At 35.9% G+C, this 72089-nt stretch overlaps 1 protein-coding gene and 1 long non-coding RNA gene across 5 annotated transcripts; one reads left to right on the top strand and one right to left on the bottom strand.

Annotated features, from left to right (window-relative positions):
- Positions 1–21178: 21178 nt before the first annotated feature.
- Positions 21179–30063, bottom strand: LOC113347254. Of its 4 annotated transcripts, none has more exons than XM_026590871.1 (12): positions 29750–30063; positions 28645–28901; positions 28438–28521; positions 28145–28218; positions 28022–28055; positions 26910–26968; positions 25155–25210; positions 24957–24990; positions 23475–23572; positions 23134–23189; positions 21867–22155; positions 21179–21767 (listed from the first exon to the last, which is right to left on the bottom strand). In XM_026590871.1, the coding sequence occupies exons 2-12, from the start codon at positions 28786–28788 to the stop codon at positions 21391–21393; spliced, it is 1305 nt and encodes a 434-aa protein (XP_026446656.1). In that variant the 5' UTR covers positions 28789–28901; positions 29750–30063; the 3' UTR covers positions 21179–21390. The 4 variants fall into 4 exon arrangements, with proteins under 4 accessions (XP_026446656.1, XP_026446654.1, XP_026446655.1 ...); XM_026590869.1 differs by having other exon boundaries at positions 24957–24994; positions 25096–25210; positions 29750–30062; XM_026590870.1 differs by lacking the exon at positions 29750–30063 and adding an exon at positions 29143–29161 and having other exon boundaries at positions 24957–24994; positions 25096–25210.
- Positions 30064–32252: 2189 nt separating this feature from the next.
- LOC113353093 lies at positions 32253–33528 on the top strand. The gene is made up of 3 exons (XR_003361073.1): positions 32253–32337; positions 32474–32558; positions 33245–33528. It is a non-coding gene; the product is annotated as an uncharacterized LOC113353093 (long non-coding RNA).
- The last annotated feature ends 38561 nt before the right edge of the window (positions 33529–72089 follow it).

Here is a 72089-nt window from a genome sequence, read left to right on the forward strand (position 1 = left end):
CCCACATTCCTATAATATAATTAAATAACATCTTTTTCATAGGATTAACATTGGATTAACAACCTGTTAGAGCACTGCTCGGTCGAACTCGCAAGCGTTTCTATCTCAAGCTTGTTTCCAAGTTTATTTGGAAAAACTATAAGTCTTGATTTCTAGTCTACTTATAGCTAAGTGTCGGATTAGGATAGAAAGTGTAGTTGATCATTAGACTTCACGGCATTCATCGATTGAATACGAAGAACTACTAAGGGGAGCTTGTGGAACTTCATCAACAAAAAGTATGTGGATACTTGAACTCATCTATCACTCAAAATTCTATCTACTTTATCTCCTATTTGAGACAAAAGTCGTATAGCTATATAGACTTCGATTATAGACATTTTATATTTCAAGCTGAGTTTAAGTCGCTTACATATTTATCGAAATATGTGTTGGTAAGCTTTCGCTTTAACCAAGTTCATCTTATATTATTGACGAAAGTCAAAAGATAATCATGTGAAAATCGCCTTGTAACATCTTACATGATTTGTGTGGGACAGTCATTTGATGTAGACTCGGAATGTTTCGTATTGATTATTCGATCACTTGAAAATTGCTTTGAAGCTAATAGTTTGTGTGAGAAAGCTATTGTCGTCTATTTCAACGATTGAAATGGGAGTTTAGAACAATTAACCATGATTGGATATAGCACAGTATGCGTACTTGTATGCTAACTGTTGCATGTTATTCCAAGTCCGGGAACCATAGTATGCATACCCTTATGTGTACTGGTTGGTTAATGAAAGTCCGAGAACTTAGTATGCATACCGGTATGCGTACTGACTTGAGTTTCAAGTTCCGGAAATTCAACTGAGTTTTGGAAGGTATGCATACCCGTTCGCGTACTGGCGAACCCAAACTTAGTTCGGCCACTTAGGTATGCTTACCCGTATGCATACTTGAGTAGGTTATGTTCTAAAATCGGTTTTTTCATGAACTAATACATTTATATAATAAGGAATGCATTCTTTTGCAAACCGTGTCTATATTGTTCATGAATTGATTCGAGTGAATCAAAATCGATTTTGCTTCAATTGTATCTTGTATAACTATATGTGAATATAAACAATTGAACAACTCTATAACTAGTTTCATTTGAGTCATTTGAACTAGTTATGGCTAAGATGAATATGGTTGATATGAAAGTGTTCATATGTCTAACTTCGTTTAACTATTATTGAGAAAACAAGGTGTACACGTTTAGGTATGGTTACTCATATCTAAATGAAGTCACTTTTCATTTGTGTGTAACAATCTGAGCTCGATTTAATTGTTGAAGATATTAGCTTGAGTCTAATCAGGTTTTCATCTAACAATGAATATTGAATGCTTTGTTACCAAGGTAACATTGATTGCAAACCATGATTTGAAGATTATATAAAAGAGAACTCTAGCAATTGGGAAACCTAATCCCCACACCTCATGTGTGATACTAGTTGCGACTAGAGTCGATTCTCCTTTAACCTTAGGTTTTTCACGAAACCCTATAGGTTAACGACTTAAAGACTTCATTGGGATTGTAAAGCCAGACCCAACTATTTTCTATGTTGTTGCGTGTTATGATCTTGTTGTTTCTATTATGATTGAGTACTATCTTCTCTAAGATTTGCTCGAGATTTGATCTTCTATAGGCAAGATAAAAAGTAGTCACAAACATCTTCGTCTCATCGTTTGTGATTCCACAATATCTTGTTTCGATACCATACGATTAAGATTATTGTGAGGTGATTAATATTTCTAGGTTGTTCTTCGGGAATATAAGTCCGATATACCGATTGGTTCCTGTTCACCTTGATTTATCAAAAGACGGAAAAAAAACTCATAGGTATATCTGCGAGAGACAGATGTGTATATTCAATAGACTTTTCTGTGTGAGACAGAAGTCTTCGACTTTAGGTCGTAGCAACTCTTAGTTGTGAGTGAGATCAGCTAAGGGAATTAAGTGCGCAGAATCCGATGTGGTTCTAGAGGCATAAAGAACGCGACTGTACCTTGATCAGTGTGAGATCAGTTAAGGCTCAACTACATTCATGTCTGAAGTTAACTTGGAGTAGGCTAGTGTCTGTAGCGGCTTAATACAGTGTAGTGTTCAAATCGGGACTAGGTCCCGAGGTTTTTCTGCATTTGCGGTTTCCTCGTTAACAAAATTTATGGTGTCTATGTTATTTCTTTTCCACATTATATTTTCTAGATAATTGAAATATCACAGGTTGTGTGTAAGTTCAATCAATGGTGAATCCAACCTTTGGTTGTTGATTAAATTGATTGACACTTGGATATTGGTTTTTGGTACCGTCCAAGTTATTTCTTATATTCAATCGGGATCGCAAATTCCTATTTGTTTGATTGCATATTGAATTGAGAAATTTAGATATAACTCTTTGATATACTTTTCTTAAGACTGAGTCTGACTGTCGAGTTGATTATCTTGAAAATGTATTAGAGTTAGTCCAAACAGATTGCTAAGTGAAATATTGGGTGTAGTTGTTAGACCCCCGCTTTTTCAATTGGTATCAGAGCAGGTAAACACATTTAAGACCTCATAGTCTGTGTTTGTAGCAATCTGACTCTATGGACAGAAGTGTTATCTCTATAAACGTACCGCCAATCTTCGATGGATCGAATTACTTATGGTGGAAAATTGTTATGCGTGATTTCTTCAAGCGCGCGATTTTCAATCATGGGTTTATGTTGTTAATGGCTATAATCCTCCGGTTGTTACAGAAGGCGATGTAGCTGCTCCGAAGGATATCTGTGATTATGATGCTGTCGAGATTCTTGCCGCAAAGCAAAATTCTGACTGATTACCCCAGAAGGCGATGTAGCTGCCATCATACATGCCATTACCCCAGATCTTCAGCACCATGTGACTACGTTCACTCGGTCTAAAGATGTGTGGGATATCTTAGAAACCGTATTTGAAGGGAATACATGTGAAAAATAAGCTAGGCTTGAAAACCTAAATTTTTATTGAGAAAACCTTCATATGGCAGAATATTCATTTGATGAGTTTAATCACAAAGTGTCTAAAATTGTTAATGCATTGTTTGCATTGGGTAAGACTATTCCTGACAAAGACATTGTGATGAAAATTCTCAGGTCATTGACATCTAGATTCGATTCTAAGAAACATGCCATCGTTGAAGGAAATAACCTTGAAACTCTTTCCATAAATACTCTTGTTGGGAAGTTATCTTTGAGCATGAGCATGTATCCAAGTCTGGAAAGGATAATTCTTTCAAAGCACAAAAGAACACTATTACTTGATAAAATTAAAAGTATTGACATCTCTGAAGATGATCCTTCTGAGACTGATTCATCAGATGAAGATCTTGACAAGTCAGTCTCTTCGATCACAAGACAGTTTAGAGATCTTCTTTTGAAGAGAAGTAAACGGCTCACTAGATATAAACCTAAGTCATCAGTTAAACCTCATAATCGTGTTCCTCCTAAAAACATGGATACTGACGATACTGATGACGAGGATATGCCACAGTGCTTCAAGTGTAAAGTTTTTGGTCATTTTTCAAATGAGTGTCTGAATCGTAGAAAATGCACTGGAAACAAGGGTCTTGCTGCAACTCTTGATGAAATGTCTGATCACCATGACTGTAATGAAGACGAAAAATCAAGTGTGGCATTCCTATGTGAAAATATTGATTTTGATAATTGTAGCAATACGTACATCAACCTCAATATTCTTCCGGAAGAAACTTCAACCACTTTGGAGGATAAAATGTATTTCTCTTTGTCTACTGGAAATTCTATTTCTAATTTTTCAGGTTCTACCATTTCTCTAGCAGCTTGCATAGCCGTGGCATCTGAACCATCCTCTCTATTGACATGTTCTTATTGTACTCTCAAGGGTCATGAACTCTCCAACTGTTTCAAGTACAAAAATAAGATAAGATATGTCAATAAACTTCAAAGAAGAGCAAATCGATTAGCAAACAAGATCAAACTTGTTCAGAAGTCGTAGGAGGTATGTAAACTTATCTCTTCTCCAAAGAAGTCAATTTCCAAAGATAATAGTAGACCTCTAGAGAAAAGAGTATGGTCTAAACAGTCTGTTAAACAGGGTTTTAAGAATTCCGTTCAAGAAGCTTATGGTGGACAGATTATTTTTCACCCCATCACAACTTAAATGTATTGGTTGTGTATCTTGTCTCATGTGCCTGGTTCAAAAGAGACAAGGGTTTGCACACTTCAGGCTTTAGGAAAAGATAAAGATTTTTTTTTCTTTTTTTGGTCTCGTTTTCGCCAGCTTGGAATTTTCCATCTTTCATATCTAATTGATATTGAAAGGGCTTTCTTTGTTTGATCAATAAAAGAGGGTTAAAATCGACAATTCTTCCTTCTTTAGGGTTGTGGGTTGTGCGTACGTGAATCCTTTTTGTATAAAGGTTTTGTAACCATACATTTTTTTTCCTTCTCTGAAAAACTCTTTTTTATCACAAGATTGCTTGTTGAGCCTGATTTGTGAATTCCTCTCACAATCTCATACTGGTATGGAGAATCCAAGCATTATGTATTTTGATGGAAAAGTTGTTAATATGATTGTTAAGCCATCAATCATGAAGGAAAAAGATATATCTAATGTACCTTCAACTTTGAAAAGAAAAAGGAGGAATGTGAGGAAACCAAGAGATGTTCCTTCTAATCAACAGAAGTTTTCTGGTGTTCTTGAAGAGTTGAAGGAAACAAGAAATGAGATACTTCAAATAAAGGATATTGTTTTTAGGACTCTTGAAATTCAAAAGGCCCTGGTTCGGCATCAGTCAAGAAGGTTTGTTGGAATTGACTCCTATCTTCATGAACCTTATGTTCCAATGGCTGTTGACGAGAAGGATTTCGGGGACGATAAAAAAAAAATTTAGAGGCCTTAATGTCTAAGAATCTTCTTATGAGAATTTATTCTTGTGTTTTTAAGAAGGATAACTATGGTTTCGAATAAAAATTATTGTGAGTACGCATTGAAAAGGCGAGGGTACCGAAATATACCTCAAGCTAAAACTTTTCCTACCTATAAGTCCTTTCTCCGAAAGTGATTGTCTATGGACTGAGTCGAGACAATACAACTAATCGGTTAATACTTCGTGTGATCGTCTATGGATACGAGATCGAGACAATACAACAACGAAGTATGTTTACTTGATACAAAGGTTCGGACTTAACCAAACACAATATGATTGCTTATCAAGTAAATGGGAATTGACGTTTGTGTAATTTACTTTAATTATAATAAAACAATTATAATGCGGAATATAAAAGTAAATGACACAACAAGATTTTGTTAACAAGGAAACCGCAAATGCAGAAAAACCCCGGGACCTAGTTCAGAATGGAATACTCTCAGGATTAAGCCGCTACACAAAATTACACTAACTTCGTATAGTTGAGACCAAGTAACTAACCCTATAGTTCACCTAGTTCCTTCTGTATTCCCACGCCTCCAACTTATAAATAAGTCACGTACTTGGAGCAATTCCTTTGGTTCGTATTCCAAACAGTAAAGGAACAACAAATCTGTTTGGTATCAACTCTATTCAACCAAGTGATATGAGTCGGACAAAGGATCTTCCGTTTATCTCAACATAAACTCTTTCGTCAGGTCCTTAGATCTATCTTATATTCAATCACCCAAGGGTAATCGTTTAAGATTAAGCCAACAACACCTTTAATCCGAAGAACCGTGTTGATGCCGATCTACTCAATTAATCAATCCAATCTACCACAAGGATAAACCGATTATTAATTGGATCCTCTTTTACCGAAACAAGTATTGTGCACACCAAAGATTATAAAATCCAAGTCAGATCTTCAATATCTTCTTTGTCTTCAAATCTTCTTAAATCTTCAATAAAAACCTGCACACAATCACTTGAATCTCTTGTGATCAATCACGCACAGAACGGAGTCTGTTAACAATGGATTATCACAAGATCTTCTTTAGAACTAACAACAGTCTAAAGATCCCTGTAGAAACTCTGAACTAGTTTGAGTGAATCTTATATCAGAAGAGAAGATTCTCAAGAATAAACAAACTAGGTGCAATCAGATTTCAACCATCGTTAGTCAATCAAATTAATCGAAAACAAAAGATAAACCGAAATTAACTAGTTTCACACCAACGTACACGCTAGAGCTTCTCAATCCCAAATAAGACTTTAAATTGAGCCCCCGTAAGAGATTTCTCCTAATTAGGTTACTCTCCTCTCCGAATAGGCGGTTACTCCAGTAACAACAACAAAAGAGTAAATTTGTTGTTACGAAGGATTAGTTTGCTAGAAAGACAAACGTCGAGTATTTATAGACAAGGAAGTTTAGATACCAAGGAATTTCCAAAACCGAAAACATTCTCAAGATATTCATTAAAGCACAGATTCGGTTTTCATAATTCCTGGAAATGCTTTGTCCAAAAATAATGATCGAAATCTATCGGAAAATCTAATTAGTAAATGCGCATTAGTAATTATGTAATTTCCCTACAAAATAAAATTAATAACCTTAATTAAAAGATTCTTAACTTACTTATGTTTCGATCCTGGGATTCTCTTCCCTTAGCCGTTAAGGAATATCTTTGAACAATTAAAGAAATAAACATTCACAACACGTGTTCAAAGTTTATCGACATCTTTACTTTGTAAGTTCTCTTTCACACTTACATCCTTGAAACCGGTTTGCCACACTTCCAAACAAGTTTAGAATTGGTTCATATGACTTTCAAGAACTATGTGATTGATCAAACCAACATTCAATCACAATCATGGGTTTACGGTTCTACAAAACAAGTTTCGGTTCTACCTCCATGTGAGTATTGTGCATAGTCACACTAGATTTCCAAAAATTCGGTTGACTAGGTACTAGGATCGGTTCCCCATATATATATGGTATCTAACTTATATGTGTTGCACATGTTCATAGGATCGGTTCCCCTTTGCCTAAAAACGTGTTGCACATGTCCATAGGATCGGTTCCCCTTTCTGCTATAAACCTTGTTGCACCCCATACAAGGGTCGGTTCCCTTTGATATATTGCACACCTTATAAGGATCGGTTCCACTTTCCTTTTAATTGGTCAGACATATAAAATCCGATCATACCACAGGTGATTACTTAAGATCGGTTTTACTAATAAAAGTTATACCAATACATAAGTCAGGCCTTTGTGAATAGTTCGACAAAAAACACAACAAGTTGTGAGCGGTTTTATTCTATCACACATATTGGTTGTTCATAAGATATGCAATGAATAACAAAACCAATAACACCTGGCAATTTCCTTTTCGGTCCACAAACAAGTTTGTGAACTTACTTCCTTAGAACACATGTAAACATTATTCCCTAGGATGAAATCCTCACCTCATACCCATACATAATCACAATAGCATTCAAATGATTATGGTGATGTCTTATATACAAAGTTTAATGGTTAAGCAATAAACCTCGTATTGTATTCCTTAATACTATGTCTATCTAGAGTTCAAATATGCTTCGCAGTTATGTTTTCAATATGCACGACTTGAAAGATACGTTAGGAAATGAAACAGTTCAAGTCAAATATCACTAACCTCAAGTGGAAGGATGATTGTTTTCGTTGTAACTCCTTGCTTCTTCACATCTTCAAGACTTTGCAATACTTGTAATGTCTCATATCCTAATACTTTCAAGCTAACCTATACGAAGTTGACTCTAGTACATAATCAAGCGACTCTTAACATGAGTTTTGATTCACTAAAATATGACAACCAAACTTGACATACCAACGCCTTGGTGTGTTCAACCGATCAATGATCTAACAATCTCCCCCTTTGTCAATTTTAGTGACAAAACTCTTACATCATATGGATAAACAAATTACAAGAATTCATTACAATCCGTTTGATTCCCGATTCAACAGCACAGTAAAACTGCTTACATTCAATCCTTGAAAATGTCGTTGTTGACATTATAATAACAAAGCTAATACTCCATCTAAGGAATATAGGTAGATATTCAATCCGCACGTCTTTTTTATACCAATTTATATGACATGTTACTCCCCCTTGGTCTGTGCTTTCACTCTTTCATTAGATAAAACATGCAAGTACCAATGTTATTTTCCCTAGCGATGCCAATCAATATAAAACCAATGCCAGCATCACCTGTTTACTCCATAAAACGAAAAAATAAAGGACAACACGAAAAGAATCTTACAAATCTCAGAATAAACTTGCAAACTTATAGAGTTAGGCACGAGGGTTCCACACATCACGTTCTGATAACCAATATCAAAACCGAAACTACAAGTAGTCTTATTTTGATATGTTACCAAGGAAACAATTGTTCGAAACAATTTTTCCAATTTAGTTTAGCAAACCAAAAACATCTAAGCACATTAGTCCCTTTGCTAAACCGATTGTTCAAAACAACCGCTTGATTCGATAAGACCAAAATAAAGATAAACTCCATTTTTCTCATCAGGTTCGAATTATCCATAAACTTAGAACTTTAAATTTTAAACAAGACAAGTACTAGGTTAGTTAACTAGCATTCCTTGTTTAGGCATTCAACTAGACTTGAATAACCGAAACCTCACTTTGATAAGACAACCTAAGATCAAAATTAATTTAGTTTCTTATCCGGAATCGAATTGGGCTAAACAAATCATCCCGTACACAAATTATTTCGTTAATCCATAAATAATTCATACAAACCAAAATAAATCAACTTGTATAATTATTCACCTCAACCGGAAGCAATTGAAACAACATAGACATTAAAAGCACCGCAATTGCACCATAATTTTGTAAGCCTAAACAATTGATACCATACAAAAGCAAGATAACAATGGTTTTTCTTAACCGGAACCAATTGAATCACATACATATCAATTGTACCAAAATTTTGTAAGCCTAAACAATTGATACCACACAATAAAACAAGATAACAATAGTTTTTCTTAACCGGAACCAACTGAATCACACATCCACACACACACATCATGGAATAAATATCAATTGAACCGAAATTTTGTTAAGAAAAAGCAACAAATATATATAATATAAACTCAGGCTTTTCTTAAACAGGACAACGATTAACTAACAAGATTGTTACCTCAAATTTCGCATTCACTTCTCCAATATGATAGCATCTTCGTCCAGGGAGAATTGATATAGAAATATCACCACGTTGTCATCCTTATGCATAAACAAAAGAATAACAACACACCCCAACCTTTACCATAGAAAGGTTTAAAACCGGTTTTAACAATTGCAAGCAAAAGTTGAAAACCGTCGAAACACATATGATTTTATGCTAAACCAAAACCGATTCAACATATTGTGACTTTTCACATATTGTTTCTATCAGAACCCCTCATGATCCTTTGATAAATCCTACCTACTAGGGCTAGAACTTAATCCCGCTAAATCAAAAAGTCACCCAAACCATAAGGGTTCACAATCTATGAGATCGAATATCAAGGTAGTAAAACCGAGATCAAACATCCCATAAACCAATTTGCAATACACCATAAATATTCAAAATTAAATCAAGTATTACAATTACCTCTATCTTGTAGGGAATTAAATTTTAAAATTAACGCAAAAAGAATTAGATCATTTCGAGTTCGGACGAAGAAGTTATGGGTAAAACAGTTTTTCACTTCTTCCCTATAGTTAAAACCGTGCTGCACATGTGCATAGGATCTCTTCCCCCAATAAAAAAACTTTATGCACATGTGCATAGGATCTATTCCCTTTTTGCACCTATCACTAGTATTGGTACCCCCAAGTGTTACTTGTGACGGATCACAACAGTAAACTGTTTTTGACATAACTTTTGCATGCGATGTCCGAATTCAGTGATTTTTGGCTCGTTTTAACCGTAAAAACAAGATATATACATATATGATCAATAGATATCAAAATAATAAACTCAAAATTACCGTTTCTATCAAAAACTCAAATATAGAAAGAGAAAGTATGAGTATAGAAGAAAAGAAATCTCCTAAAGATGTTAATTAGTCATATAATAACGGAGAGATCATGTGATCATTTTTTCATGTGATTCCTCACCTTAAAAAAAATTGAGCACCAAGGTGAGCATGCACATTACAACACAACTAGGTTGTGTTGAGTTGATCCTTGTCTTGTACGTCACGAGTGACTAAGACCGAATCATCATTCTTGACCTCTTGCTTGGTTTGTTTTATCTTGTTACATCTCTTGTTTTTCTTCTTTGACTTGTGATGAAGAATGTCATTATCACAATCTTTACTAGTACAAGAGATTTCAGACATAATGTCTTTCTTTAGTCTTTCAAGAAGACTCTTGTAATTATTGTTACCAACAATTAGCAGCTGAGAGTCATTCTTGTGACTAACTTTTGGTCCATTTTGGGACCCATTTAGAGTTGGGTTTCGCAGGAGCATCTTTCTTCTTCATAATACCATTAAAATCATTGTCCTTTTGAATATTTTGCGAAACACCCTTTCTCCAATTTGGAACATCAGATATTTTCTTTGCATTTACAAAGTTATCTCTCTTTGTATATTCGGGTCTTTTATGAGAAGACCTTGTCGAGTGATATGCAAAATTCAAACTATCATTATAATAAATTTTTTGCCTAAACTTAGGACAATACCGATCTGAGTTCTTAGGAGGAGAAAACTTAGCCAATTTGTTTGATACAATGGAAAGCGCATCTTGCATCTTACGAACTTTGCATCCCCATTGCAAGTGTCATTTATTACCACAATAATAACAATGCTTAGTATAAATATACGAAGTATGAGTTTTAGTGTTACCTTTTTGTGGGTCCTCTTGCATTGGAGATCGACGAGTGTTCTTCTTCTTAGCAGAAGTGTTCTCTTTGATTACTGCTGGTTGAACATTATTCTTAGGCTTGACAGACTTTTCTTCTTTACAAGATATAAGAGCATCTTTGTCATCAGTGGAAGCCTCTGATTGAGAAGAATTTGTAGCTTTAACAAATTTTACCTCTTCGCTAATATTTGAAGCATCTATTCCCTTATAGCCTAATCCTCGTGTATCACGATGATTTTTACTTGCTTCTAACATTGAGGTTAACTTGTTTGAGCTTTCATTGGATTTTTTCAGTTCCAAATTTTCTTCTTCCAACATATTGATTTTGTCAAGAGCACTGGCTAGATCAGCCTCAAGGTATTTTTATCGTGAGAGATATACACCTTCTTTCTCTTCAAAACTCTTTTGTTGAGAGTTAATCCTTGCATCAGATTCAACAAGTTTCTCTTCCAACAAATGAATTTTTTCAAGAGCAGCATCACGCTCCTCTTTTAACAGTTTTGCTTGAGAGAGACTAGCGTTTTCTTTTTCTTCAAGACCCTGAATTTGTTGAGAAGTATCTTCTCTCAATTTTTCGTAGTCTAGACGATGCCTTTCACATTCAGTAGTCTTTAATTGTAAAGTAACCTGAAGTTCTTTTATTTGCTCATTAGACACACTTAACAAAATTTCGTTAGACAATAATTTCTCACGAAACTTCTCCAACATAGAGTATGTGACCTCTGATTCTGAAGATGGTTTAAAAACCTCTTGCGATACGTTAACTGAGTCTTTCAATAATTTTCGATTTCGCTTAATCTTACTTTGACTCATTTCTTATAGGTTGGATCGCACCAAACAGATATTGTTACATCTTTTCGTGTTTGCCTGCTCTGATACCAATGGAAAAGGCGAGGGTACCCAAATATACCTCAAGCTAAAACTTTTCCTACTTATAAGTCCTTTCTCCGAAAGTGATTGTCTATGAACTGAGTCGAAACAATACAACTCGGTTCACACTTCGTGTGATCGTCTATGGATACGAGATCGAGACAATACAACAACGAAGTATGTTTACTTGATACAAAAGTTCAGACTTAACCAAACACAATAGGATTGCTTATCAAATAAATAAGAATTAACTTTTGTGTAATTTACTTTAATTATAATAAAACAATTATAATGCGTAATATAAAAGTAAATGACACAGCAAGATTTTGTTAACGAGGAAACCGTAAATGCAGAAAAACCTCGGGACCTAGTCCAGAATTGAATACTTTCAGGATTAAGCAGCTACACAAAATTACACTAACTTCGTATAGTTGAGACCAAGTAACTAACCCTATAGTTCACCTAGTTCCTTCTGTATTCCCACGCCTCCAACTTATAAATAAGTCACATACTTGGAACAATTCCTTTGGTTCGTATTCCAAACAGTAAAGGAACAAAAAATCTGTTTGGTATCAACTCTATTCAACCAAGTGATATGAGTGGGACAAAGGCTCTTCCATTTATCTCAACATAAACTCCTTCTTCAGGTCCTTAGATCTATCTTATATTCAATCACCCAAAGGTAATCGTTTAAGATTAAGCCAACAACACCTTAATCCCAAGAATCGTGTTGATGCCGAAACAAGTATTGTGCACACCAAAGATTATAAAACCCAAGTCAGATCTTCAATATCTTCTTTGTCTTCAAATCTTCTTAAATCTTCAATAAAAACCTGCACACAATCACTTGAATCTCTTGTGATCAATCACGCACAGAACGGAGTCTGTTAACAATGGATCATCACAAGATCGTCTTTAGAACTAACAATAGTCTAAAGATCCCTGTAGAAACTCTGAACTAGTTTGAGTGAATCTTATATCAGAAGAGAAGATTCTCAAGAATAAACAAACTAGGTGCAATCAGATTTCAGCCACCGTTAGTCAATCAAATCAATGGAAAACAAAAGATAAACCGAAATTATCTAGTTTCCCACCAACGGTACACGCTAGAGCTTCTCAATCCCAAAAAAGACTTTAAACTGAGCGGCCGTAGGAGATTTCGCCTAATTAGGTTACTCTCCTATCTGAATAGGCGGCTACACCAGTAACAACATCAAAAGAGTAAATCTGTTGTTACGAAGGATTAGTTTGCTAGAAAGGCAAACTTCGAGTATTTATAGACAAGGAAGTTTGGACACCAAAGAATTTCCAAAACCGAAAATATTCTCATGATATTCATTAAAGCACAGATTCGGTTTTCATAATTTCTGGAAATGCCCTGTCCAAAAATAACGATCGAAAACTCTCGAAAAATCTAATTAGTAAATGCACATTACTAATTATGTAATTTCCCTATAAAATGAAATTAATAACCTTAATTAAAAGATTCTTAACTTACTTATGTTTCGATCTTGGGATTCTCTTCCCTTAGCCGTTTAGGAATATCTTTGAATAATTAAAGAAATAAACATTCACAACACGTGTTCAAAGTTTGTCGCCATCTTTACTTTGTAAGTTCTCTTTCACACTTACAACCTTGAAACCGATTTGCCACACTTCCAAACAAGTTTAAAATTGGTTTATCTGACTTTCAAGAACTATGTGATTGATCAAACCAACATTCAATCACAATCATGGGTTTACGGTTCTACCAAAATAAGTTTCGGTTACACCTCCATGTGAGTATTGTGCATAGTCACACTAGCTTTCCAAAAATTCGGTTGACTAGGTACTAGGATCGGTTCCCCATATATATATGGTATCTAACTTATATGTGTTGCACATGTCCATAGGATCGGTTCCCCTTTGCCTAAAAACGTGTTGCACATGTCCATAGGATCGGTTCCCCTTTCTGCTATATACCTTGTTGCACCCCATACAAGGATCGGTTCCCTTTGATGTACTGCACTCCTTACAAGGATTGGTTCCCCTTTCCTTTTAATTGGTCAGACATACAAAATCCGATCATACCACAGGTGATTACTTAAGATCGGTTTTACTAATAAAAGTTATACCAATACATAAGTCAGGCCTTTGTGAATAATTCTACCAAGAACACAACAAGTTGTGAGCGGTTATACTCTATCACACATATTTGTTGTTCATAAGCTATGCATTGAATAACAAAACCAATAATACCTGGCAATTTCCTTTTCGGTCCACAAACAAGTTTATGAACTTACTTCCTTAGAACACATGTAAACATTGTTCCCTAGGATGAAATCCTCACATCATACCCATACATAATCACAATAGCATTCAAATGATTATGGCGATGTCTTATCTACAAAGTTTAATGGTTAAGCAATAAACCTCGTATTGTATTCCTTAATACCACGTCTATCTAGAGTTCAAATATGCTTCGCAGTTATGTTTTCAATATGCACGACTTGAAAGATACGTTAGGGAATGAAACAGTTCAAGTCAAATATCACTAACCTCAAGTGGAAGGATGATTGTTGTCATTGTAGCTCCTTGCTTCTTCACATCTTCAAGACTTTGCAATACTTGTAATGTCTCATATCCTAATACTTTCAAGCTAACCTATACGAAGTTGACTCTAGTACATAATCAAGCGACTCTTAACATGAGTTTTGATTCACTAAAATATGACAACCAAACTTGGCATACCAACGCTTGGTGGTTTCAACCGAACAATGCTCTAACACGCATAGCTATTGCCAACGTTTCATCTTGTAATGTTTTTAGATTTATTTATTTAAAGTCTAAAGTTTATTTGGAATATGATTTTGCAGTATTAATATTTATTGGTTTCATATATTGCAAAAAAAAAATAAAAAATATTGTTATGGAACATGCGTGTTTACGTCCTGAACTATGATTGTCCCATATGTGTCAATAGTGAAGCCTATTATGTCATTATGCAAATATTGATGGAAGATAGGATGAACTTTTGATTGCAAAGATTAAGTCTATAATATGTCTTTATGCAAATATTGATGAAAAATAAAATGAATTTTTGAGTATTCTGCAGTATTGATCTTTCCCTGATCCACTTCTATGTGAAAGTAGTGTGTGGTTTCGTAAGTTCTCTTATGTTGAGCATTTCCGATTAAATTAAACATGGGTTCTCTTATGGTTAATTTAATTGAGTTTTATGGATAGAAATTCATATTTCGTATGATTTGTAAATGTCCAAAGAAATTCTTCTTTTCTTGTAAAATTAAGGTCGCTCTTGTTGTTCTTTCGGGAATGACATTTTATGGGGGAGAGTTCTTAATTGAACTTGTGCTTAATTGTCAAATCTTTGTGAGGAGTGCGTCTGTGGAATATTATAGGAGTTTTCTTGTATCTTTATGAACTCCTTGATGAATACATTAAGTTTCGACTATGTGAAATCATCTAAACAAAGTTGATATGTTTTCTTTTAGTCATGAAGTATCTCTATGAGAATTCCATTATGATCCCACTAGTTTTCGTACCTTTGCCAATTTATATTGACAAAAAGGGGGAGAATTAATGTGTAGTTTACACTACAAATACATATGGTTTACGGATCATTATGTAAGGGGGAGTGGTTTTCATTGTGAGATGAAGTATTGACTAAGAGGGAATGATACATATCACCATAGTATTGTTGTCAAACTTGTGATACAATTGGACTTTGATGATGTGTAATAATACTATGGCACCGTATAACAATGATTGAGAGCTATTGTTTTCTCATTGTTATAGCTACGGATCTTCAACAACTATGATTGTAACACCCCGTGTTTTTAGCATGGCGCATGCTGAAAGATGCTCCATGGCATGAGATGAAGCTTCATCTCATGTTTCTGTCGCGTTAAGATGAATATTGGCCTAGGGCCAATGTTGTATGATGATGATGTATTAGGCCAGTTGGGTAGATGTCCTTGAGCGTTGCAGCAATCTTTGCGCATTATGTGGACGATTGTCCTGGAGCAAACATTGCACAATCATTGTGCATCATGCCAGAGAGGGCTGGTCGAATAAGTGTTGCGCAATCATTGTACGCAATCATTGTGCGCAATAATTACACGCAATCATTGTACGCAATCATTATGCACAATCATTGCACATGAATAGTAAAAGTGGGAGTTGATGCATGATTTTTGGTCCCCCAATTTAAGTTGTAAAAATGTCAAGTTAACATATATAGGGAGGGGTACTTGGTTGAAGGTGCATATGTGGACTATGCACCAAGTAAGCTTCACATCTTAGTCGAAACGGTATAAATGATGCTTAGACCTCATTTCTAGTTACGTAGACTTGCCAAACGAGCATGTTAAGCATGGTCATTACTATGCCATGCCACAGACTCGATGATGCATATTCCTTATGCATTTTGACGGAACGACCTATACGGACTAGGCCATTATCATTATTGCTTGGCCACGGCCTCGCAAATGAGTTGGGTTAAGTTTTCTGTCCCTTCGAGGATGAACTACGATTTGTGCTTGATCCCTCTAGAGTAGAGAAGGGTATGTAGGCAGCCGCAATGAGTTGCAGCACTGCCGGTCCAGCACTTTTTCGCTCATATCATCTAATTGCGAGATGATTGCGGCACTTTGGCCTCTCATATCATCTAAGCTCGGTAGCTCGATGCAAGAGATGATTGTGGCCAAGATTTATGAGGCGAGTTGCAATCCATTCACTGGATTCTCATACTGCCTATCAAGTTGATGCAGATGAGCAAGCTACGGCCTATTTGGAGGATAAAAACCTGATTGTCATAATTTAGCTCCAGATGAGCCTAAATTGATTGGAAACATACCAATCATCGATACGTACGCATCACGGTCTTGGGATTTTAGCCAAATTCCATTGTTTAGGGCCTCAAAAGGCCGTTTTTCCTATTTTAAGAAAGTTTTTGTTTTCTTGATAAACCCTTTGCAGATCAAGGGGGAGTTGGAACGGTGTGGAGACTATGTTGGCGGCATATTGCTTCACGAGCATGCTTTCAAGGGCAAATGGACGTGCATTTTACTAGCTTTAAGGACCGGACCGTAGCTTCATCATGGCGCATCGGGGAAGTTATGGCCTGCGCGTGCAGGTGTAATTTTCCGGTCCGTCACAATGATGTGAGTTGAACACGTTCATAATCACTGGAGTACTTGGAAGTGACGAAGATTTCGAGTAATGTTGAAGAACTAAGGAAATCAAGCATTTGGATGAAAAGCTACGAAGTTTATTTATTTTGTAATCCATATGTATTGATAGTTTTGTCACTAAAATTGACGAAGGGGGAGATTATTAAAGCACTGCTCGGTCGAACTCGCAAGCATTGGTATCTCAAGCTTGTTGTCAAGTTTAGTTGGAAAAACTATAAGCCTTTATTTCTAGTCTACTTATAGCTAAGTGTCGGATTAGGATAGAAAGTGTAGTTGAGCATTAGACTCATGGCGTTCATCGATTGAAGACGAAGAACTACTAAGGGGATCTTGTGGAACTTCATCAACTAAAGGTATATGGAGACTTGAACTCATTTATCACTCAAAATTCTATCTACAATATCTCCTGTTTGAGACAAAAATCGTATAGCTATATAGACTTCGATTATACACATTTAAAATTTCAAGCTGAGTTTAAGTCGTTTACATATATATCGAAATATGTGTTAGTAAGATTTCGCTTTAACCAAGTTCATCTTATATTGTTGACGAAAGTCAAAATATGATCATGTGAAAATCGCCTTGTTACATCTTACATGATTTGTGTGAGACAGTCATTTGATGTAGACTCAGAATGTTTCGTATTGATCATTCGATCACTTGAAAATTGCTTTGAAGCTAATAGTTTGTGGAAAGCTATTGTCATCTTCCAAGAATGTTTCAATAATTGAAATGGGAGTTTAGAACAATTAACCATGATTGGATATAACACAGTATGCGTACTTGTATGCTAACTGTTGCATGTTATTCCAAGTCTAGGAACCATAGTATGCATAACTGTATGCGTATTGGTTGGTTAATGTAAGTTCGGGAACTTGGTAGGCATACCGGTACGCGTACTGGCGTGAGTTTCACGTTCCGAAAATTTAACTGAGTTTTTTTAAGGTATGCGTACCCGTTCGCGTACTGGCAAACCCAAACTTAGTCTGGCCACTTAAGTATGCGTACCCGCATGCATACTTGAGTAGGTTATGTTCTAAAATCGGTTTGTTCATGAACTAATACATTTATATAATAAAGAATGCAATCTTTTGAAAACCGTGTATATAATGTTCATGAATTAATTCGAGTGAATCAAAATCGATTTTCCTTCAATTGTGTCTTACTTCAATGAGAATATAAACAATTGAAAAATTCTAAAACTAGTTTCATTTGAGTACTCATTTGAACTAGTTATGGTTAAGATGAATATGATTGATATGAAAGTGTTAATATGGCTAACTCCGGTTAACTATTGTTGAGCCAACAAGGTGTACACGTTTAGGTACGGTTACTCATATTTAAATGAAGTCATTTTTCATTTGTGTGTAACAAGCTAAGTTCGATCTAACGGTTGAAAGATATTAGATCGACTCAATCAGGTTTTCATCTAACGGTGAATATTGAATGCTTTGTTACCAAGGTAACATTGATTGCAAACCTTGATTTGAAGACTATATAAAGGAAAACTCTAGGAACTGGGAAACCTAATCCCCACACCTCCTGAGTGATACTAGTTGCGACTAGAGTCGATTCTCCTTTAATCTTAGGTTTTTCACGAAACCCTATAGTTTAACGACTTAAAGACTTCATTGGGATTGTGAAGCCAGACCCAACTATTTTATCTGTTGTTGCGTGTTCTTATCTTGTTGTTTCCATCGTGATTGAGTACTATCTTCTCTATGATTTGCTCGAGATTTAATCTCCGATAGCAAGATAAAAAGTAGTCACAAACATCTTCGTCTCATCGTTTGTGATTCCACAGTATCTTGTTTCGCTACCATACGATTAAGATTATTGTGGGGTGATTTATATTTCTAGGATGTTCTTCGGGAATATAAGTCTGGTATATCAATTGGTTCCTGTTCACCTTGATTTATCAAAAGACGGAACAAAAATCATAGGTATATATAGAGGAGACAAATTTATCTATTCAATAGACTTTTTTGTGTGAGACAGTTTGGTTTATCAAGTCTTCGAATTTAGGTCATTGCAACTCTTAGTTGTGGGTGAGATCAGCTAAGGGAATCAAGTGCGCAGAATCCGGCATGGTTCTAGAGGCGTAAGGAACGCGATTGTACCTTGATAAATATGAGATTGGTTAGGGCTCAACTACATTCCAGTCTGAAGTTAACTTAGAGTAGGCTAGTGTCTGTAGTGGCTTAATACAGTGTGGTGTTCAAATCTGGATTAGGTCCTAGGGTTTTTCTGCATTTGCGGTTTCCTCGTTAACAAAATTTCTGGTGTCTGTGTTATTTCTTTTCCGCATTATATTTTTTATACAATTGAAATATCATAGGTTGTGCGTAAGTTCAATCAATTGTGAATCCAACCTTTGGTTGTTGAATAAATTGATTGACACTTGGATATTGGTTTTTGATACCATCCAAGTTATTTCTTATATTCAATCGGGCTCGCAAATTCCTATTTGCTTGATTGCAGATTGATATGAGAAATTGAGATATAACTCTTTGATATACTTTTCTTAAGATTGAGTCTGACTGTCTAGTTGATTCTCTTGAAAGTATATTGGAGTTAGTCCATACAGATTTCTAAGCGAAATATTGGGTGTGGTTGTTAGACCCCCGCTTTTTCACAACCCATATCCAAGGAAACTGGATTCCGCAATTCACTAATACCCTGGATCATGCACTTTGTTAACATCCAAATGGTTGCTGACTTCATCAATTATTTAATCCACACCTGGAACCACGATAAGCTAAACCTCCTCCCTCCCCACAGTTCAACGAATCGTGAATATCCACTTCCCCTTAAACAACCCAATCTACGAAATCATATGAGCTTTCACCAAATATAGAAGATGCACCAAAACATATGGATACAAATGCTTAATCATCACCTCAGATCAATCGATTCCCAATACCTAAGTTCCTCTAGGCACTTCCTTATCCTCCAAAAGTACATTTTTTCTTGTGGAAAGCAATCCATGAAGGCTTCCCAACCCTCAATATTCTAAAGCATATCCACCTCACCGACTCCAATATTTGCCTACAATTCAATTTTGATATGGAAATTGTTGGGCACATACTCCTTCACTATCAAGTTGTTGTAGCCTCATGTAACACATTCTTAACGAAGCTACCTAATCACTCAAACACTGTCCAACATCTCCTTAACATTCTGACCCCACATACAACAATCTCACAAATTCTACAGCTAAAGCTACACTCCTCCACTGTCAACACGGTTTTTTCTTTCATGGGGTAGCTAGGAATTAATTTATATATCACGAAAAACAGTCAAACCCATGATACATAGCATTAATGGCTCTTAATCTTCGACGAGAATATTATTGGGCACAGAAAAACCTCCAGTGTTACCGGAATGTCAGCTCGTAAAAACCCTGGAAAGGGAGCACAGACGTCTATAACAATATGGATCAGTAATTGATTTCTAGCTTAGACTGGATCAAGACCAACATGGACGGAGCAAGATGAGGATCAAACTAAGCTTAGACTGGATCAAAATTAACACAGACGGAGTAGCGCGAGTGCACCCTAGAATAGCAAGAGTAGGTTTCATATGCAGAGATGCGGCACCCCTGTTGGCGGTACCTCACTCAACTGTTGTGAATCACCACTGCTCTAACAACCGAATTTTGAATCATACTCACGACGTCAAAGGCAACAAAAGAACGGAGCTGGCCAAAAGTACAATTCAAACCTATCTCGGAAACCTGTTTCGTTTCCTAACTTCAGACGTTGGATCTCCATGGTACATCGGAAACCTGCTTCATTTCCTAATTTCAGACGTTGGACCGCCGTGTTACATCTCCGGAAAAACCACAAAATCAAGCTGAACATGAGTCGAAAACCCGCAATAAACCATCCAACACAACTACAGGAAAGGAAATTAAACCGCATACAGACTACCGAATCTTATTGCAAATACCAGCCAGTTAGAATACCTCTCAACATCAATCTGAGACCACATAATTCCATTTGCATTAATCATTTTTTTTTTTACTCGGTTTTAAAAAAGACAATCAACACAAAGACTTCCCAAAAGGTCACCCATCTTAGTACTCTTTTTTTTTTACTCGGTTTTGATCATCTCTTTTTCTTGCATTAACCATCTCATCCGATAAAACATCTCGAGACTTGGTTTTTGCAGAATTTCACGCTTCAAACCAAAAAAGTGAACTTAAGTCACACTTTTTTCTTTTCAAAATATTAAACGAAGTCCGAAGTACTACAATTAAAAAGAGGAGCCCGGTAGATTTTCTTGTTTTATTTAAAAAAAAGAAGAAGAAGAAGATAATTACCAGATTATAGTCAACCAAATAAGTATCCACAAAATCTGAGACTCAGCCTCACCCTACTCATTATTTATTGTTGTGATTACTTACATAAGACAGCAAGGTCACTTGCCCAATACATGCCATCTAGTACAGATTACAGAAGCTAATGTGTACTGTTATCTTTAACCTTCATTTTGTTGCTTCTCAGTTACAGTGGATGCAGATGAACTACCTCGCTCAATACACTGAAGGAGATAACCATGTAGCCAATCCAGTGTTTGTGGGAATGTGGTTGCAGATATGTTGACAACAGTCAAACCCTGAGAGTCAAACGAGCAAAGATAATCTTGAATAGTCTTCAGATTGTTTATTAGCTTTTTCTTGTCCTGGGCGAGAAATTTTTCGCCAAACGTCCTCGTGGATATCCACTCCTCCAAGAGTGCTTTATGATCAAACTCCGCCATATTCAAAACTATAGGTATGATTACTGGCTCAGCAGGAGATTTCTCATTTTTAGCAGGAGGATTTGTCTTTGTCTTGAGAACTTCACCCACATGACCTGCACATACTTTAGAACTTAGAAACACCACGCCCGACCAACAGAATAACAGAAGCAAAATGAAGAAAAGAATACACATAATGTACAGTAGAGTAAAACCTTGGTCCCCAGGAGCACTTGTTGCTAGGTCAATGGATTCCAGATTTTCTGCAATTGTGGTCACTTCATCAGTGGGCAACTCTACTTCTGGTTTCTCCGCAGGACGGCAGTTGGTACTGGTGTTTCCATTTTTGCAAGCAGCACTTTCTGAAGTAGGTTCCTTTTGTACTGCATTATTATCTTCTGTTCCCGGAGGAACAAGATTTGGCTCTTCATTTTTTACAGACGTGCTGTTTCGCTCTCTGTTCTCCTCATCCATTAAATAAATACTAGGATCTAAATGTATTCCCTGTCAGAGTGCAAGAAATCAGTCCACTGGTATTCACTAGGTATGCATGGTGTTGATCAGATGTATCATACGTGATGAGCTAGAGAAACATTAAGTGATCATACACGATACAATCTTTCATTACAAATTGGCAAAAGAGACAAAGGTGACGTATACCAATTGGAAACAAACTGAAGTTTAATTCCAGGCTATAGTGAATAATGCATCTAGAGACAAACAAATTCACAAAATATTATGGCATCATCATCGTGTCACTAAACATGTCTTTTGCATCAAAAGAGCGTATAACATGAACAGGACATCAATATTTATTAAATCACTAAGAAGATCAAAAACATTTACTAGAATGCAGTCATTTTGGGGCGCGGTAGGTTGCACTACTTTGCCTTACGTGAAAAGTAGTGCAAACATGAAAAGAAACTATAATCTGACCTTCCCTTACGTGGAAGGTCAGATTATAGACTCATCTAATACTTTGGAACCCTTTTTGTGGCGCTACACACATACTATAAATTAAACAGTTTCTATAAAGTCTACATAAAAATAGGCCTCCCTCCAAACATGAAAAGAAACTAGTTAGATTTGGTGCGTTTTTTCTGTAAAAAATTAATAAAGTGAAGGGTTTGCTATGTTGCTGTTGTGAAACCTGCATTACCCAATCGTAGACGATCCTGCATATGTGTGCATGTGTGTGTATATAATATATATTACTTTACCAAGAGTTAACATTCGAGTATTACACACACGTCAAGGATATCAAATGCTTGAGCAAGAAAAAAAACAGGTTATATAAGAATGTTCAAAAAGAATTCTCTACCCCCTGTAAAGGTTCAACTTTTCTAGTGCTAGCATAATTATTTTCTGTAGAAGTATAGCAGGGAAAAAAGACCACATGTTAAATTGGAAATGATAGCGTGTGATGCTTTGAAATAGTAACAATGATAACCATACACAAAACACAAAGCTCATAGACAGCACCTCAATTATAATAGGTTTTCCATCCTTCATAGCCTTCTTCAAGTCACCAGCCAAACCTAATTGCAAACCAAGTCGTGAACCAATCCGAGTAAAGATAATAGACAGAAGCTAAATACTGACAAAATCTGTAACCCACTGATTTCTTCATCTTTTTTTTTATTTTTTTGAAACAATTGGGCATGAAAAGGAAATAAATATTTCTTCCTTCTTTCTTCTTTTAATGAGAAAATGTTGAAATTAAGGTCCTCAAAACTACAATTGAAGGTCTTGACTAACCTTACGCCATTGGACCAATAACTTACGAATAATAAGCAAAATCACCACCTAAAACTCAGAGATACCTTTGCGGACAATTCTGCATTCTCTACAAAATTCAGTAATGAGCTCTTCAGAGGAGTTGTAGTCTCGTGCCCATACTGGAGTAGATACCAATGGCGCACTGCGTTGAAAATACATGTTAGCAACCTTCGAGGTTCAGCAAAATTAACCAACTGGAATGTTAACATCAACCTTGATCAAGATACAAACTGTGCTCAGTTGACACATGAAACTGTTCCATTATACTACAACTGGTTTAAGTATATCAGCGAACTTAAGAACTCAGCAAATGATGCAGACACTTGCAGCAGTGAGTAAGATTGAGCACTCCAAACACCATTGTATTAAAAGTCCGCTAATCTACTATGCAAACAAAGAATCCAACCACTATTTGATTATGAAAACAGAATTATTACAGCAGACTAGGGGGTATAGGACCACCATGTACAGCACAACCAAACCATACAACAGCTGAACTGAATACCATCATAACAGCACGCCAGTCAGCAATATAAGCAGTAAAATTCACCATGTTCCTTGCCTCAACAGATTTTGCAAGAAGAATCAGCTACATAGTCTCACTACTATCAGGTTTATGACTTGGAGTTCTACTTTTATATCTTCAAGCTCAAATGATGGATAGAATACATTTTCCCTTATATTGCAAGAAGCTGGAAGAGATTCCTAGTCAACTAGCCATGTGTCTCTCTCTAACCTTTCCATCATGAGTTAAAGAGACACCTACAGGATACCTAGCCACTTAAGCTTAATCTAGCATTAACCTTAAGCACTTGATTGAACCTTAATCTCAATTATATCCGCCTTATTACTAATCCAGCTTAGGTAAACTAATTAGGGATTAATTTAAGCCAATCATGGTTGTTGCATAAACCATAAAAACTAACAAGAACTTCTGCAGAGGTAGGTGTCTGGTGATACCACGACAGGCTTAAGTATGCTCTAGCTAAAGACCTAGACTGAACAAAATTACTTATTGAAATGGGAAATTGAACTAGTATAATTATTCACAAATTACTCGTCTCAAAGTCACTTACTAGTAATCTTTAATGTCCCCTTAACTTGTACTAATTAGCTACTGATTTGTGAACATTTCTCCGAGTGTGATTTTTAGTTATATCTCCTATTAGAACACAACTGCACAAATTTGACAGCATCTGTATTTGAAACCTGATATCTCTGAATCTGCAACATCTTAAGCAAAACTAGAGAAGCACTAGAGCTTTACTTCTCTGTGTGAAGGGTAATTCGACACACATTTTTATCAATGGGTAAGCATGATGAATACGAGGTGTGACAAATAAAGGTATGATGCAACTCATACTTTAAATATCTTTCCATGTACAGCTAGACAATTGCAAGGAAACATCCTTGCACATAATTTTGTTGTCTACGCATAATTGACAAGCTTGATTTTGCACCACCTTTCTTTTATGATAAGTAAAATAAGTAAATAAATACGGGGATCAAAAGGTTCGGACACATACTCTGTTGATGTGCGAAGTAATTCATACACCATATCTGTCTGCCACATAAGAAAAGAAAACGTTTGTTAAAAAACCAAATAAAAGTCATACAAAATAAATAGAGTTTAATCCTCAAGAACGCTTATATAAGCATATTTACCTGTAAAACATTTGGTAAGTTTAGCCGTTGTGCAAGTTGAGTGGCAATTGTAGACTTACCCGTGCAGGCAGTTCCACAAATAAGAATGACCAAGGGTACTCGTTGGTGGTGAAATCTGAATTAAGAATGAAAAGAAAGCATCAGGCAAGTAGCTTTGGCACACTTTACACATTTGAAATAACAATTGATCAACTAAGTGCATGAGAAAAATAAGAATTCAAGAAAAATCTTCAGAAAACCCCATCAATATAAGTAAGTAGATAGTGATACCAACCCGCTTAACTGTATAATAATGCAAATCGAAGATACTAAGGCATTCCCAATACCACTGTCACGGCATGCAGACTTAAACAATGTAAGTGCAGAAATTGCCAAATATATAAGCACACCAGTGTCAAACTACACAGACTTAAAGGTTCAGAGTTCAGACTAATGAGTGTTGAGTTTGAGACTTGCTGCTCCTAACAAAGAACTTCTAGATTGGTGCAATGTGACATAGTAGGCTAGATTTTTACTCAAAGGTAAAGATTCCATTAGTGCAACAAATTTTGAGCTAAGAAGCTACATGGTATTTCCTGAACCGCCATGTTTAGCATTAGAATCTTCATGTAGTATGTCAGTATGAGATAGTCTTGACAGAAAGCAAATTGAAATGGATGCGGATTGGTGACAACATTGAGATATGCCATAAAGTAAGTAACTGTACGGTCAACACTTCAACAGTTTTTTACTAATTTTTCATAAGTTCTCACTCTTATAACAGATGAGTTCAGTTCCAAATAGTCAAATACAGTAACTAACAATTTTACTTCGAGATAAATCTTTTTTCAGTTCAGTAGTTGACTTATAGTTGACCTCGTCTCACGTGAACCTTGTTCTTGTTAGACTTTTTTGTGTTTTGCGCAACAAATCCCATATGGTTAAAGTAATGCTTGTTTAGATTAAGTTAAGTCGGATTAATCTTATTCCACATTAAGGCATGTTTATGGTATTAATCATGCACTAAAGACTAGCTTAAGGTTAATGCTAGATAAGGTTGAGTCTAAGCATGAGATGTCCTTTAGCTTGACATGTCATATGAGGTGTCTAATGTAGCCATGAGGTGTCCTCCAACTCATGATGGAAAGGTTGGAGTGACATGTGGCAAGCATGACTAGGACTCTCTTCTAGCCTCACAAGTTTTTCTTAAAAGCAAATCTGTTTTCATTCCATCCAGTAGTAATGTGAAAATAGAAGTTGATATGAAGTCATGAAAGTTTAAGTGTCTCGTGTGTTCTATTTCCTTGTACAATAACCTGTTTTGGAATGAACTATGTGTAGTATTCTTGCTACATATGGTGCTGTTTTCAGTGAGTTGTTGAGTATGCTAATACTAGTTTCAAGTCTAATTTCAGCATGTAGTTAGCTTATATGATGTTTAGTGGTAAAGCATAAAGGTTAAGGAGCTGAAATTCCAACAGTTCTCACTTGCTAACCTCATCTATTTAAGTTCCATCTGCAATATACCTACCTTATGTTCCACCTCCAGTAAAACTAGATTATAAAGCAGTCATTAATTTTTCTTTCGTAAATTAATTGTCTAGCAAATTTTATGCTCTTTCCTACTTCAGAACGCATGTGCCAAAAATAGGTTCCTTGCTTTAGTTTCTTTCAAGGGAGCTAAATGTTTGCAGAAGAGTCATTCCAAGAACCTATAAAGCAGCGTAGCTATAGCTAATAGGGTGCAACAAAATCAAACAAATACTACGCAAGGTTCATATTATGAGGACATATGCAGGAGATTAAATTAGAAAAGGAGATTAGAACACACTAACCTGGTCATCATATTGTAACGATTTATGTATTCTTCCCCATAGCCGCGACGCTCCATGAGCTGCAAGAAGATTCTCATAAGCTTATTTCCAATATTGTCTATAAACTGAATAATTTTCAAAATGAACAAATAAAAGATTGAGAACTGAATTTTGTCAGGCTTGCAGATTTCAGGTCACCAAAACCCTAACAATCTTGAAGCTCTCTTGATTAAGTATTTTGCTCCTACAGATTATCAGGAGAATGAGCGTGGATGAAATTATTGTCTTTATGTAATTAAGTGTACTTCAAATTCATTTCACTATATTTTATGGGTTAAATAATTGCTTGTTTTAGTCCATCGACAAAATATTCAAAATGTTTTCCATAGTAGTATAGTAATACAACTTTTAGCAATTGCGTAGAAACTATAACTTGTTAGCGCATGTTATAAGTTGGTTTAACTATACTTTTGAATTTTGATATGAATGCTAGACACGCTATACTAGAAGCCTGTTACTGTTCTGCGCTGAAATCGGATGTCCTGCTAGACATGAACAAGAACAGAAGGGCTATTTCACCTTTGTCCCGAGAGCCATTACCAAACTTAGGGATACATAAGTACCTAACCACTAGTGTGTCCCAGGTTTTTCTTCTAGCAAATATTCCATTTGACGCCACACTTGTCAAGTTGAGATGCCAAGGTTTTTCCATGCTCTCGAACTCCCTGTCGTCTTCAGCCAAGTCCCTTCCAGACTTCACATGTAGGACATATGAGTTCTTTCGGACCTTCCATTTTATATAAGAAAGTTCAAGTCTTTAGAAGAGCCAGTCACTTCATCCCTAAAGTGCCTTACTCTAGCAAGTAAGTAAACTCCCAAGTTTGACGTTGGTCAACAACCAACAGAAAAAAGACAGCTTTTTTCTTCACAACATCGACAGATGTCTGTCTAGGGTGAATCATTCAATCTATATTCTTTCTAGAGACATTCGAAGCCCAAATAACATTTGGAACTGGAACACACTTTAATAAACTAATTTTCAAACTCGTTGTTTTACGATGGGTAGACGAAAACGGAGCTAAATGCCTTTACAAGCATAAAAGTATACTGCTGTGGTGATTTCTTTAAAGTACCTTAAATAAATTAGCTTCCAAATCAGACTGTGAACTGCCATAACAATAAAAAGGATTGCGGTTAAAGGTGATGAATGAGGTATACGAAAATGTCAAATACTGTAAACGGAAAAAACAACGCACACATCCAAGAGGCTGTTGTCAATAAGCAACTTCTTTAATTCCAGAGCGATTTTAATGGCCACATGATTAGGTATCTGACAAATACAGAAGTTAAGTGGCAGTTAGTATAACGACATACTATTTTAACATACTTGGCCCATACCATCTCTCTAAAGACACTGTCAATGAAAAATACCTCCCATAAAACAAGATCAATGTATAATCTTCCAGACGAGCAAATGAATTGTGAACTAATGAGATCAGTATCGAAAGAAAAATGACTGCTCAAGCAAGATCGTGATAACATTATCTACCTTAGTGACTGTTAACATTCTGCTGAGAAGAAATCTGGATAGAACATAGTAGTGATCAGCATTATCCCCCAACCACACTTTTACCTGAAGAAACGGTCAGGTGATCATAGGCATTTTTTATTTCTTAAAAACATATATAGAAGAAGAATGATTAGGAACCCAAATGTTAAAAGTAAAATTTAAGGCAGGGTATAGAAACTAAACTACCTTCACAAAATCATACTTTGAAGAAGCATTTCTTGCGGCTGATCTGCCCGTAGGGAGTGCAGGAACATTTTTCCCTTCTGATGAACTCTCGTCTCCGCTTGGAGGATTTGGAGCAGCAATTACTACTCCTTTTCCCTTCTTCATCTTCTCTAACTCTCTTAACTGTTTCCGCTGGACTCCAGCAGGAGGGATCACCAACAAAATGGATGTCTATCAATGGTTCTTGTGGTTATCAACTCGTTGAACTCAAATAAGGCCTGAAACATAAATTTTGTCATCAATATAATAAAATATGAGCCCAGATTTCCAATGATACATGTTATCAAGTGTATTAAATAGCTAACGAAATTTAGATATAACGTGGATTTACTATTTTCACGTACCAACTAAGCCACGTAAGATCCTCCTAATATAATGGTCACAGCCGTTTTTAACACTAAGACTATTGAATGGTTCAAATAAGACTATATTGTAAAAGATCCTTAAGTTATAACCAACCAGCTGAATTAAGTTTTGCAATTCCAAATTGAAGCAATTTAAGCCCTACAAACAGACCAAAGTCTGTATCCAACAAAAAAAAGAAATTAGTGTCCTCTTCAATGCACTTTAGTGTACATGCATATTCGGTCTTGTATTAACAGTGTGCATGTGTGGCGCTCACTAGCCTATACTTGTCAATTGTGATCATGAATATATTCGTCAAGCTCATCATCAAATAGTCTGATAAAATGAACATTTCATGCTTTTTTAAATCTAAAGAGTAACCCACTCAACTTCTTCGGCTCAGTCCACAATTACCTGGCCATTTCAATACAAATTTTAAACAACAACAATCACAATTTTATGTCTTTCACAAGTGAAATCAAACAATGGAAGTATAAAACAACTCTACAGAACTCTCAATTTTTACAAGGGCATTCCAATAATAAGCACGCTCTCAGAGAAAAAAAAAAGTCAATCCTTAACTGACATTTAAACAGATCCAACATATAAGAAATGAGGTCAATACCAAAAAAAACTGAATAATTTAACAAATCAAGCTATTTATCGTGTCTGAGCAATGTACAAAAACCCCTAAAAACAGAATTACAAAAATCCCACTTACCAGATTAGAGAAATTAGACATGAGATTCAAAGACAAGCCGTAATAATCCTTGAAGAAGAAGAACGTGATGAAAAAGAAAAACACATCTTTGTCCCAAAATAACCTCTCATGAGGAAAACCTAAAGAACTAGTACTAGAATCAAAGATGTCCCAAAATAACCTCTCATGAGTAAAACCTAAAGAACTAGAACTAGAATCAAAGATAGTACTTTACCAAGGAGATGAAAAGTAGCAGACAAAATCCAAAAAAGAATCTGGCAAAAAGAAAAGAGAAAGGGGTGGAGTTGTGGAGAACTTCTTTTTCTCTATCAAACTTTTCTTTAAATTCTCTTAAATTATTCGGAAATGTGTGGTGTACCGAAAACCTCCTCACCGTGATCTGCACCCAGATTTTGGTGTGCCAGGATATTTGGCGGTGGACCCATCTTTTGCTCCATCCCTGCAAATCTCTCACGGGTTGTCCTAATAGTCGTTGGATTTTTTTATGGTGCAGATCGTGGGACACATCTTCGATGTGTATCATCACTGTAAATTATTTTAATGCTTTTGTCCTTTTTTTAATACGGGAGTATCTTTTGCTTACTTGGAGAGAGTTTTCTTACCTGGCCGTTTCGGGAATCGGTAATACCAATACGACAACGGACAACATCAGTTGCACAGACTAAACGGATCAACACTTCATGTTTTCATTTATTTATTTTTTTTATAGAAAAGGGAAATAATGCGGTACTCCTAGTCAACTCCCTCTTTTTCACCTCCATATTCACTTCCCGACAATTTAAACTTTATATTTGAGTAATGGTGAACCCATATATTCCTGAATGTGAATCTAAATTTAGATGTATGGTGTAGATCGTAAAGAGGTGTGAATAGGGAGGTGGAAAAGAGGATGTGTGGTATAGATTGTAAAGAGGTGTGAATAGGGAGGTGGAAAAGAGGATGTGTGGTATAGATTGTAAAGAGATGAATAGGGAGGTGGAAAAGAGGGAGCTGAATAGCATTTCCGAAGAAAAAAAACATACTCTAATTCTTTATATAAAAAGAGAGTTTTTTCGAGCGACGTGGTTAACCGTAGCTTCTGGTTGATTCTGACCCCACCGTTCTAAATTTCAACCAATAAAATTTGAGTATACTATTTTTGACCAAAATATATTTTCCAACCAATCACATTCAAGAAAAAGAAATTGCCTAAAAAAACATAATCTAAAATTACCAAATACAACAAATCCTTATATTAAAAAATAAAAATTGTAGTAATTCACGATCGAACTATTATTCATCATGATTTCATCGCATAACATAAAAACAAACATAACGATAAAAATCCAATGTCTAATGTCCAATTTCACTTCTTAAAATTCATTTAATTCTAATTATAATTCCAGAACTAATAATTAAATTAATTTTAATTAAATTTTACTACTATGATTGAAATGAAAATTAAAACTGCTCTTCCAATCTAGACAATGACTGAAAGTCAAAATAAAAATACCTCGATTTGTGGATGGTTATCGATGATCAAAGTGTACTTTTCTGGCCGCAGAAACATTGACAAATCCTGTCAAATAGTTAAAATATATAATCATTAAATGAAAAAAAAAACATTATGCAAAACTTTAAAAGTGTAACCCTAAGCAGCAGTGGCAACAACAACAACAACAAAAAATTGTGTGGAAAACAACAAAATAAGTTTCAACTTTCAAAAATAATTCCAAATATTATCATTTTTCTTAAAATTATTAATTCAAAAAATAAATATTTTCTTAATATTAATCATTCCAAAAATAAATAAAATGATAACTATTCCTAGACGTGCAGGATATGCTTAATATTTTTTATCGACAAATATATATATTATCAAAAATTAAATTGGGATAACCAAAACCTTACAGTTTATAGATTTTCATTATTATTTGTGTTTCTATTCCATAAAAACAAAATATTAAAAAGGAAAATTAGATCTATATACAATATTTTGTAACTTTTTTATTGTTTTGAGAAAATTCAAGGATTAAATGTTTTTACAAAGATATAAAAACTTTCGATATTATTAGGTATTAATTTATATTATTTCCAAACCAAGATTTAATTTTATTTTACTAGATTTTTGGATCTGGTGTCTCTCAATATGAAGCATTTGATGCAAAATCCAAACCCTATTGTCCACGGTGCTTCTCTTCCTCAATAGTTGTTCTTCATGTGATTTATGATTATATTTTCTGATCTATTTTGGCTTTTTGTTTTGTCTAGCTATTTTGGATTTTATTCTTGCAGGTACCTTCACTCATCGTATAAACTTTTTTTGATCATGCACCTGTTGTAATCGGGCATACTTCAAGCAATATCAAGGTATAAACTCATTAATTCTTGATTTTCTTGATTTTTTTTTTTGTTTGATGCAATTCCTGCAAATATTGTTGTTTTTGTTCATGCGACTTATGATTTCATTTTCTGGTATATTTTGGCCTTTTGTTTTGCTCTATTTTGGCTTTTTGTTTTGCAGATACCCTCAATCATTCACCAATTGTAATTTTTTTTTGCTTGATCATGAACCTGTTGTAGTAGGGCATACTTCAAGCATTATCAAGGTATAAACACAATTCTTGATTATTTTTTCGATGCAATTCCTGCAAATATTTGCAGTTTTTGTTCATGCGACTTATAATTTTATTTTTTCCTCTATTTTGGCTTTTGTTTTGCTTTATTTTTATTTTTGTTTTGCAGGTACCCTCAATCATTCACCAATTGTAAACATTTTTTGCTCGATCATGCACCTGTTGTAGTCGGGCATACTTCAAGCAATATCAAGGTATTACACGCTTCAAGAATCGTGGCTGATAAGATAATTATCATTCTTGATATTTTTTTGTTTGATGCAATTCCTGCAAATATTGTTGTGGTTGTGATATCAATTATTCCATGATTGTTTTTTGGTTCTTTAGGTCTTATCGATGCATCAATACGAGTTTTGGAACTCTTATCATTGTTTATTGATTTATGTCATCACTGCTTCATCTGTTGTGATTTAGGAAAAAAGAAAGTTCGTTCAACTTTCACTGGTCGTCATAGTGTATGTTTATTTTTAACGATTTTTTTTTATTGTTGTTTGACTAAAATCAAGGAAACAAAAGTAAACAGACTTGAACACGAGGGTGTTTTTCCCTCTTTTTTTTATGTATTATATCGTTCTATGTTGTTGTTTTTTCGTTTTGGCAGGGGTGTTTTTCACAGGGTGAACAGATTTGACGAAGAACATGAGGAAGACTATGCATTTTAATACTGTCTGCATTTTTGTTTTGTATCTGTTGAAACTTGCTATATAGGACGCAGATCTTGATTCATGCATGGTTATAAGTTTATTTCATTTCTCTTCAAAATCAACCAGTAGGATTTTCTTTTTGTTTTGACTTTTATCTATGTTTTATCATAACCTAATTAGCAGGAGTGAAATCGTCCTTTTTTGGTATTCCTAAGAGTTTGCTTTTTGTTTTGCAGTTACTGATGATTTGACCAGTGGTCAATACATGCATGATCTGAAGGACCAAATTTGTAGTTTAAGTTGGCGACGATCTGCTGATAGGTTTTGGTTAATAATCCAGAACCGTGCATGCCTCGTTGTCTTTAAATTTCTTTATCTAGTATATGCTTATCTTAAAATTTAAGTTCTTTATATATGTAGTAGTTTTTTTTTTTCTTCTACTGATTTATTTTTGTCCATTTGTATGTTCCTAAAAGATTGTATGGCATTATAATTAAGGTTTTCAAGTTGCTATTGTTGTTCACGGTTATAAACTTTTTGGTGTTGACATGCTTAAGTCATCCATGGTATTGTTTGCTGACTTGCCGACCACAATTCTTGAAGCTACTGTATTGAAGGTAGTTGTTGAATCATTAATTTCACTGCTGCTAATATTGCGTGTTTACAGGGTTTGTTAGAAACTAAACTATGATACAAGATTCTGGACATGATGGTATAAAGAATTTTTTTCTTTTTACAGCGGAATTTTGTCAGTTGGCGCTTCTAAACCGATAATTTCAAAATCCCAAATGAATAGTAAATTATATAGAATACATTGAGGGAAAAGGTAAAAATATTTAGAATGGTTGTGGATGTGGTAGTTCCATGATTTCTTTAGCTTTATAAGTAGAAGTATGATGACTCTTTTACACTTGCCCGAGACAGAAAGGGCACGACTAGGATCTTCATATAGTCTGAGATGTTGCAGAGAATTTTCACTAATAATTGACATTTTGGTTTTACACGTCGTCATAATTGAAAATTGATTTACTTCTTTAGACTATTTTTTACCTTTTAACATTTAATCCTTGATGCAGGAGTTGCGGAACATCCTATTTTGTCATCCATCCACATCCACTTATGGTATCATGTTCGTTTTGCTTCACAAAAATATTAAAACATGGACAAAGCGCTACTCCCTCCGTCTCTAAAAGATGGGAAGGTTTGTGTATAATATATAGGGGAGAATCCTAAAGTAGAGAACAAGCAACTGATAAAGATAATTTGACTATGGGAGAATCCTGAAGTTACCTATTCTTTGGTCTGTAAGAGAAGAAATACTTTCTCCCATATTCAATGAGATGCTTCTATTAGTTGATAACACAATATTTTTTTTTTGCTTGATCTTCCAAGACTCCCAATTCACTTTTGACCTCATTAGTTTTGATCTGTTTTGTATTAAACATGATGCTCCTACATTTGACCTCTTTGTACCTGATCAAATCAATTATGTTGCTGAAGATTTTTGTTGCCCCTAAGTAGTGTATAATTTTAAGAGATTAAAAGAAAAAGCTTATCTTGAATTAAGTATAAAATTCATTTGTGTGTTTACAAATTGTTGTCCCCCAACAAATGTATAATTTAAAGAGAAAGAAATTATATGAGAGATAAGCTCGAGAGTTACAACCCAATGGCCAAAAACGTTGCACAGTCACAAAATGAAGATAGCGAAAAGCTAAAACAATGTTTCAGTACAACAATTGATTAAAAAAATAAAAAAAAAGTTTCAGTACAACCACCAAAAAATAAAGCAAACAACCCTTATTCATTAGCCACCATTTTGACTATGTAATTGTCTTTCATTGGATCTAAAACGATAGAAATTACATATTATTTTCGTACTCTATTTTCATTGACATGCTTAGAATTTCAAGAAATATACATTAGAATGATGATACCTGGCTAGGGCCTGCTGGTGATATTGTAACGAGCAATAATTGGATGTGCTCTATTTTCTTTTGCATATTCAGCAAGAACATGAGCAACATTATTACATTCACGGGGTACATAAGTACACTCTAAACCCCTAACTACCTGCAACATCCTACTAATTTATGTGCACAAGTTAGTCTGTACTTATCCGATACAATATACCAAAAAAATAATAAATTGAAGATGATTATGGTGATATGTTTACAAAATAAATAATTTAGTTCACCTTCTTAAAATGGGGGGTTATCAAGGGGGGAACTCTAAAGACACTTTGACATTGTTTGATGATTTGTTGGACAAGACGTTCTGATGTACTATTTTTCGGATTTCATTTGAAAAGTGGATCAAACGGATTCATGGTCATGGAAGTCAATAATTATAATATATAATCTTTCGAAAGATAAAAGGGAAACGAAGGAAGTCAATAGTCATGATACTTTATAACAAGACAAGAAAAAATGTGTTACATCCAAAATAGCGATGATTCCTTACACAGACAAAGATAACCGTTTTAAGGCCAGGACAAAGAGGATGTGGAAGAATGCTGAGAAGAATTCTCTATTCATTACATTGTCCACCTTGGGCTTAATATTTGTTTTAGCATTTGTTCGTTCATTTTATTTTCTTGCACACCAACTAAGATGTTAGCTTATTTGTTTTTCTATGTGTAAGAAGAATATCATGCTTATAGCTTACTGATTTGTTACCCTTTCTTTTGTTACCCTTTCTTTCATAATAAATATATAACAAGCATCCAACATTCCATAAGCAAGAGCCAGACCTGTGCATCGTACGGGTGAGAAACTAGTTAAGACAAATATGCAAACAATGTGTTTCTTCTTTCTTAAGTCCAAGAGTCCTACTGTCACGCGCGTGAAAAAAATAATGAACATGCATGTTACCGTTGGATGTAAGATCATCTTTTTTAGACCCTATATTATAGAATCTTTGTATTTTTATTCGTTAAGCACCCTTACTTTACGTATTAATTTTGAATGGAATACTTTTGTTCCGATTAATTTTAAAACGATTATGGAAAATATCAATTCTTTCTATCCCGATTTGAAGTCTTCATTTTTAGTTTCTCAGTAAAATTCGCTATTTCTATTAGGGGAATATGGATTCAATTTATGTATGATTGATTTATAAGGACTTGATGATGAACAAAATTATGCAAGACAAGGTCAAAGTAGAGGTATGAAAAGTACCAAACCGTTTCCAACATTCCTTCAAGGCATAAACCATTTAAGGAAAGAAAAAAATAAGCAGTATTTTTCTTCTGTAAAACTAATTGAGTCACTAAATGAATCATAAAAAAACAATACTTGAAACACCAAGTTTTATTCTGATGATTTATGTAAAAGTATTTTTCTTATGTACCAAATCGTTTCCAACATTACCAATTAAATCTTTTAACGATTGGACAAGTGGTTTTTGTAGGCATGTTTATATGAATTAAAAAGTATAGCACAAAATGATAGGGAGAAACCCATCGTGGTGTTCTGAAGGTGGTTGAAGGTTAGACGGAGGGAGAGAGACAAACTCTAAACACAATGATGACGCTACCTTTTAAAAAAAATAAAATATCGAGAGATCAATAAAAAGATTAAACTTTAAAACTTAAATAAGAGATTTCGGAATATGTGAACATATGTAACATATTGGCCGAAGAAAGATGATCTTACATCCAACGGATGTAACATGCGGGTTCATTTTTCTTGTCACGCAAGCGCTCACATGACAGCAGGACTTTAAGGATAATTCCTATGGTATTGGCAAATTCCTTGTTTCTTGATTTTCACCCAAATCTTTGAACACTTCTAGCCAAATAATTTTTGTTGATTGTGCTCATCAAAATTATTTTGGTCCAAATAAATTGGATCATCTATCGTCTTGAGTGCATTACAGTTTAATTAACCCAGACTCGCATAATCCGCCAGACTTCATGAAGCATCAGTACTTGTTCATCATCATATAGTACAATTCAAAAGGTTGTTTCCACCTTTCACCTGACGACCATGGTTGAGTGGAACCATATCTCCCTTGCATAATATTCTCATTAGGAAGTATGAATCTAATGATGTAACTCTTATAAACTACTTGTTTATGATTTAAGTTTTGCACATTCTAAAATGCATATTTTATATATATATATATAAATATATATATATATAAGAATATAAAATATTCAAAAATTGAATTAGAGAAGAAACAAACTTATGGCACTCCAAATCCTTTGGAAGGAATGTATTTGAAGTGCCCTACCAACGTTCTAATATTACTTGAACTTCTTGGATTATATGGCTAAATAAAAACGCCACCAAGGATATCTTTTTACCCATTATTTGACAATTTTAGGAAGGTACCCCTCACATCAAACATTTATGACCATCCATAACTTGATTTGGTATAGTGATCTCGCGTTTCATTTTGAGATATATGGTAAAGAATACACCTTCACCGCCATTCATTTACCATTACCGAACTCCTAACCTCAATTTTGGGTCAAATTTTGTCCACTTTGAGAGTTTCCCGGTGATTTCCCAACTTTTTTCTTTTGAAAACTCATTATGAGAAAAATTTAGAGAATGAATTTTAAACACTAGTCTGTTGTAAATCATGGTTTATCACAATTTTCATTTGTAATCCGGACAGTTATTTATTTAGTGTGCCTCTTTATAAATGACAAATAGAAAATGTTATTAAGTATGACGAATAAATTTTTTTAACTTAAAGTCATATATAAAATATGTTATTAAGTATAATGGTTATTGTATGTAAAATATAATAACGGTTGATGTATGCCATAAAGAAATCATGGTTATTATATGTAAACTACAATAATGGTTTACGCATGCCATTAAAAAACACGGTTATTATAGAACTCGCGATTAGGGGATATCAAAACTAATTGGGGGATAGAGGAAAAGGACAAAAAATGGATCCAAATATCCAATCAGGGTCACCCCTTATCTAAATATTTTTTTAAATCCTAATCTACCCCTCACTAATCAGGTTTGCTGGTTAATTAAAATTAGTAAAAATCTAAGTATTTGTTAAATGATTAGTGTGTATTTTTATTTGAATTTGGGTGAGTGAGGTAAGAGTAGGAGGAGGGAAAAAATATTTGAGAGAGAACTTTTTTTGGTGTAAATGAAGGATGATTGTGAAGAGAGATTTGTTGCTAAGAGGTTGAAAATTTGATTTTTCTTTTCTTTGAATCCACCATTTTTGCAGCTGAAAAAGCTCGGTGTCGGCATAGCATTCAACCAAAAAATCATGCCAGCAATTGTTGAAAATTTTCATAAATGTTTTCCACTACGCAGAGTTTTCGGTGATCGACCTGTTACTTATCGAGCATGCCGGTACAGCTAGAAAATTGAATTTCAGTTCGTTTTGAATTTTTTTTTTCTGGTTTTTAGTCCACTTCCGGCATAGTCTGTTACTTCTCGAGCATGCCGGTACAGCTACCGGCATGGTATGTTGCTTGAATTTCTTTGCCGTCACGTGATGCAAAGTATCCAGAAACTTGAATATTTTTTTTTCATTTGAGTACCGGCATTGATAGATTTCTATCGAGCATGCCAGCACTTAGTTACGACATTGAATGATAGTTACCAAGCATGTCGGCACCATTTTCCGTCATGGTCTTCATCAATTCCGGCATGGTCTTCATCACTTCCGGCGATGTAAAAAAAAATTATTTCCGGCATGGTCTCCATCACTTCCGGAATGGTCTTCATCTTTTCCGGTATGATATTCATCACTTCGGGCATGGTCTTCATCACTTTCGGCATGGTCTTCATCTTTTCCGGTATGATATTCATCACTTCCGGCATGGTCTTCATCATTTCTTGTATGATATTCATCAATTCCGGCATGGTATTCATCACTTCCGGCATGGTCTTCATCACTTCCGAATGTAAAAAATAAATAAAATCGATTTCAAAGAGAGGAGCCGGCAGAGAAGGAGAAGACAATTTGAAAGGGAGTGGGGAAACTTTAAAATTTGAAAGGGAATGAAGAATTTTTAGGTTTCAAAGCCCTAACCCTAAAAAGAGATTAATGAGAGGTGAAGATGGAAACGGGGGATATGATTTTGTTTTTTGATTTTTATTTTGAGGGAAGGGTATTTTAGTATTTTTGTCCACCAAAACATCCCTTAGCAAACATTATTGTTTGGGGGAAGTAATTCATATCCCCAAATTAGTTTTCATATCCTCCAATTGTGGGTTCTTATTAAATGTTATTGTGTGTTAAAGGTACAATAACGCTTAATATCTGCTATAATGGAGGCGCTCTCATGCAAATAAAAATACTAATTCAAATGAGAATGTTCCATCGTTTTCTAGCTACTGAATCATATTTTGGTATTCAGATTTAGATTTAGTGTATCTGAAATTCGTTCTGATTTTGGAATTTAGATGTGAAGCAAAATTATGATTTCAAAGTTAATGTAAAATTAACTTTATTAATTATTATTTTCAAGAAAATTGAATATTTGAATACAAATCGGAAGATAAATACTAGCAACCCCATGTTATAACATATAGTCAATACAAAAAAAAAAAATCAATCCTTAAACTGACATTTAAACAGATCTAACATATAGTCAATACCAAAAACTGAATAACTTAACAAATCAAGTTATTTATCGTATGTGAGCAATGTAAAAAAAACCATAAAACGAAATTACAAAAATCTCACTTACCATATTAGAGAAATTAGACGTGAGATTCAGAGACAAGCTGCAATAATCCTTGAAAAAGAAGAGAAACGTGATGGAAAAAAAACACGTCATTCTTTAAACAAATGTAACCCTAAAATAACCTCTCTGTGAAAACTTAAAGAACTAGAACTATAATCAAAGATAGTACTTTTACCCCTTTAATGAGATAAAAAGTAACAGAAAAAATCCAAAAAAGAATCTGGAAAAAAGAAAAGAGGAAGAGGTGAACTTGTGAAGTTCTTTTTCTCCATCAAACTTTTCTTTAGATTCTTTTAAATTATTTTAATGCTTTTGTCCTTTCTTTTTTAATACGGAGTATCTTTTGCTTAATTCGAGAGAGGTTGAGGTTTTTTTACACGACCGTTTCGGGTACCGATAATACCAATGCGACGACATTAGTGACACATTGATACGGACTAAAACTGATCCTGCCACATGAACTGCTGTTTGTGACAGCTAGATGACAACAGCAGCTACGTGGAGGCTAGGTGTCATATGCCCATTTTACGGCCTAAAAATTTGCTGGGATTAACATTTTATTAGCACTAATAGTTAAAGTCATTCCCATAGTACCAAAAACTTCCATGAACTCTATTGATGTTGTAGGTGCTACTTGTATCTAGAGAAAAATTTACAACCAATAGAATAAGTTTTCCTATATTCATTGGGCCATAAGTGAGCCAATACCTCTCTTCCTAAATATGAACTCTCTTTCTAGAGCTAATTGATGAGGTTAGACTAGCAACATACCGTCATAAACTAACAATAGATAGAAAGTTGAAGAATAAAACAATAGGAAATCAAAAAGACCTTGGTAAATTGATTCTAGGGCTAGAAGCCGAATAATTTATTGATAATCTATCGATTGTTTTCTTAAAAACAATAATAAAGTCTGTTAGAGCATAGCTCGGTTGAACCCACCAAGCGTTAGTATGTCAAGTTTGGTTGTCATATTTTAGTGAGCCAAAACTCATTTAAGAGTCGCTTGATTATGTACTAGAGTCAACTTTGTATAGGTTAGCTTGAAAGTATCAGGATATGAGATATTACAAGTATTGCGAAGAAGTGAAGAAGTAAGGAGCTACAACGACAACATCATCATTTCACTTGAGGTTAGTGATATTTGACTTGAACTGTTTTATTCCCTAACGTATCTTTCAAGTAGTGCATATTGAAAACAAAACTGCGAAGCATGAATGATTATACTCTAGTTATACATAGTATTAAGGAATACAATACGAGGTTTATTGCTTAACCATTAAACTTTGTAGATAAGACATCGACATAATCGTTTGAATATTATTGTGATTATGTATGGGTATAAGGTGAAGATTTCATCATAGGAAACGATGTTTTACATTTGTTTTAAGGAAGTAAATTCATGAACTTGTTTTGTGAATCGAAAGAGAAATCGCCAGGCATTATTGGTATTGTTATTCATTGCATATATTTTGAACTACCAATATGTGTGATTAGTATAACCGCTCATGACTTGTTTATGTTCTTGGTAAAACTATTTACAAAGGCCTGACTTTTGTATTGGTATGACTTTTATTAGTGAAATCGATCTTACGTAATCACCTGATGAGATGATCGATTTTGTGTTATTGGTATGACCGACTCTGGGTAAAGGGGAACCGATCCTAGTAAGAGGTGCAACCTATCACAAATGGGAATCGATCCTTGTATGAGGTGCAACAAGTTTTTAGCAAAAAGGGGAACCCATCCTATGGACATGTGCAACACGTTTTTAGATAAAGGAGAACGGATCCTATGGACATGTGCAGCAAGTACAAGTTAGATACCATATATATGTAGGGAACCGGTCCTAGTACCTAGTCAACCGAATTTTGGACAGCTATTGTGACTATGCACAGTACTCACATGGAGGTAGAACCGGAACTTGTTTTGTTAGAACCGTGAAACCCATGATTTGTGATTGAGTGTTCTTGGTCAATCACATAGTTCTTGAAAGTCAGATGAACCAATTCTAAACTTGTTTGGAAGTGTGGCAAATCAGTTTCAAGATTGTAAGTATGAAAGAGGACTTACAAAGTAAGGATGTCGACGTACTTTGAACATGTGCAATAACGTTTATATTTAATTGTTCAAAGTTATTCCTTAATAGCTAAAGGAAGAAAATCCCAGATGGAATAAAATGAATTGAGAATCTTTTATTTAAGGTTTTTAATTTTAGGAAAATGAAAATCAGTAATATATATTTACTAGTTGGAGGTTTTCCAAGAGATTTTCGGTCAATATTTGGACAAAGCATTTCCAGGAATTATGGAACCGAATCTAGAATATATTGCATATCTTGAGAATACTTGCGGTTTTGGAAATTCCTTGGTGTCCAAACTTCCTTGGTCTATAAATATGAAAGTTTGCATTTCGAGCAAACTAGTCCTCATATAGCAAGAACTATCTCAATAGTGCTGCTACTGGTGAATCCGCCTATTCGGAAAGGAGAGTAACCTAATTAGGCGAAATATATTACGGATGCTCAGTTTAAAGTCTTCTTTGGGATTGAGAAGCTCTATTAGTACCGTTGGTGGGAAACTAGATAATTGCGGTTTATCTTTCGTTTTCGATTGATTTGATGACTAAAGGTGGTTGAACTTTGATTGCACCTAGTTTGTTTATGCTTGAGAATATTCTCTTCTGATATAAGATTCACTCAAACTAGATCGAAGTTTCGACGAGGATTTTTAGATTGTTTGTAGATCTAAAGACGTCTTATGATAATCCATTGTTAACAAACTCCGTTCTCTGTGTGATTGATTACAAGAGATTCAATTTGATTATGTGCAGGTGTTTATTGAGGACCTAAGAAGATTTGAAGACAAAGAAGACTTTGAAGATTTCTGATTTTGGATTCATAATCTTTGGTGTGCACAATACTTGTTTCGGTAAAAGAGGATCCAACTATAATCGGTTTATCCTTGTGGTAGATTAGATTGATTAGTTGTGTAGATTGGCATCAATACAATTCTTTGTGATTAAAAGTATTGATTGCAAAATATTAACAATTACTTTGGTAGATGACAATAAGATAGATCTGAGAACCCGAGGAAGGAACTAGGTGAACTATAGGTTTAGTTGCTTGGTCTCAACTATACTAAGTTGGTTTAATTTTGTATAGCGGCTTAATCTTGAGAGCATTCAATTCTGGACAAGGTCCCGGGGTTTTTCTGCATTTGCGGTTTCCTCGTTAAAAAAATCTTGCTGTGTCATTTACTTTTATTTTACGCAATTATAATTGTTGTTATTATAATTTAAAGTAAATTACACAAACGTTAATTCCTATTTACTTGATAAGAAATCATATTATGTTTGGTTAAGTCCGAACCTTTTATCAAGTAAACATATTTCGTTGTTGTATTATCTCGATCTCGTATCCATAGACGATCACACGAAGTTTGAACCGATTTGTTGTATTGTCTCGACTCAGTCCATAGACAATCACTATCGGATAAAGGACTTATAGGTGGAAAAGTTTTAGATTGAGGTATATTTAGGTACCCTCGTCTTTTCAATTGGTATCAGAGCAGGAAAACACGAAAAGATCTAGAATCTGTGTTTGGTGCGATCCAACCTATAAGTTAATGAATGATTTAGTTAACGTAAAGCAAGAAATCAAGAGTTTTGAACTAACACTTGATGATGGCATCTACGATTCAATATCTGAAGAAATCATCTCTAGAGATTCTACGAGACAAGTTAATCTTGATGTAGAAACCGATGACAACTGGAGAATTTGTTTAGAACAAAGGATGGATGAAATTTCCGATGATGATGACTCAGATTTTGAACGAGAAGTATAAGTGGATATCTCAGAATACTCTAAACTACTGAATCCTTTGAAAAACAAAAAACTGAAAACTTCAGATTTCGTTGGTCTTATGACTCATCTTTGTCGTGAGAACAAGAAATTGAAGAAGGTTTTTCAAGGATATTATATTGGTTACCAAATCGGTGATTCTCTTCTTAAAGATCGTATAGAAGAGCTAAATTCTAAGAAATTAGAATGTGAAATTCTTCGAAAATATCTCTTTTTGTCGAAAAAGAAACTTGCTGAATCTAAAGCAGGGGTTAATTCTCAACCAAAGAGTTTTGAAGAGAAAGAAGGTGTATATCTCTCACGAGAAAAACATCTTAAGGATGATCTAGCTGGTGCTCTTGATAAAATCAAGACATTGGAAGAAGAAATTTTGGACTTTAAAAAGTTCAATGATAGCTCAAACAATTTACCTCAATGTTAGAAGCAAGTAGAAATCATCGTGATACACGAGGATTTAGCTATAAGGGAATAGATGCTTCAAATATTAACAAAGAGGTAAAATTTGTTAAAGCTACTAATTCTTCTCAACCAGAGGCTTCCATTGATGACAAAGATGCTCATATTTCTTGTAAAGAAGAAAAGTCTGTCAAGCCTAAGAATAGTGTTCAACCAGCAGTAATCAAAGAAGGCATTTCTGCTAATGTCAAGAAAGCAACAACTTTGAACAAAGAAGAAGAAGAAGAAGAAGAAGAAGAAGAAAACTCGTCGAGCTCCAATGTAAGAGGATCCACAAAAAGGTAACATCAAAACTCATACTTCGTATATTTATACTAAGCATTGTTATTATTGTGGTAATAAAGGACACTTGCAATGGGGATGCAACGTTCGTAAGATGCAAGATGCATTTTCTTTTGTGTCAAACGAATTGGCTAAGTTTTCTCATCATAAAAACTCAAATCGTTATTGTCCTAAGTTTAGGCAAAAGAATTATTATAATGATAGTTCAAATTTTGCATATCACTCGACAAGGTCATCTCATAAAAGACCTAAATATAAAAAGAGAGATAACTTTGTAAACGCAAAGACAAGATCTTATGTTCCAAATTGGAGAAAGGGTGTTTCGTAAAATATTCAAAAGGACAATGATCCTAATGGTATGAAGGAGAAGGCTGCTCCTGCAAAACCCAATTCTAAATGGGTCCCGAAGTCCTCTATAACGAAGAAGGGACCAAACGTTAGTCACAAGAATGACTCTCAACTGTTAATTATTGGTGACAATAATTATAAGAGTCTTCTTGAAAGACTAAAGAAAGACATCATGTCTGAAATCTCTTGTACTAGTGAACGTTGTGATAATGACACTCATCATCACAAGTCAAAGAAGAAAAACAAGAGATGGAACAAGAGAAAACTAACCAAGCAAGAGGTCAAGAATGATGATTCTGTCTTAGTCACTCGTGACGAACAAGACAAGGCTCAACTCAGCAGAACCTAGTTGTGTTAGAACGTGCATGCTCACCTTAGTGCTCAATCTTTTGAAAGGTGAGAAAGCACATGAAAAAAAACTGAGCACATGATCTCTCGATTATTTTATGACTAATTAACATATTTAGGGAGATTTATCATCTGTACTCATACCTTCTCTATCTATTTTTGAGCTTTTGATAAAAACAGTAATTTTGAGTTGATGATGTTGATATCTACTAATCATATTTGTGTAGCTCTTGCTTTTGTGGTCAAACCGATTCCTAGAAGCAAATTCATATGAATGAATTTTTATATTTTTCCTTTGAATATTCAGTTTATGGGATGTTTGATTTCGGTTTTCTAACCTTGATATTCGATATCATAATATTGTAAACCCTTATGGTTTGGGTGACTTTTTGATTTAGCAGGATTAAGTTCTAGCCCATGTTGGTAGGATTTATCAAAGAATCATGAGGGGTTCTGATAGAAACAATATGTGAAAAAGTCACAATATGTTGAATCGGTTTTGGTTTAGCATAAAGGCATATGTGTTTCGAGGTTTTAAACTTTTGCTTCCAATAGTTAAAAACCGGTCTTCAACCTTTCTATGGTAAAGGTGGGTCGTTGTTATTCTTTTGTTTTACATAAGGATGAAAACATAATGATATTTCGGTATTAATTCTCCTTGGAAGAAAATGCAAATATATTGGAGAAGTGGATGCGAAATTTGAGGTAACAATCTTGTTAGTTAATTGTTTTCCTGTTTAAGAAAAGCCTGATTTTATTTCATATATTTATTGCTGTTTCTTAACAAAATTTTGGTACAATTGATGTTTTATTCCATTATTTGTGTATGTATGTGTGTGTGATTCAATTGGTTCCGGTTAAGAAAAACTATCGTTATCTTGCTTTATTGTGTGGTATCAATCGTTTAGGCTTACAAAATTTCGGTGCAACTGCGGTGCTTTAAATGTCTATGTTGTTTCAATTGCTTCCGGTTGAGGTGAATAATTATGCAAGTTGATTTATGGGCGTTTTTACAAAAATAGGCCTGTGTTTTTTTTATGGTTTACAAAACTAGGCCTCTTTTTTTTATTTCTTACAAAACTAGGCAAGTTTTGACCAAAATCGATGGATGGAAAGTTATCACCGTTAAGAGGAAGTAAAAAGACTTATTAGTCCTTTGAATCGGCAATTTAATCCTGTATCACTGATCTCACTCGGGTAAGTCAAGATAGACTGTGTACATGTGGACTCGGATATGCCTTGTGGACTGCTTACGTGGGAATCAAGTAGGAATCATGCCATGGAAAAGTTTTGTACATGTCACCATTCACAATTCCATAATCCACAACAGCTTATCATTAATTCCACCATTACTCAAATCTCAGCTAAACCTTCAATACCAGCAACAACACAATCGTATTTCATCATCGTATGATGATGCAATTATGGTGGTGTCATGTAGACAGAATTAGTACAGTGATCAAAACAAATCCAAGGTCATACTGACCCATCCTACTACCATCTCTATTTCCCTGAAATTCAACCTAACATTCATCTATTTCTGCAACCAAATCAGTTCAAGTACCACCATTGAAGCATACATTCCTTCTATGTATTGCTTTATTATCTGAAGTCAACAACATCACCAGACTCAAACCAACACCCCACTTCTCTGTAATTAACATCAACTGCTCAACTTTCTTCTCTACATTCTCAGCAGTGCACCTGCACCTTCACCAGAACCAGTTACACAACTGCAATCTCAACCTCAAACTGGTAGCATAATCTCAGTCCCACTTGCATCTCAACTCATTTAATCTTCTCTATTGTTCCTAATCACTAACAATGACAACAAACACAATGACGTTTATCTGCAACAATACCATCTCCAAATCAATCTCCATCTCGTCACAAATGACAACAAAACACCAGTTAAACCATTACCAAGTTTGAAGAACACTTCAGATCCGTTAAACTAGTCAGCGCAGCAGTTCATCTTGTGATTGTAGATGGATCTGTTAAACAACTTCACATCCATTAATCAATCTGCGAAAAACTGATCCCTCGAGCATTTCCACAAACACCTTCTGTACATCTTGTTGGTGATACATACTTGAGCTTCCCATTGTTTCCTAAGCCGCATTTCCACAAACACCTTCTGTACATCCTGCTGATGATTTCTGGCAGCAAACATAATTCTAAACTTGTTTTATTTCCCTGATTTCTCATCTTGGAACTCCATCAATTCAAAACACATTTATCCTAGACTCAATCTCCCTCATTCAATTCCATAAAAACAACGCAACAAACAATGTTTCTAACCATTTTCTCGGCATAAACACTGTTCGAAAATTAACCCATAATAACAACATCTGCTTCATTTATAATCAATAATAAATATAGAGAATCACACAAACGATGAAAAACGTATAAATGGCTTTGTCACTAACCTTTATTTTCTTTTTCATTTTTATTTCGCCATCCTTACCACGATTAAATCTCAATCAAACAACTTAATTTTGTGCTAAAAAATTAATACAAAGTACGACTATCCTTGATTTCAGACGAACCCCTAAGTTTTCAATCAATTTTGAAGAAGAAGAATACTCTGATTGGAAAAACCAGGGAGAGAAAAAGAACTAATGAAATAGGGAGATTGTTAACGAGGGGAATTCAGATTATCATGGTTGAAATATAATGATGATAGTCTTAATCTTAACCGTCGAATCTTATAGATATTTCCAAATATTAGATTTGATAATTGATGCAGAACGTGAAACGTGTCGATGTCGATTATTTTAATCGTCGGTTCTATAAATCGTTAATTTTTTTCTGGATATATAAATCATTAGATCAGTTATAATTGACCTTATATTTGTCATCATCTAACCAGGGAGAGAAAAAGAACTAATGAAACAGGGAGATCGTTAACGAGGGGAATTCAGATTATCATGGTTAAAATATAATGATGATAGTCTCAATCTTAACCGTCGAATCTTATTGAGATTTCCAAATATTAGATTTGATAATTGATGCAGATTATGACACGTGTCGATGTCGATTATTTTAATCTCCGGTTCTATAAACCGTTGATTTTTTTCTGGATATATAAATCATTAGATCAGTTATAATTGACCTTACACTTGTCATCATCTCTACAAACGTATAAAAGGGCATTTTAGTAATCTTCACACGCTCATGAGATCTCTGCAGCCGAGATTTTGACGATATATTGACCAGTCAACATGAGATATTGAATGAGATAACGGGTTTGGATGGAATCCGTTCAACTGTCCTAGATTTGTAAGAAATAAAAAAAAAGAGGCCAAGAAACAAAAACGAGGGTCCAGAACATGCCTACTTCTGTATATATCTCTTGATTTATTTGGATGAATTATTTATGGCTTAATGAAAGAAATTGTTTACGGGATGAATTGTTTAGTCCAATTCAATTCCGGATAAGAGAAACTAGGTTAATTCTGATCTTAGTTAGACTTATCAAAGTGGAAGTTTCGGTTATTCAAGTCTAGTCGAATGCCTTAACAAGAAATGCTAGTTAACTAACCTAGTACTTGTCTTGTTTAAAATTTAAAGGTCTAAGTTATATGGATAATTAGAACCTAATGAGAAAAATAGAGTTATCTTTATTTTGGTCTTATCGAACAAGCGATTGTATTTGTACAATCGGTTTAGCAAAGGAACTAAGGTGCTTAGTTGATTTTTGGTTTGCTAAATTATTAGGAAAAATTGCTTCGGGCAATTGTTTCCTTGTTAACATATCAAAACAAATTACTTTGTAGTTTCGGTTTTGATATTGGTTATCAAAAATGGTGTGTGGAACCCTCGTGCTTAACTCTATAGGTTTGCAAGTCTATTTTGAGATTTGTAAGATCCTTTCGGTTTGTCCTTTATTTTTTTTTGTTTCTTTGTCATTTTTTGAAAAAAGGGGGAAAATATATGGAGTAAACAAGTGATACTGGTATTGATTTATATTGATTGGTATCACTAAGGGAAAGGACATTGGTGCTTAAACGTTTATCTAACGAAAGAATGAAAGCATAGACTAAGGGGGAGTAACATATCATATACTTATAGTTATATGGACTACAAAGGAAATAACAAAGACGTGCGGATTGAAAATATACCTATCTTACCTTTATGGGGAGTATTATCTTTGTTATTATAATGTCAACAACGGCATTTAAGGATTGAATGTATACAAGTTATTGTGTTGTTGAATTCGGGAATCAAGTGTATGTGTAATGAATTTTTGTAATTTGTTTATCCATATGATGTAAGAGTTTTGTCACTAAAATTGACAAAGGGGTAGATTGTTAGAGCATAGCTCGGTTGAACCCACCAAGCTTTGGTATGTCAAGTTTGGTTGTCATATTTTAGTGAGCCAAAACTCATTTAAGAGTCGCTTGATTATGTACTAGAGTCAACTTCGTATAGGTTAACTTGAAAGTATTAGGATATGAGACATTACAAATATTGCGAAGATTTGAAGAAGTGAAGAAGTAAGGAGTTACAACGACAACATCACCCTTTCACTTGAGGTTAGTGATATTTGACTTGAACTGTTTCATTCCCTAACGTATCTTTCAAGTCGTGCATATTGAAAACAAAACTGCGAAGCATGAATGATTATACTCTAGTTAGACATAGTATTAAGCAATACAATACGAGGTTTATTGCTTAACCATTAAACTTTGTAGATAAGACATCGACATAATCGTTTGAATGCTATTGTGATTATGTATGGGTATAAGGTGGAGATTTCATCCTAGGAAACAATGTTTTACATTTGTTTTAAGGAAGTAAATTCATGAAGTTTTTTTGTGTATCGAAAGAGAAATATACAGGCATTATTGGTATTGTTATTCATTGCATATATTTTGAACTACCAATATGTGTGATTAGTATAACCACTCGTGACTGGTTTATGTTCTTGGTAAAACTATTCACAAAGGCCTGACCTTTGTATTGGTATGACTTTTATTAGTGAAACAGATCTTAAGTAATCACCTGAGATGGTATGATCGATTTTGTGTTATTGGTATGACCGATTCTGGGTAAAGGGGAACCGATCCTAGTAAGAGGTGCAACCTATCACAAAGGGGAATCGATCCTTGTATGAGGTGCAACAAGTTTTTAGCAGGAAGGGGAACCGATCCTATGGACATGCGCAGCAAGTACAAGTTAGATACCATATATATGTGGGGAACCGATCCTAGTACCTAGTCAACCGAGTTTTGGAAAGCTAGTGTGACTATGCACAATACTCACATGGAGTTAGAAATCGAAACTTGTTTTGGTAGACCCGCGAAACCCATGATTTGTGATTGAGTGTGCTTGATCAATCACATAATTCTTGAAAGTCAGATGAACCAATTCTAAACTTGTTTGGAAGTGTGGCAAATCGGTTTCAAGATTGTAAGTATTAAAAAGGACTTACAAAGTAGGGATGTCGACATACTTTGAACATGTGCAGTAACGCTTATCTTTAATTTTTCAAAGTTATTCCTTAATAGCTAAAGGAAGAAAATCCTGGATCGAATAAAATGAATGGAGAATCTTTTATTTAAGGTTTTTAGTTTTAGGAAAATGAAATATAGTAATGTGCATTTACTAGTTGGAGATTTTCAAAGAGATTTTCGGTGAATATTTGGACAAAGCATTTCCAGGAATTATGGAAACCGAATCTGGAGTATATTGCATATCTCGAGAATATTTTCGGTTTTGGAAATTCCTTGGTGTCCAAACTTCCTTGGTCTATGGATATGAAAGTTTGCATTTCGAGCAAACTAATCCTCGTACAGTAAGAATTATCTCAGTTGTGCTGCTACTGGTGAACCGCCTATTCAGAGAGGAGAGTAACCTAATTAAGCGAATTACGGCCGCTCAGTTTAAAGTCTTCTTTGGGATTGAGAAGCTCTATTAGTACCGTTGGTGGGAAACTAGATAATTGCGGTTTATCTTTTGTTTTCGATTGATTTGATTGACTAACGGTGGTTGAACTTTGATTGCACCTAGTTTGTTTATGCTTGAGAATCTTCTCTTATGATATGAGATTCACTCAAACTAGATCGAAGTTTCGACGGGGATCTTTAGACCGTTCTTAGATCTAAAGACGTCTTGTGATAATCCATTGTTAACAGACTCCGTTCTGTACGTGATTGATCACAAAAGATTCAAGTTGATTGTGTGCAGGTGTTTATTGAAGATCTAAGAAGATTTGAAGACAAAGAAGACTTTGAATATTTCTGATTTGGGATTCATAATCTTTGGTGTGCACAATACTTGTTTCGGTAAAAGAGGATCCAACTATAATCGGTTTATCCTTGTGGTAGATTAGATTGATTAGTTGTGTAGATCGACATCAATACCGTTCTTTGTGATTAAAAGTATTGATTGAAAAATCTTAACAATTACTTTAGTAGTTTTACAATAAGATAGATCTAAGAACCTGACGAAGGAGTTTATTGAGATAAACATAAGAGCCTTTGTCGAACTCATATCACTTGGTTGAAAAGAGTTGATACCAAACAGATTTGTTATTCCCTTACTGTTTGGAATACGTACTAAATGAATTGTTCCAAGTACGTGACTTATTAAAGGTTGGAGGCGTGGGAATACAGACGGAAGTAGGTGAACTATAGGTTTAGTTGTTTGGTCTCAACTATATGAAGTTGGTTTAATTTTGTATATCGGCTTAATCCTGAGAGCATTCAATTCTGGACAAGGTCCCGGGGTTTTTTTGCATTTGCGGTTTCCTCGTTAAAAAAATCTTGTTGTGTCATTTACTTTTATTTTCCGCAATTATAATTGTTGTTGTTATAATTTAAAGTAAATTACACAAACGTTAATTCCTATTTACTTGATAATCAATCCTATTGTGTTTGGTTAAGTCTGAACCTTTTATCAAGTAAACATACTTCGTTGTTGTATTGTCTCGATCTCGTATTCATTGATGATCACGCGAAGTGTGAACCGATTTGTTGTATTGTCTCGACTCAGTCCATAAACAATCATTTTAGGATAAATGACTTATAGGTGGAAAAGTTTTAGATTGAGGTATATTTGGGTACCCTCGTCTTTTCAAAGTCTACCTTCTTTAGAACACCTAGCATCCTATTTATACTAGAAACAAACCGTAATAAGAAAATCTAAGACTATGACATACATGCCCTTCCTAAAGGCATAAAATAGCTAAGGTATTCATAAATAGAAAAACACTCTAAAGGGTCATATTATGCCCTGCATCAACCACCCCAGGTTGAAAAATTCCCAGCTTCGGTGAGAAGCTTCAAGAACTCTGCATATATCTTTGTTATCATTTTGGTCTTCCCACGATCGAAAACTAAACCAAAAACTTTTGAGACCCTGAAATGCAATGAGAAAGTAATGTTGTCTGTGTCGTAGGATATCCGCACTACTTTCCCACGATCAAACACGAAATCCAAATCTTCATTTATGATTATAAGTATTGATTCCGTCACTGCGTCTTGATACTCAGTACAAACTAACTTCTTATCCGGGCTAGTCATTGAATCACGACAAGCAAGGAACCAAGTTCTCCTTTGTTTTCCTAGTAATTTTCTGACCCAACTGTTTAGTATTTGTTGTCCTTATGAACTGCATATTACTCGTGCCAACAGTTGCATTCAGAACATCCACCCTAATCAGCTTATCGTCATATGGTTTATGTTTTGATTTGCCACGGTCAAAAACAAAAGCCATATTTTGAACTCCTCCTTTTAGTTCCCTACACCTATGAATTCTACAAGGTGTATTTATGTGCTTCACACTATCTTTATAGATTGTTCATATAAAACAGATAAATGACATAGCTTTTCAGCATCGTTAATCACTAATCATTCTTTTGCGTTCAACTTTTTTTTTGAATATTTACCTAGATTTTTGTATTCTGACTACAAAAAGGGTAATAACAAAGATATTTGGATTGAATATTTACATAGCTTACCTTTAGGGGAGTAAAATATTTTGTTATTCAAATGTCAACAACGGTATTTATTGACTGAATATATGAAGGTTATTGTGATGTTGAAACTTGGAATCAAGCGTATGTAAAATGAATTCTTATGTAATTTGTTTATCCATGTGTAATAAGAGTTTTGTCACTAAAATTGACAAAGGGGGAGATTGTTAGATCATAGATCGGTTGAACTCACCAAGCGTCGGCATGTCAAGTTTGGTTGTCATATTTTAGTGTGTCAAAACTTATCTAAAGTCGCTTGATTATATAATAGAATCAACTTCGTTTAGGTTAGACTAGAAAGTCTAGGAATGTTGAGATATACAAGCATTAGTCCGAAGACCTAAAGAATGTGAAGAAGTAGCAAACTACAATGACGACATCATCCTTCCACTTGAGGTCAGTAATATTGACTTGAACTGTTTCATTCCAAACGTATCTTTCAAGTCGTGCTATATTCAAAACATAACTGCAAAGATGTATATACTGTACATATTGTATCAGTGGCGAATCCATGGTGGGGTCACTGGCCCTCCTAAATTTTCTAGAAAATAAAGATTCCCATGTAGTTTTCCGTGGAGATAATTTTGTGCCCCCAACATTTGCGCCAAAACCGATATTCCCTTCTACCCAAAATATAGCTCTAAAACTATTCAAAGATAATCCGTATAATATAGTTGTCATCTTCGGAAATTAATCTTTGTGTCTCGTTTCCAAATAGGTTTTTTACTCTTAACTATCCAAGTTTTTAATTTTTTCTTCTTTAATTACCCAATTTTTGTTTCGTATTTGAACAAACCTTACACTTAGTTTGATCAAACTTTGAACCCAATGGTGCTAAATTTAGTCTTTTATCGGCATATAAGATTTTTTGACAGGCACTTTTAGTTATTATCCTCGATAATAGATTGTGCACCCATTAAATTTTTGTTCTGGATTCACCACTGTATTGTATGATACTCTAGTGATGTGACATGGTCATATTTGTATGATCATAGTATTAGGTAATTAGACTACAAAGTATAGCGCTTATCTTTTGAACTTCGTAGATATGACATCGACATAATCTTGTATATACTGTTATGATTATGTAAATGGTTATGGTGAAGATTTCATCCTAGGTGAAAAAGCAGGGGTACAACAACCTCACCCAATATTTCGATTAGCAATCTGTATGGACTAACTCCAATATATTTTCTAGAGAATCAACTAGACAGTCAGACTCAATCTAGAGAAAAGTATACCGAGGAGTTAATATCTCAATCTCTTGATTTTATCTTTACTCAAGCAAATAGAAATCTGCGAGTCTTTATCAAATACAAGGATAAAAACTTGGATGGTACCAAAGACCAATATCCAAGGATCAATCAATTTCCAATCAACAACCAAAGGTTGGATTTCACAATTGATCGATACAACACACAACCTATGATATTTCAGTTATATAACAAAATATAATGCGGAATAGAAATAACACATACACCAGAAGTTTTGTTAACGAAGAAACCGCAAATGCAGAAAAACCCCGGGACCTAGTCCAGATTGAACACCACACTGTATTAAGCCGCCACATACACTAGCCTACTACAAACTAACTTCGGTTTGGACTGTAGTTGAACCCTAGTCAATATCACACTAATTCAAGGTACAATTGCGCTCCTTATATCTCTGATCCCAGCAGGATACTACGCATTTGATTCCCTTAACTGATCTCACCCACAACTAAGAGTTGCTACGACCCAAAGTCGAAGACTTGATAGACAAATCTGTCTCACATAGAAAATTCTATAAAATTGAATAAATATGTCTCCCACAGAAATACCCAAGAGTTTTTGTTCCATCTTTTGATAAATCAAGGTGAACAAGAACTAATTGATAAACCAGACTTATATTCCCGAAGAATATCCTAGTATTATTAATCACCTCCCAGTAATCTATATCATATGGTAGCGAAACTAGATATTGTGGAATCACATACGATGAGACGAAGATGTTTGTGATTTCTTTTTATCTTGCCCTATCGGAGATATAATCTCAAGCCAATTATTCAATTGAACTCGTACGATAGAAAATGGCAAGATTAGATCGCTCAACTACAAGAAAAGTAGTTTCTCTGGCTTCACAATCCCAATGAAGTCTTTCAGTCGTTAACCTACAGGGTCTCGAGAAAAAACCTAAGGTTAAAGGAGAATCGACTCTAGCAAAACAACTAGTATCACACAGGAGGTGTGGGGATTAGTTTTTCCAGATGCTAGATGTCTCCTTTATATAGTTTTCAAATCAGGTTTTGCAATCTAAGTTACCTTGGTAACAAAGTATTCAATATTCACCGTTAGATGAAAAACCTGATTTAGATTCAAGATAACCCTAACATGGGTGATCGCGCTGTTGAAAGATAGCTCAAATTATCTAAGACCGGAAAAAACGGTCTCAAAAATATCACGACCGTAGAACTTAGCTAGCCTGGTTGGAAGGATTAGATCTTCCTTTGAATGATTAAAGAAGTGCTAACGTGTTCACCGTCGACCCAACTCCACCCTCGGTTGATCGAATTGCTCATAGCAAGACCAGAACACATCAAATTGCTGGCCTAAAGTAGGGTGAACGCACTGTTTTGGAACCCTAAGTTGCGTTGCGGCGATATATTATTGTCGCAAATCGATCACAACCATCCATCTTTTCCAGCCAAATCAAGTGGCTTAGATTCAAGTTCAGGCGACCTCGAAAGTGTTAGCATGCTCACTGGAAACCCACCTTTGTACATGGCCGATCGTCCTGTTCAAACTAACGCCCAATGTCGTGAATCGATCATCCAAAAGAGGGTCAGCCGCGCGGCTCCTAAACCCTAAAACTACATTAACGACAATGAACAACTGCCACAAATCATCTCGTCCGTCCAACTTCGATAGCCTAGTTGGATGGTGTATATTTATTTTCAGGAGGTCAACAGGGTAACGTTGTGATCATCGGCCACCCCTCCTCCACAAGGAGTGATCGAACAAGTTGTAGTCACCCATAGGGTTCTCAAACGATCACCCAAAGGTGGCTGGTCACGCTCTCTTTTCTAAGACGCTCAACTCGCGACTAACTTAAACGATCTCTAAAATAACGATGCTTTATATACATCGATTATAAGCGATTGTATAATTTCACAAGTAACTTATTATTTAACCCAAAAGCACTATGTGCTGATTTTAGCGGTGAGTCTCACGACTTGACCCATTCACTCGAGACATCAAACATGTCATAAACTGGGGGATGCTCACTGGGGTATTGGTCTGGAGGTTTACAGCGTGCGGCGTGCAACACGCCCGTTACAAGAGTAGTGGGTGAAAGTGTGACAAGTCTTCCCTCGTAATGGAAACACGATGATCACCACCTTCCACACAACTCCAATTCCCCACTACTTAACTTCCTCCACTTCCTATGAGATCAATGTGCGCTCAATAACTTACATAAATAGGTTTTCAACCTATTTCAAAAAGGGAACACAAGTGTTATCAACACAAGTAGCCAGAAACCATTTTCTGATACAAGTCATAAAACAGTAATACCTAATTCAACATTCTGATCTCAAACACCTTCTTCGCTTCCCTCCCTAACATCAACCCTTCTCCTTCATTTTGTGACCGAATTAATCTGGAACGACCATTTCTTATTTTAGGCTAGAGTCTTACAGATTGATCTCTCGAATCTAAAAGTACTCCCGTGAAGTGCATTTGTTTAGGGTTTGAATTCGTTTCTCATCAACACACCCCAAATTTACCAAAAACAGCAGAATCAGTTTTTACCCCAAAACAACTGGCGACCACAGTGGGAGATTAATCTCTCGGTTGCAAGATCAATTTTCAATTTCATTTCAATTTTCTCAAATTCAAGATGGTGGATCTTAAGTCTGGATCAGCGACAAATCCTGATGTTACTAGCGCTGACAACACCCCTGGTGTCAACATTCCTACCGGTGACACCAATGTGCCGCCTACCAGCACGATCAACGCATATCGGGGTACTACATCCTCAACCACCAAGACCGGTGGCGCAGGAAACATTCCTTTAGGCGTGACACCTCCAATCACCAGAGCCAAAGCCACTGCTGCCACCCCCAATGTTTCTTCGAGCATAACACCCCCGGTTATTACTAGAGCTAATGCTACTCCCCCATCAGGACATGAGACTGGAGGATCTAGAGGAGGCCAACCCCCTATTATCATTGTTGATTTTGTTAGAGCATTGCTCGGTCGAACTCGCATGCGTTGCTATCTCAAGCATGTTTGTCAATGTTAGTGATCAAAACTATAAGTCTTTATTTCTAGTCTATTATAGCTAAGTCTCATAGTAGGATAGAAAGTGTATTTGAGCTCAAGGACTTCATGGCGATTCATAATACAAGTAGAAGAACTACTCAAGGAACCAGTGAAACTTCTCGATAAAAAGGTATGTGAAGACTTGAACTTATCTATCACTCAAAAGTCTATCTACTCTATCTCATACTCTTTGAGACAAGAAGTCGTATGCTATATATACAGACTTTGATTATACACATTTGGTATTTCGAGCCGAGTATACCTTGCCTATATATATCTCGAAATATGGGTTCATAAGCTTTTCGCTTTAACCAAGTTTATCTTTACCATGTGACGAAATTCATGATATGTTTCAATCATCTTAAAAATTTCTTTGACGAGAAATGGTGTAACAACAATATAACATCCTCTAAGAATGGTTCAATGATTGAAATGAGAGTTTAGATTACATAACCAATGGTGGACATAAGCATTTTTGTGGAAACACATTTATGTATAAGTCCTATTCCTTGAACCAATGTTTGCGAACTTTGTTGATCACGAGAACCGAAAGAATGGCGTGAGCCAAGTACGCGAACTGCCGAAGTTCTCAAACCTGAGAATTTCTGCTGGAGTTGACAAACTATTTGCGTGAAACTAAGTCCGCGAACCGGCGAAGTTCTCATACGCGAGAAATTCTGATGGAGTTTGTAAACTCTGCCCGGTAACTTAAGTCCGCGAACCTAGTCTGCGAACTTGAGAAGGTTATATATATGAAGATGATTTCTGAACTTGAACTTAAAAAGACTAGGAAATGCAGTTTGCAAACCGTGGCTATAAAAGTTCATGAACCGATTCAAGTGAATCAAATTATCTTTGCTTCAATTGTGTCTTGTGTAGTACATGAGATTTCCTTGCAATTGAACAACTCTCTAACTAGTTTATTTGAAATCATTTGAACTAGTTATGGTGAAGAAGAACGTGGTTGATATGGAATGCTCATACAACTAACCTTTTGGTTAACTATTGTTGAACCAACAAGTACATACGTTTGGGTACGGTTAACAAACCTAGAAGCGTGCATTGTCAAGTGTGTGTAACAAGCTAAGTTTTCGATCTAACGGTTGAGAAATATTAGCTTGAATCTAAATCAGGTTTTCATCTAACGGTGGATATTGATTGATTTTTTACCAAGGTAACTCAATTTCAAACCCTGATTTGAAAGACTATATAAGGGGAACTCTAGTATCTGTGCAAAACTAATCCCCACACATCACGTGTGATACTAGTTTGCATAATAGAGTCGGTTCTCCTTTAACCTTTGGTTTTCTTCTTCTAAAACCAGGTCAACGACTTAAAGACTTCATTGGGATTGTGAAGCCAAATCGATACTACTTTTATCATAGTTGTGTGATCTGATCGTACATCTTCTATCGTACAAGTACAATCAGATTTATTGGTTTGATATTGATATCTCCGATAGGCAAGATATACAAAATAATCACAAACATCTTCGTCTCATTGTTTGTGATTCTGCAACATCTCGTTTCGCTACCATACGGTTAAGATTGTTGTGAGGTGATTGATAACTCTAGGATGTTCTTCGAGAATATAAGACCGGATTATCAATTGGTTACTGTTCACCTTGATTATTATCAAAAGAAGGAACAAAACCTTTTAGGGTTTATCTGTGGGCGACAGATTGATCCTTTGATAGACTTGTCTGTGTGAGACAGATTTGTTTATTGTCAAGTCTTCGACTTTGGGTCGTAACAACTCTTATTTGTGGGTGAGATCATTAAGGGAATCAAATGCGCAGTATCCTGTTGGGATCAGAGGCGTAGGGAGTACAACTGTACCTTGGATCAGTGGGAGACTGATTGAGGTTCAAGTACAGTCCAGTACGAAGTTAGCTTGGAGTAGGCTAGTGTCTGTAGCGGCTTAATACAGTGTGTGTTCAATCTGGACTAGGTCCCAGGGTTTTTCTGCATTTGCGATTTCCTCGTTAACAAAATTTCTGGTGTCTGTGTTATTTCAATTTCCGCATTATATTGTTTTATATTTATAATTGAAATAATACAGGTTGTGCGTTAGATCATCAACTAGAGTAATCCAACCTTTGGTTGTTGATTGTCATTGATTGATCCTTGGATATTGGTCTTTGGTACCATCCAAGTTATTCCTTATGTTTGATTAAGGACTCGCTGATTTCTGTTAGCTCGAGTAAATAAAAACAAGAGAGAGATATTAATTCCTCTATATACTTTAATCTAGATTGAGTCTGACTGTCAAGTTGATTCTCTAGCAAAGTATATTGGAGTTAGTCCATACAGATTGCTAAGCGAAATATTGGGTGGTTTGTTAGACCCCCGCTTTTTCAATTGGTATCAGAGCAGGCAAACACCTTAAACCTTATAAGTTTGTGTTTGTCCGATCCTCAAAAGTCTATCTCTGTGGGAAATCTTTTCGGAAGGCTTGCTCATGGCATCTGTAACGCACACCAGAGTTCTTTAAAGGTTGTTCAGAGATTATTATATTACATTCCTATGGGTGTACATGATAATCTCATCTCATATAAAAAGGAAAACTTAGATGATGAGAACCAATCTATAGGAATAATTAAAAAGAAGGAAAGATTGAGGAAACGTTCGTCATGCTCAAGGATATGGACCCTGACTAGATTAACTCTTGATCTCTTTGAGGAATACTATCATAATGGATCAATTGATAAAGATATTTTAGAGCGTTCGAAGGCGTGTTTAATCTCTTAGAAAAACTTAATTCTGTAAAGTCTAAGAATCCTTTTGAAAAAGGTTCTGTACATGGTAAAACTTTAAATAATATTGTACAACCTAGGAATCATAAGATTTTTCTATCTAGCCATATCAAACGAAGGATAGAAAGCTCTGACTGCCCTGATTATCATCACTATGTTGATTATATCACAGGGACTGTTCACACATATCAACCGGAAATGTTGCATGAGAATTCCTATGCACATTATGCCTCTTGGTAACAAGCTTGGCACTACCCCATGTGTATATATCTTGGAATGGGGCAAGAAATGGTTTGAATTGTGTACAATTGTGTTAATCTCTTTTCGAATACCAAATAAAGATTTCTACTGCATCCATCGTCTCTCACAAAGTGTGTTGTCACGAGATGCATAACCTTTGATGTGCAAACAGCTAAGAGAAAATCCTACTTTTCTCATGTGGGCCGTGGTTCACAAACTGGTCCAAGCCCATTTTTGGTCTTATAAAGAAGAAGTTCGCGCACCCTCTTCTTCTTCACCCGCTCGCGTACGTGAACCTCTAGGGTTTTGTGTGTCTCCACCATTAAAGCCTCTTTGGAGAAATTTAAAGAAAGGGTGTTCAAGATTCACTCCAAGTAAGTAAATTTCTCTTGATCCCTTCATATTTCTAGATCTATGATGAATCCTAGAAGCACAAAAAGGAGTTCTAAAATCTCAATATCCTCTAGCTTGAATTCTCCTTGTGACCAAAACTCTCTTAGAATTAGGTTTGCAGATGATTCTTGTGATAGAATGTTTGATAAGATTGCTTCAAAAGGTTTCATTCTAGAAAAGAAATTGGATTTCTCTAGTGGGCATGAAGAGGATTTGGTATGCTTTAGAAAATTCAAAATTGGAAATATCTTTGATGGTCTTGGTCAAGGATTTGATTCTCTTACAAGGATTTTCTATGCCAACATTCATGATGTTGATTACAACAAGATGGATTTCGAATCCATGATTGGTAGAGAAAGGTTTCTGATTGATAGAGAATTAATTTCAAGAATCTCCAAAATCCCGTTGGGGAACATACGGCTTCCTAGACCAAGTGATGAACATCCATCATGTGATGATATCTCAGTTGGGCTTTGTGGGAAGAAGGTCCTTTGGAGTCAAGGAAAGTTATCTACTAATGATCTTAGTATTGCTTTGATGGCTTTTGGAAAACTTGGTATCCCCAATCTTTGTCCCCCCACAATTGAAAATTCTTGGTGGAGTGATGAGTTTGTAGAATTGGTCTATTTCCTTGAATCGGGTATTCCAAGTCTTGATATTTGTGGTTTTATTATCTTTCAAATGATTTCGATGACTTCACCCGTCAAGATGTTAGGTTACCCTTGCTTGATTAGTCAAATTTTCCGTGACCGTGGGTTTGATTCAATTGGCAACACTCTTGGGGTTCCCAAACCGGTTCGTCCGTGTACCTTCAGGCGCATAAGGGAAAATGCTTGCAAGCGACAAAGAATCGTTTCTCTTGATTTCGGTGACCCTACCATCGTGAGTCTTCTTCAAAAAATTCATGAAGGTGTGCGTAAGGTTTATTCAAGGGTGAAGTGTATCTAAGAACAATTGTCTTTGGTTGCAGCAAAGTTTCCCGAGCTCAAGGAAGATTTGAACGCAATTCAAGCATCTTGGAGTATCTCCAATGAGGAAAAAGATGAGTAATTCGTGTTCTTATTTTTGCCTAGTATGTCTTCTTTTTGGTTTAAGTTGGAAGAATAACTAGTGATTTGAATAGCAATGATTGTGACTACATATAACTATTATTTTTCATCTTCTTGTTATTTTTTTTAGGTTTATTGGTTTAAATTCTAAAAACTTTTTGGAAGATGATGTTTTTGCAGTATTAGTCTTTATGATTTGTTCTATTGCAATTTGTTATGGGATATTAGGGTTTACGACCGTGAACTATGTTTGTACCATAGTTTGTCAAAATTAAAGTCGTTTGTGATCGGTATTCACGTATTGATAAAAGAATGAATGTACTTTTGACAAATACAAAAGTTAAGCCTATATTGTCAAATTTTTGATGGAAGATAGGTTAAAATCTTTTGTTTTGAAGGATTATGTCTATTAATATCGTCATGCAAATAGTGGTGGAAAATAGAATGAATCCTTGTGTATTCCGCAGTATTGATCATCCCTGATCCATATTTTATGTATTACTGTGAGGCTCCGTAATATATCTTATGTTGAGCACTATACAACCAAGTTGATTTTTTTAGCTTAGTTATTGTTCCATGAGATATGTTATGTCGAGCATATTGAACTAAATTAATCATCTTGATTGGTTATTTAGTTATTGCTCCGTAAGTTTTCTTGTGTCGAGCAAAACAATCGACAATTAAATTGATTACTTTTGTGATTAGTTTGGTTGTGTATTCCAATTAGATTAATTATGGGTTCTCTTGTAATTAATCTAGTTGAGTATTTTTTGTGTCTCCATAAGTTCTCTTATGTTGAGCATAATCAATTGAATTGATCACTTTTTGTGTTTATTTGATTGCGTATTCCGATTAAATTAATCATGGGTTTACTTGTGATTAATTTGATTGAGTTTTTGGATATAGGAAATCATTCTCATGGTTTTTTGTGTCCAATAAAAATCCTTCTTTTCTTTCGAAATTAAGGTCGCTCTTGTTGTTCCTTCGGGAATGACATCAAATGGGGGAGAGTTCTTTTGAACTTGTGATTAATGGTCATATATTGAGGGGTGTGCGGCTGTGGAATTTTAGAGGGGTTATCTTGTATCTTTAAACTCCTTGATGAATGCATTTAGCTTCGGCTTTATGATTGCATCTACATTAGTTGGTATGTATTTCTTCTTTTTGTCATGAAATGTCTCTCTCGTAAATTTCATTATGATCCCGTTCTTGTACCTTTGCCAATTTTATTGACAAAAAGGGGGAGAATTAATATGTAGTTCACACTACAACTACATATGGTTTTCAGATCATTGTGTAAGGGGGAGTGGTTTCCATGTGAGATGGAGTCTTGACTAAGGGGGAGTGATACATATCACCATAGTATTATTGTTGAGGTTATGATACAATTTAACTTTGACGCTGTGTAATAATACTATGACAGTGTATAACAATGATCGAGAACTATGTTTTCTCATTGTTATAGCTACGGATCTTCAACAACGGTGATGCTAAAATTACAACCTTTGGGATCATTGGAGTACTTGAAAGTGACGAAGATTTCGAGGAATGTTGAAGATTATACATGTGGAATAGGAGCTACTAAAGTTTCTTTATCTTTTTTGTATTCCATATCTATTGATAGTTTTGTCACTAAAATTGACAAAGGGGGAGATTGTTAGAGCATTGCTCGGTCGAACTCGCATGCGTTGCTATCTCAAGCATGTTTGTCAATGATAGTGATCTAAACTATAAGTCTTGATTTCTAGTCTATTATAGCTAAGTCTCGGACTAGGATAGAAAGTGTAGTTGAGCTCAAGGATTTCATGGAGATTCATCATACAAGTAGAAGAACTACTCAAGGAACCGGCGAAACTTATCGACAAAAAGGTATGTGAATACTTGAACTTATCTATCAATCAAAAGTCTATCTACTCTATCTCCTACTCTTTGAGACAAGAAGTCGTATGTTATATATATAGACTTTGATTATATACATTTGGTATTTCGAGCCGAGTATACCTCGCCTATCTATATCTCGAAATATGGGTTGGTAAGCTTTTCGCTTTAACCAAGTTTATCTTTACCATGTGACGAAAGTCATGATATGTTTCAATCATCTTGAAAATTGCTTTGACGAGAAATGGTGTAACAACTATATAACGTCCTCTAAGAATGTTTCAATGATTTAAATGAGAGTTTAGATTACATAACATATGATGGACATAAGCATTGTTATGGAAACACATTTATGTATAAGTCATATTCCTTGGACCAAAGTTTGCGAACTTTGTTGATCAGGAGAACCGGAAGAATGGCGTGAGCCAAGTCCGCGAACTCAGTCCACGAACTGCTGAAGTTCTCAAACCCGAGAATTTCTGCTAGAGTTGACAAACTATTTGCGTGAAACTAAGTCCGCGAACCGGCGAAGTTCTCATACCCGAGAAATTCTGCTGGAGTTTGTAAACTCTGCCCGATAACTTAAGTCCGCGAACCTAGTCTGCGAACTTGAGAAAGTTATATATCTGAAGATGATTTCTGAACTTAAACTTAAAAATATTAAGGAATGCAGTTTGCAACCGTGGATATAAAAGTTCATGAACCGATTCAAGTGAATCAAATTATCTTTGCTTCAATTGTGTCTTGTGTAGTACATGCGATTTCCTTTTAATTGAACAACTCTCTAACTAGTTCATTTGAAATCATTTGAACTAGTTATGGTGAAGAAGAACGTGGTTGATATGGAATGCTCATATGGCTAACCTTTTGGTTAACTATTGTTGAACCAACAAGTGCATACGTTTGGGTACGGTTAACAAACCTAGAAGCGTGCATTGTCAAGTGTGTGTAACAAGCTAAGTTTTCGATCTAACAGTTGAGAAATATTAGCTTTAATCTAAATTAGGTTTTCATCTAACGGTGGATATTGATTACTTTGTTACCAAGGTAACTCAATTGCAAACCCTGATTTAAAAGACTATATAATGGGAACTCTAGTATCTGTACAAAACTAATCCCCACACCTAACGTGTGATACTAGTTTGCATACTAGAGTCGGTTCTCCTTTAACCTTTGGTTTTCTTCTTCTAAAACCAGGTTAACGACTTAAAGACTTCATTGGGATTGTGAAGCCAGACCGATACTACTTTTATCGTAGTTGTGTGATATGATTTTGCATCTTCTATCGTACGAGTACAATATGATTTATTGGCTTGAGATTGATATCTCTGATAGGCAAGATATAAAAAGTAATCACAAACATCTTCGTCTCATTGTTTGTGATTCCGCAACATCTTGTTTCGCTACCACACGATTAAGATTGTTGTGATGTGATTGATAACTCTAGGCTGTTCTTCAGGAATAGAAGAACGGATTATCAATTGGTTCCTGTTCACCTTGATTATTATCAAAAGACGGGACAAAACCTTTAAGGGTTTATCTGTGGGATCCAGATTGATCCTTTGATAGGCTTGTCTGTGTGAGACATATTTGTTTATTGTCAAGTCTTCGACTTTGGGTCATAACAACTCTTAGTTGTGGGTGAGATCAGCTAAGGGAATCAAGTGCGCACTATCCTGCTGGGATCAGAGGCGTAGGCTAGTGTCTGTAGCGGCTTAATACAGTGTGTGTTCAATCTGGACTAGGTCTCGAGGTTTTTCTGCATTTGCGGTTTCCTCGTTAACAAAATTTCTGGTGTCTGTGTTATTTCAATTTCCGCATTATATTGTTTTATCTTTATAATTGAAATAATACAGGTTGTGAGTTAGATCATCAATTAGAGTAATCCAACCTTTGGTTGTTGATTGTCATTGATTGATCATTGGATATTGGTCTTTGGTACCATCCAAGTTATTCCTTGTGTTTGATTAAGGACTCGCTGATTTCTGTTAGCTCGAGTAAATCAAAACAAGAGAGAGATATTAACTCCTCGATATACTTTAATCTAGATTGAGTCTGACTGTCTAGTTGATTCTCTAGTAAAGTATATTGGAGTTAGTCCATACAGATTGCTAAGCGAAATATTGGGTGGTGTTGTCAGACTCTCGCTTTTTTAGATTAATGGAAAGACAAGAAGTTCTCGCTAAGGCTCAGACGGACATGGCTACAACTCAGAAAGAGGTACTCAATTTCCTCAAGACGCTAACAAAACGACTACCACAAGAGCCGCGTCAGCCCATGGAACCAGTAAGCACTACTTTCAACACTCTTGGCGCAAGCACTTCAACAGGGCGTGCATTCATAGATGAGGAAGTTCGTGTTACTTCTGAGTGCTCAAGAGAAAGGAATCAGCCATCCAATTTCATCACGCGCGAGGATCTTGAACGACTTCTCCAAAATCGAGGCAAGGAAAACCCGGTAGACCTGCATCAGCATCAACCTCCTTATCTTCCTGATGTGCAAAGAGTTCCTCTCCCGAGAGGATACTATTTTCCTCAATTTTCCCTATATGATGGTACTGGTAATGCTCGTGAACAAATCTCTCGTTTTCTAGAGTCATTAGGAGAGTATGAATACAATCATGTCCTCCGCCTGAAAGAGTTCTCGAAGTTACTCACCGGGAGAGCGTACACCTGATACAACAACATTGCACCAAACAACATATCCAACTGGCGTGAGATGGTAACCGCTTTCTACAAGAAATATTTCTTCGTGTCCGAGCAAATCACCTTTTCAGACTTAGGGAGAATGTTCCAATTGAACAATGAGCATCCAAATGATTACGTCAAGAGATTCAGGATTCAGGCGCTGGATTGTCACGAACCAAACGTGACCGAACAACAGTTGGTAGAGTCATGCATTAACGACATGGTTTCCATATATCACGCTCTACTGGAGAACTTGCGTTTACAAACTTTTTCTGAACTTCATTAAGCCACTAAGCGTTCGGCCACGACAACACCGACATTATTGGAGAGGACCAGACCTGCCAGAAACGAAGATGCACATGAAACTCGAGAAAGTAGACGTCTCATCAATACACAATACAATGCTGGACCCTCTGTAAGTGTAGTGGGTGAAGGAGTAAAAAGAAAAGCTCCAGCAGCGGAACAACAGCCCAAACGTACGCACCAGCGCATCAGGCAGCTCCACCACGGAAGGTACCAGCCAAAACGCCTGCACAACAACAAGTGGCTGGAGATATTGTTCTAGACTTCCCGTTCCCAATAGAGGAAGTAATTGATCTCCTGGAAGCATGGATTCAGGATGATGCCATCAAGCTACCTCCTACCAGACGCCCACCAACTGAGGAAGAGATGGCAAATCCAAAATATTTTCGTTAACACAGGTTCGTCAATCATCCCACCAATGAATGCAACAAGTTGAAGTGCATTTTCAAAGAAAAAATAGATGCGGGGAACTTCAACTAGGAACTGAGGGAGTTCACAGAGACCCTCTCCCAGTCAGAAGTTGCACACTTTCTGGGGACTCTGCTCACAAAACCGTGCAATCCATGATGGAGCGTGTATGTGAATTTTTTTATTTCTCCAAGGAACAACGTCAAGATATATTTGCAGATCTCAATCGCATTGTGTTAGGAAAGCGCCTGTTTTCAATCGGGGAAACTACTCTTAAACCCCAACCTCTCTTAGAAGGCGATGTTGGAAAATGCAACTGGGGACTGCTGACTACTTCTCGCCTGAAGGGTGTCGAGTTCGAAAACATGCTGATTGACACGGCCTCGAACTTCAACGTTGTTACCATCAAGACCCTGAGAGCCGCAAAGATTCCAAAACAGGAAGCCGTTCTCTGCTCAACCATAATCAAAATCCTAGAAGGGGAGTTTAGAGACGCTTACAGGTACATCAACCTCGAAATCAAGGTGGGAGACACTCTAACACGCGGAAAATTTCATATTGTGAAAGAATGCCTGAATTATAATATGATTATGGGGAGATCGTGGGTGCACGACAACAAAGCAAAGCCAGGAGTATGTCTTTTGTCAGTATTTATACCTGAAAGGATTTCCAACAAGCCGCCCAACCCCGAAGATTATTTGTTACCTTATCAACAACTTGCCAATGTGACACAACTACCTGGAGAGATCCCATCGACGTACGTTCGAAGATTCCGAACCCAAGTAAGTCTTAACGAACAACCCTTTCTACAATCAGTCAATCCACTTTCCGTCAAGAGCCGGGGACTTGAACCGATCGTCAACCCAGTTGTTATTAAGAGATGTGAATGGGTTGCTGAGCCTTTTGAAAGTTTCATTAAAAATATAGAAGCCGTCTCCATCAAAGATAATGAGTCTGAGAGTCAAGTAGCTGTGCAACACCCAAACCCGTTTCAGATTGGAGATATGGTAGCGAAAGTTACCACTTAGCCTGATTCACCTACAGAAGGGAAATATGAGCCATATCTAGTGGTAGACATTATATTAGGGGGTTACTGCAAGCTCATCAATACCGACGAACTGGAAGGTGCTACAATTCACTCACGATGGCTCAAGCCTTTTAATATCTAAAACCCTGTGCTACTTTTCCTCCAGCGTTCTCTTTAGTGTTTTCTCCAACAATTTCCCCTTTCATGCAATATTTGTAATTCCTCAAAAATGATTGCACTGCTTGCGTTGATAGTTAGGGTTTCAATTTGTTAGTTAATCGAAGTATTGTTTCCTTTAAAGATCTCTTTACTCCTGAATCATGACACAAAGTCTTGAGCAAGCCTAAATCCTCATCATTACATATCAATTCAAACCAGAAAGACAAAACCCTAAAAAGAAACATCTCATGGCTTTCAAGAAACACTGAAGGAATACATTGAAAAAGAAAAGGGACAAGGGAATCGTCAAACAACCAGTATATGATTGTTAGGTCAAGCGCTTCGTACCCTGAAGAACAACCTACTTCCATGATTGTTAGGTCAAGCGCTTCGTAAGATCACCATATTATTACGTGAATTGCAGCACGCTATCAATTGAGGTGGACAGGTTCGTGGCCAATCTTTTGTTTCCATTATTGCATCCCTTCGTTACTTTTAGGGTTACATGCAATTATCATGGAGGCAGTGTACAGTCACGTAAAAACGCATCACCGCTTATATGTGTGTCGCGTTCACATTGACTGCACAACTCAATGGAATGGAAAGATTCTATTGTAACCCTACTGGGAAGCACTACTACAACTAGAGTCTCAAGATGTCGTGAATAAAAGAACCATCCTCTAATGAAACTCAGGCTCGGCCACAAAGCTACCGAGTATAAGGAAAAAATGTCTACAAACTATGAAAAGTACTCATCTACGAATAAAAGTAACAAAAGGGAAATTTACTCACTAGCAAGATCAACAGTGCCTTCACCAGAACCGTCATTGGAAGCTGCTTCAACACCTTCGTCACAAGGTGCTACCACGTCCTCTCCGGAAGCCGCTTCAACATCCCTTTTGAACGCTGCTTCATCATCTTTTTTGCAAGCTGCCACCACATCCTCCCAAGGAGCCGCCGCGACTTGTCTTTCAGGAGCTGCATCAACATCATCCCTTTCGGGAATTGTTTTACCATTCTCTCTATAAGACGCTTCAGGACCTTTCTCGGAAACTGCTCCAACAACCTTTGGGCGTTCAGGTTCGTCCACGTCAGAGTCGAGAATGATGATGCTATTGTGAATAAGGTAATCATGCTTGTTTTTACTGGGAGGTCTCTTATGCTCGATCCTTCACCGCTTTATCCAAGCTGCAAACCTTTAAGCTCTCGCGCTCGTCGGCTGAGGCGCTTCGTCGTGTCTCCATTTCTCCTCCATGTCGATTGAAGCCAAGAAAGATTGAACACGCCCTCGAACGATGCGTAAGTGCTCAAGAGACATACCCTGTATGGCACAACCATCTTCACGGAACGGAGAAATTATTTTGGCCATAACCTCCTCGAACGCACTAGCCTTGGGTTTGTCGACTTCAAAGCTCTTCTCTGGAGAAGTAAAAGAATAATCATCACCAGCAGTTTCCATCATATACTGCAAAGAGACATTGTGATTGTATAGACAACCTACATGATGAGAGAAATCAAATCAAACCACGTGAGGGTATGAAGAAATACCTGGAAAAAAAAAGGATGCAACTCTATGATGACTGGAATGAAGAAGGAATCAACTCTGTGATGATCAATGCAGAGAATAAGGCTCAGGCGTTTCCTTTATATTCTGCAAAGCAACAAGATCCCATGAAGGAGAGGAGTCTCTACTCGCCGTGTACAAAGGCTTCAGATGCAGGATAACGATCAAATAGATGCTTATCCATCTGAAAAACAACTGACGTGCGCTAAGAGGAGACATATCATACTCAAGGGTCGAACCAGCCCCTATCCTGGTAATGTACACCAAACTTCTCGTGAATTTCTTTAACTGTCACCGTCTAGTGCTTACCCCGCAATAGAGTCACTATTACATGCTAAGCAGGGACTTAACGTTGATGGTGGTTTTTAGTTCAGGGTCAAAATCGTAAACCCTGTATTTAATGCGTTGTCATCCTGCAAAGGAACGAAAGTCATCTGAAAAATAATGAGTGCATAAACCTCTCACGGATGTATTGAGCAATTCAATGTATTCGAATATATATGTAATTCACTCAGAATGGTGCGTACATCAATGATCCCAAATATTCTGTGAATCCTATTTTACACCGGCATTATTCACTAATGCATTGGCCTGCCTGGTATTTTCCTATGCTATGTTCCCAGCCGAAATCTCAATATTGGCATGACATGACGATTAATGTTCACTCGCAGCGGAGTAACATAAATCTTCCGAAGGGTCAGTATTGAGACCTGCATGAAAACACTCACATAGGCTACACCACCCTCTGACAAAGAGATCTACGTGTTCACACACTTTTTAATTAAAAGTTAGTGCGATCGAACGCGTTTAAATTCCTTAAGGGAAATCTAGACTGTCCATATCAGTCTTAAAAAATGATCATGGCCACACGATTTGGCCACACAATTCAACAGGCCTAACCTACTCCTAGCGGAACTGGACGGTCATCATGATAACCACCGACGGGCCCATTAACATCCCAACCAACCGGGTTCCATCTAGTAGTCACCCAACGTCTTTGAACGCTAACCCTAACATGGATGACCGCGCTGTTGAAAGATAGCACAAACGAGCTAAGACCGGCAAAAACGGTCTCAAAAATATCACGACCGTCCAACTTATCTATCCTGGTTGGACGGCTTAGATCTTCCGTCTAATGATTAAAGAGTGTTAACGTGTTCACCGTCGACCCAACTCCATCCTCGGTCGATCGACTTGCTCATAGCAAGACCAGAACGCATCAAATCGTTGGCCCAAAGTAGGGTGAACGCATCGTTTTAGAACTCTAAGTTGCTTTGCGCGATATACTATTGTCACAAATCGATCATAACCATCCATCTTAACCATCCAAATCAAGTGTCTTAGATTCAATTTCAGGCGATTCCGAAAGTGTTAGCGTGCTCAATGTCTATCCACCTTTGCACATGGCCGATCGGCCTGTTCAAACTAACGCTCAATGTCTTGAATCGATCGTCCGAAAGAGGGTCAGCCGCGTGTCTCCTAAACCCTAAAACTACATTAACGGCAATGAATAACTTCCGCAAATCATCTCTTCCGTCTAACTTCGCTAGACTAGTTGGATGGTGTAGATTTATCTTCAGGAGGTCAACAGGGTAACGCTGTGATCATCAGCCACCCCTCCTCCACAAGGAGTGATCGACCAAGTGGTGTCTCACCCATAGGGTTCTCAAACGATCACCCAAAGGTGTCTAGTCACGCTCCCTTTTCTAAGACGCTCAACTCGCGAATAACTTAAACGAGCTCTAAAACAACGATGCTTTCTGCACATCGATTATTTTTCAACTACTTGTTTGAAAATGATGCATTATATATATATATCGATTATAAGCGATTGTATAATTTCACAAGTAACTTATTATTTAACCCAAAAGCACTATGTGCTGATTTTAGCTGTGAGTCTCACGACTTGACCCATTCACTCGAGGCATCAAACATGTCACAAACTGGGGGATGCTCGCTGGGGTATTGGTCTGGCGGTTTACAGCATGCGGCGTGCAACACCCCCATTACGAGAAAGTGTCAGAAAAGGATGGACGGTTAACAGTAATGAGAGTAGTGGGTGAAAGTATGACCAGTCTTCCCTCATAACGAAAACACGATAATCACCACATTCCACACAACTCCAATACTTAACTTCCTCCACTTCTTATGAGATCAGGGTGCGCTCAATAACCTACATAAATAGGTTTTCAACCTATTTCAAAAAGGGAACACAAGTGTTATCAACACAAGTAGCCAGAAACCATTTTCTGATACAAGTTATAAAACGGCCATACCTAATTCAACATTCTGATCTCAAACACCTTCTTCGCTTCCCTCCCTAAGATCAACCCTTCTCCTTCATCTTGTGACCAAATTGAA

This window comes from Papaver somniferum, chromosome 2, assembly GCF_003573695.1.
Source record: "Papaver somniferum cultivar HN1 chromosome 2, ASM357369v1, whole genome shotgun sequence".
In the NCBI taxonomy this organism is placed as follows: Eukaryota; Viridiplantae; Streptophyta; class Magnoliopsida; order Ranunculales; family Papaveraceae; genus Papaver; species Papaver somniferum.

Bases quoted from the DNA above. Each gene is read 5' to 3' on its own strand.
- LOC113347254 (XM_026590869.1), bottom strand. From the start codon at position 28,788: ATGAAGAAGGGAAAAGGAGTAGTAATTGCTGCTCCAAATCCTCCAAGC. The intron at 24,995-25,095 runs GTAAATATGCTT...CTTATGTGGCAG, and splicing joins ACTTACCAAATGTTTTACAG to ACAGATATGGTGTATGAATT. The intron at 23,573-24,956 runs GTATGTGTCCGA...TTTTCAACGCAG, and splicing joins TTACTTCGCACATCAACAGA to TGCGCCATTGGTATCTACTC.